This window comes from Salminus brasiliensis, chromosome 1 (genome assembly GCF_030463535.1).
Source record: "Salminus brasiliensis chromosome 1, fSalBra1.hap2, whole genome shotgun sequence".
Classification (NCBI taxonomy): Eukaryota; Metazoa; Chordata; class Actinopteri; order Characiformes; family Bryconidae; genus Salminus; species Salminus brasiliensis.
The window spans coordinates 82,954,634-83,026,722 of record NC_132878.1 but is presented as its reverse complement, the minus strand read 5'-3'; positions in this window follow the sequence as shown (position 1 = coordinate 83,026,722).

The following is a 72,089-nucleotide window of genomic DNA, read 5'->3' as shown; positions in this document are numbered from 1 at the left end:
TTTTACAGTGCAGTTTGAGTTATCTGTTGCTAGGGTTGTACACTGGTTCCACCCCTTTTTTTCTCTTGTCAAATTGTGCATGGCATCAGGCAACCTAGATGTTTGGCATACCTCATGAAATAATGAATCAGTGTAGATACAAGGTAGGTTCTGAACTAGCTACTGAACACCTGTAGTATTACAACATCACAAAACAAGATCATAAACTCAGCCCACACAACCAGCCCTGATCACCTGTTTGAGGAATTCTGACTTTTAAAGCTGTTCAAATACTGTAAAGTGCTCTGTAGGTGGTCTTCACAGGTTTGATGTTTGATGTTCAAAGCACAACTGTTCATTTCCCTCTCTAAATTAGTTTATAGTCAATTTCCTATTTTGTCTGATCAATCCTGTCATAAATTTAGCCATGACTGCCCATTTCTGTCTATTGATTAGCACTATAACTTGGATTACCTAAGTAATGAAAAATATAGATTCATTTTCAGTTCTACACAAATTGTGTGTATAATGTAAGAGTTTGCTGAACTCAATGAGTGAAAAGAATGAACAAAGGATGAAAGAAGCACACAGACATTTTATGGTGGAAAAGGTGTGAAAGAAAGAATAAACAGCCACTAGAAAATGACAAGATTCTACCCGGCTCCACTCTTGAATGAGACAACTCTCATATCTTGCCAATGCTCGATTATTAGTAAAAAGACAATGCATTCCCTGTACTGTACTGTCTCTTGGCAACAGCAGTTTGAAAAATATCTTGAGGGTTTGCTGAGAACTACAACAAGGAGCACAGGCTTTATTTCAGTCAAAACCAAACGTAAGAAGTGTACAGCTGGTTTCTTCCTCTTCCTCTTTAGCTAGCCAATCAGTCAACCAGTCCACAAGTTGTCTCTTACATTCAGACTGATGTGGCAGCACACAAACCCTATATGCACAAAATGCCAAACTTTCTGTCACAAAATGGGGTATAGACCAATCAGTCCATAAATGATCGAAGTCATTTCCAAGATTCTGGTGCTCCAAAGACTAACAGACAATGGTGCATTAATGAGAAGGTAGTGTGAATCTTCTCAAGCCAGTCCATTTTGTTAAAATCTGTCACATAATCAGCCTTAAAGTAAAAGAAAAGCCACGGATCTGGAGATCTGCAGGCCTGACTTATATCAAATGAAATAATTAACAACCAAGCCAACAATAAAGGCAGACCACCCTTCCACTGAAATGATTTTTTCCTCATTACCTCAAGAGTACAGAAAGAACACAATTAGTATTCTCTCAGAGCTAACACATTAGTTCATGGATAGCACATTATTTACAACAATCACATTCTTTAGACTAGACTAAAATATTGTTCAGTGAATTTATCATTTTTTATGTGAATATTGTACTTAGAAATATAATAACAATTAACATATTGCTGTAGTAGGTAATCAAATCCAAGCAACACAATAGCATATCGACTCCATGAAACCATAGTTTAAATTACCAAGAATCAGGTACAAGGAATACATAAGGTACATACACAGTTAACAAGTTTAATAAGAAATACATTTACAGTTTGTGAGGCCATCTGTCTGTGTTCTGAAACTCAAGCGCCACTGAGTCACATAGCAACAAGCATCCAAAACGCATGAGTAAGTTTAACATCACGTTAGAGTGTTATGTTCTCACACAGATCCTGAATATTAGGTTTTGGTTAAGGATCTAATGACATTCAGTGTCAAATATATGCAGAAACCATTAATTTCTAATACATTAGGCTACCTTTAAAGCAAGGAGGTAAAAAAAAATTATATGTGTGTGGGAAGACATGTCTTAACATCCTCACTCTCAGCAGTGGAGCTCCTCAGGGTTCTGTCCTTAGCCCCCTGCTGTACTACTGTACACATTTCACATTGTCTTAGTACGCTAAAGACACAGTTGTGGTGGACCTGATTTCTAATAATGATGAGAGTGACTAGCTGGAATTGATTAAACACCTGGAGAACTAGTGCTAGGGTAACAACTTCCTCCTTAACTTCAGCAAGACAAAGGAGTTCAAAGTGGACTGTGGCAAGAAGCATGAGAGGAGCTACCACCCACTGAGTAACAATGAGGCTCCAGTGGAAAGAGTAGACAGTTTCAAGTACCTTGGCATTCACATATTGTAGGACTTGTCATGGTCTTGCCACATCAACACCCCAGTACCCATCATCACCTCTACCACCTCATAATGTCTTAAGGCTGCCTAAGGGACTTCAAAAGTCCCTTCAGAGTGCTTCAGAACTTCTTCACTGTCAAAGCTTCTTTACAGGGAACATCACAGCCTGGTTTGGGAACAGCGCCAAACAGGATAGACTGGCTCTCCAGAGACTTGTGGGATCAGCTAAGCACATCATCTGGACTGAGCTCCCTGACCTACAGACTATCTACGGCAAGCGGTGCTGGACCAAGGCCAGGGAGATAGCGACGAACCTCAGACATCCCAACAATGGACTCAACAGACACATAGAGAATGAGGATGAGCTTAGTCCCGTAGGTTATTCGGGCCTCTGACCAGAACAATAGGTCATCAATAGACAAGAATTCATACATGGCAAAAAAAAAAGCTTTCAAATATAAACATCCATGTCATTTCCCTGCGAATTACATAGACTTTTTATTATGATAGTTAATAGAAATGGTTGCCTTTAAAATAATGGAAACTGCTGGAAACATAAACATAAACAAGGCATAAACAAGAGAGCTAAGCAACGCCTTCCTAGTGATACCTGGAGGCACAATATAACAGGCAGTCATTTTAACCTGAAGGCAAATGGCACTTGACTAGGGCAATGAAAATTCATGGATGGAAATCGGAAGACTTTCTCGACCCTCATTTGTATTTTCACATGTAAATGACTTTATCTGTCAGCTTTTCCTGACACAGCCTAATACATTTCAAACAAGGCAAACTTAAAAGTAAGGTACTTTTCCTGAAGCAATTTAACACTTCACTACCTATTAAAAAGAAACAGAAAAGCTTTCCTGAATCTGGAAGCCTCAATTCAGTGATAGCACTGTTTGCATGTCAAACTGTGAAACATCCCTTTTTCTGCATGACAAATAACAGTTGGAAAAAACCTTCATAAATGTGTCAGTGATCTATTAGGGTTTAAAGAATGTTTATATATATATATATATATATATATATATATATATATATATATATATATATATATATGCAAAAAAACACTATACACTTACTCATTCATACAATTAGTCAGCTAGTCATGTGGTAGCAGTGCAATGTATAAAGACATGGGCCAGCAACCTCAGCTTAGGTTTACATGAAACATCAGAATGCCAAAAAAATGCTTTAAGTGGCTTTAAGTGTGCCATGATTGTTGGGCTGAACTGAGTGTTTCTACAACTGCTGATCTCTTTGAGATTTTCAACACAACTGTCTCTACAATTTACTCAGAATGGCGTAATAAAAAAAACACATTCAGTGAACTCTAGATTTGTGAATGGAAATGTGTTATTGATGAGACAAGTCAGTAGGAAATGGCCAGTCAATCCAGAGAAAAGCTCTTTGAATTGCATCGTGGTAATATCACTTACTTTACCAATCAAGAGCAAACTACATGTCTGATGTTTAAATAAGACAGCTCCTCCAAAATCCCCTCTAATAATGTTCTAATCATCTGCAGCTGATGTGCTGCACTTATTTTAATTTTAGGCATTTGAAGCAGTAATAAATGTGGGGGTGTCCTAACTTTCCCCTGACAGGAAAATAGTATGTTTATTAATTACATTTTAGAAATTAAGTAAGTACTTTTCCTTTAGTTTTATGTGTTTCATTATGCTACTCCCATCTCCTAATATTGTTCAAGTGAAAATTAAATGTTCATATGTTTAAATATCTTAAAAAAGACCAATTTTTTTATGGTGTGTCCTAACTTTTTCACATGACTGTAGAGCAAAACAATGGACCATACCACAAAGCAAAAGGAACATTTCCAACATCTTATGGAATCCATGCCACACAAAAGTGAGGCTGTTGTGAAAGCAAAAGAAAAGAAGATCTTACACTGTAAAATCTGTTAGTTCTATAGTTCATAGACTCTGTTCAGCAGGTCCACTCTCTAACTTCAGGCATTCATGTTATCCTACAGCTATGCATAAAAGGCTGTTCTTGTCAGATGTTTGGCTGCATGACTTTATGTTTAAAATGTAAATCACAAAGATACAATCCCATGGTAGTGGCAGGAGAAAAAAGCTGCATAAGTATGGCCTGCTCTTGTACAGAGGGCACAGTGTCACACACTTTACACGTACACATCCCCCATGGGTTTAGGTCATGTACTTGATGCTTTCTTTTCACTTGGACTCTATTTCCAGTTCCATCCAGGTCTGTCTGCTTACACTGCCTGAACAATAGCTTCCTTTTCTACTCCTGGAAACCGGCAAGAACATGAGCTTTACAGTAAGTGTTCCCTGATTCAGTTCACATTTGCATACCAGTAGTTCCCATGAGCATAGCCTCTTTATGCACATCCCCAGTAGTACAAATGCCATTATCTGCACGTTAACTACATGGCAATGGAAAGGCTTTAAAACAGTAAACAATATACTTTAGCACTTTTGACATAAATGGCCTTGCGTTGGTTTAATAAATGCATCAAATTTGTCAAAAGGAATAATACTGCCAGAGATGCACATCCACACTCCTGCCTAAGCCTCTGCCATGCTGTTGTTAGATGCAATGTTAACAAGCCCAGGTGCACTCTCAGACAATAATTGTCAACAGCTTGTTTTTGACGTCGGAAACATTTGTTCAATCAGAGTAACAATAAGAGGTGACTGAAGTCTGAATTGTGTTTCTATTCATTCACTTGCCTAATTAAACTGATAGTTCATGACAAAAATTCTACAGACCTTTGGCTTAGGTAAAACCTGATATTTGTTGCAAATGCAGCTTTCCTGTTGAATTGTTTCCTCTTGCTGTCCTGGCAACCTGGACAGAACATCACTATTACAGTTAGTGGTACATGATCCATGTCAAATTGCATACTGGTAATTCGCCAACTGTGCAGCCCAGAGCCACAAAACTGTTCCCAATCATGCTATCTCTAATTGAACAAGCCTGGTTATTATCTATAAACACCTTGACTTCCATACCCAACTGATTGGTCTTAAACTTTTCAGTTGTGTCCCACATAAGGCCCATATAGTCAAGAAGAAATGAACTGTGGTTTTGTTCATTCTTCTCTGCCGGGTATAGGCACTAGGTTTCATATGCAATTGCCCATTCTGTCTCACTCTGCGCTTAAGCCAAGACAGCCCCAAATCCCTCTAGGCCAGCATCTGTTGAGCACCAAAAAGGGTGAAATCTGTATATGAAAGAACAGTATATGCCACTTACCAGAGCATTTCTTAGGTGCTGCAATGCATTTTCACACTCTTTAGTCCACTGTCTTTGAAAATGCGAACCTTGGATGCTAAATCCTTTAAAAGAGCTGGTATTGAGATGAAGCGCTGGTAATAGCCAAAAATCCTAAAAAAAAAACAAAAAAACTACCAACTGTTGCACAATGTAGATTTTTGTATAAGTAGTTTCAGCTTAAGAATGTTAAAATTCAAAAGCCGTTTCCAAATCTCCTGGATGACTCTTGAGGTCTGATGAGCAGACAATTATGTTGTCCAGATAAATGAGATGTGACAGAGTAACCATTCCTCAAAGACATTGATTCATGAATTGCTAGAACAAAGCAGGTGCACTGCACATTATCTATCTCCTCAAATGTTAAGAGTTTGGTATAGAAAAACTGCATTCTGCATAGAAACTGCATAGAAAAATTGTTCTTTTTCTTGATAAGCACAATGGGCGGTTGAGGATCAGCCCACATTCCAGCATGCCTTGCAACGTGTTCCTTATTACAGGATAGGACTAGGTGGTACAGGCCTATATACCTTATGACCTATTGTATTAATGGCAGATATGATGTTCACCAATTACAAGAACTTACACTAGAAAAAAACCTGCAACGAGTCTATCTGCTCTCCAAAAACATGCTTTGTCATGACAACACACACGAGAACTGATGCAAAGCCATGTGTGAGACATATTTTTTTTTATTAAAATGGATGTCAGTAAGAAACAAGCAATATTGTACTATCAAAATGACACTTTGACACAATGAAAAGTAGTCTGTGTGCAGCTTATATAACAGTGTAAATTTATTCTTCCCTCAAAACAACTCAATATACAGCAATTAATGTCTAAACCACCGGCAACGAAAGTGAGTACACCCCTTAGTGAAAGTTTCTGAAGTGTCAATATTTTGTGTGGCCACCATTATTTTCCAGAACTGCCTTAACTCTCCTGGGCATGGAGATTACCAGAGCTTCACAGTTTGCCACTGGAATGCTTTTCCACTCCTCCATGACGACGTCACGGAGCTGGCGGATATTCGAGACTTTGCGCTCCTCCACCTTCCACTTGAGGATGCCCCAAAGATGTTCTATTGGATTTAGGTCTGGAGACATGCTTGGCCAGTCCACCACCTTTACCCTCAGCCTCTTCAATAAAGCAGTGCTCATCTTAGAGGTGTGTTTGGGGTCATTATCATGCTGGAACACTGCCCTGCGACCCAGTTTCCGGAGGGAGGGGATCATGCTCTGCTTCAGTATTTCACAGTACATATTGAAGTTCATGTGTCCCTCAATGAAATGTAACTCCCCAACAACTGCTGCACTCATGCAGCCCCAGACCATGGCATTCCCACCACCATGCTTGACTGTAGGCATGACATACTTATCTTTGTACTCCTCACCTAATTGCCGCCACACATGCTTGAGACCATCTGAACAAAACAAATTAATCTTGGTCTCATCAGACCATAGGACATGGTTCCAGTAATCCAGGTCCTTTGTTGACATGTCTTCAGCAAACTGTTTGCAGGATTTCTTGTGTACAGACTTCAGAATAGGCTTCCTTGTGGGGTGATAGCCATGCAGACCAATTTGATGTAGTGTGCAGTGTATGGTCTGAGCACTGACAGCAATGCTGACAGCACTTCTGAGCCTATCTTTCAAAGACAGCATTTGGATGTGACGCTGAGCACGTGCACTGAGCTTCTTTGGATGACCAACGCGAGGTCTGTTCTGAGTGGACCCTGCTCTTTTAAAATGCTGAATGATCTTGGCCACTGTGCTGCAGCTCAGTTTCAGGGTGTTGGCAATCTTCATGTAGCGCAAAAAGTCTTTTAAGATCCTCAGAGAGTTCTTTGCCATGAGGTGCCATGTTGGAACTTTCTTTGACCAGTATGAGAGAGTGTGAGAGTTGTACTACAAAATTGAACACACCTGCCCCCTATGCACACCTGAGACCTAGTAACACTAACGAGTCACATGACATTTTGGAGGAAAAATGACAAGCAGTGCTTAATTTGGACATTTAGGAGTGTAGTCTCTTAGGGGTGTACTCACTTTCTTTGCCGGTGGTTTAGACATTAATGGCTGTATATTGAGTTATTTTGAGGGAAGAATAAATGTACACTGTTATACAAGCTGCACACAGACTACTTTTCATTGTGTCAAAGTGTCATTTTGTCAGTGTTGTCCCATGAAAAGATATACTTAAATATCTGCAGAAATGTAAGGGGTGTACTCACTTTTGTATGCTTATTGATTTTGTATATCTCCACCCTCTGCATTCGCCTCTATAACTTCCAAATTTCAGTGAACCAAACTGGAAATAACTGTGACACAGTACTGCTACATAACATGTTGCTCATTTGCACTATGATTATTTGCACAGCTGTACAGATGTTCATTTTCTGTAAATGTTTATATCATCTGCACCTGTCTGTACATAATAGTTTGGGTATATGTACATGTGTAACATACTTAATAGATTTATAGATTTATAGGCAAAATAGATTTAGATTCTAATTCTGATTCTCCTCCCTCCATTTCTTGCACTCTCATTGGCTCAACCTCCAGTTGAGGAGAGGTCCAGATATTAAACCTGCTAGTTATTTTCATGGGCTTGTGAGGCATTGGCAATTACTCAGCATGTTCTCGGATTGCATATTTCAGCAGTTCACACATAGCAACTAAGCCAGACCAGAGTCTTTTGTCGATAATCTCCAGCAACAGTAGACAACTCAAAATAGATTATGCAGCATGAACCTGCAATTAGTAGATTATCATCATAATTGGTGGTAGTGGTTCAGTTGGTTTTCTAGTAAATGCTCTTGAAATTTCTCATTTACTTTACCAAACATCAGTCACAGATAAGCACACAACAGTGACCAGTAACTGATAAATCCAACAAGATCTTATTCACACTATAATATTCTATAATGTTATATTATGTACTTTAATAAAATTGCAATTTTCTCTTTTTCTTTTATGGCAGACAGCGGCTGGTCTTTCATTCATAAATACAGGTGCTACAAATGGTTGTTTGAGTGATACCATAGAAGAACTATGTTTGTCATAAAAATGTGTGAGTGTGGAGAACATTAAAAAGGCCCAAAAAACTCTTTGTTGATGCAAAGGTTCTTTATCTATTTAAGGGCACAGCTTCATTACAAAAATGGTTCTTTATGGAACCAAAAGTGATTCTTCTGTGGCATCACTCAAAGAACCTTTTATAGTGTCTTTATTTTTTTCCGTTAATTACTTTCACTAGGTACAGCTAGCCTTTGGCTAGTAGGCAAGCAGAACAGCGGTTTATTAAAAAGTAGAACATTGCATGGTTCATCAAAAGAGAATAACCAGGCAACTTAATCACAACCACCTTTTGCAATCACAGAGTAGCTCTCACATACACAAAAGCCTTTCAGTTACTAACTGTCTGACCAGCAGCCTTGTTGTGCTGTCCAACAGCTCGCTTCCTTGTACATCTGGACACTAAACTCTGAACTGCTTTGTTTTGCTCTGTTCCATCTGCTCTGAACATTTCCTGTTTATTGTAACCCAGATGTGAACTCTCTTCATGGAAATTCTAGGGATGAATGGCTCCTTCTTATGAATTGACACTGTGTCTACTGCAAACGTTTTTTACAGTAGGAGCAGAAAGGAATCTTTTTCTGCTCGACTCATCCCATTTTCACCCATGACAAGTGAAATGAAGCGGCTATCTGTGCCTGTCCCAGTTCCTCCATGATGATTCTTCTTTTGGCCTCCATTCGAAAGAGTGATGCCAGGTGCTATTTATTTAATAATAAAATAAAAGTCAGATGAAAGTGCCACATTAAAAAAATACAGTCAGAGAGACATAAGCCATAATTCCTTTCTCCCTTCCACCTTTTATATTCTCTTACATGGCAGCTTATAATGCAAATCAGAAGCCAACCACTCTACTTTGAAGGATTCAATCACTTTCTCTTGATAGATAGACTCCATTATATATTCTTCAGTACCTTCATAACATTACAAGGACAATCACCCTGCATCTTTTCCCTGTGGCCTGCATCCTCTCATCAGCATGTACCCTTTTATCCTTGTTTAGCACTTAATCACGTTTAGCGAAAATTCGTCTCCTTTCAATTTATTTAGAGAGGCTCATGAATGTTCTAACACTAGGAAGGTGACATTCAACTTAAATCCTCAGGTGTCCTGACACATTTTTGAGTCATTTCTTTAGCCGCTCATCCATGTATAGCCTTGTGGCCGTTTATCTCACACGCTGTGGAACATAAGAGGATTATGTGAATTTCTTTTGTATTATTATTATTTTTAGGAGATTAATGGTAGAATAGTAGAATTATTGACATATTTAAATGCCAGTTTACATTTGTACTTTCTAAAATAGATTAGAAATAGCATTAGTGAAATGACGTTATTGAAATCCATTAATATCAATCAAAGCATATTTTAGGAAGCTAAAAGCATCCTAAAAGAAATGTCAAATTAAACAGTCTCTTATCTTCTCAGTATGGTATGCTTTAGCATATATTGGCCATGTCTGTTTTCTTGTGCCTGTTGCCTTATTCCAATGGATCCTGACATACACATACTGTCTGCTCAACACTGGCTCAGCTGTGAAGTACATTTCAGTTAGATTCATAAGGCATGCTACTATATCCATGCATTGACAGTAAAATGGCCACAGCAGGTTCAAATTACAGATTTTCTCTCTCTCAGTAAGATTGCCTTTTAATGAACTGACAACATATCAAGAACTCTAATTAATCAAATGAGTTGATAAAAGCAAGTGATACTTTTTCCTCTTTTTATATGTCTGGTATAACTCTAAATCCTTCCAGAAGAGCAATTGTGACATCCCTAAATATAATACGATTTGAGCACCAAAACAAAAAAGCTTTTAAAATATTTATACAATATTCACACATTGTAACAAACATTGTGTGACCAAAGAAAAAACTATTCACATGTCCCAAGACATGTCCTGTGTCCTGGAAGACATAAGAGTTCCCCTAAACAAAACAACTAAACTAATGTTAAATGTATTTTATTAATGTGTTGTAAAATAATATTCACAGAACACACAACCTAAAGAACAACATACAGAATATTTCATTATTTCTCCAAATCATAGTGTAGTACTGTTACTTCTTGCTCTAGTGCAGATAAACACAGCCAATTCTAGTCCCCCACACACTGAGAAGGGTTTATATTTAGTAGGATTAACTATACAATATACAGGATTTGTGTGACTCAGAGCTGAAGATGTGTAGATGTGTAAGCTCAAGGATAAATTTAAGTCTTCTTAAGGCCTGTGGCTGAGCCTCATTAGCTCAAATTCAGCGCTCAGCTTTTGCACCACAGTGTTTACTAATTTCTCTCAACTTTTATAATGTAAGATACTAAAATAAATTTACTGGAAGCCCTGCATTAATGGCAGCAGAAGGACATGAGTCCATTTTAATTGGGTACTATATGTAGGGGGAGAGTCCAGAGAGTAAATAAACAAGAAAACACATTTGTTATGATTTCTTCCCAGACTGTTGAGCACTGGTCCATCTGTTTAGTTGGGTGGAAAAGTGAGGGAGTATTTGAGTATTTGTTCACAGTAGAATAGGGACTTTATCATCATAACTCAAACAAATTGTACTGATAGACCAGGTTTATACAAGAAATCTGTATAGCACACTTAATCTTTGTACACTCTAGGTCCCTTAATGTTTTTTGGCTGGGGTATGTAGGAAAAAAACACTTTAATTTGTACATTACATTACTCTGTACCAACTAGAGCATTCTAACTTTTAAAATTATTATTTACACTATTTTCCACATGATTTATATTTAAAGATTACTTAATGAATCACTAATAAGAAAAAAAACAACTTTATGGCAAGGGTCCTTAAAAGTGTTGCAGCCAGGGTCCCCTTCCTGTGAGAACAATTTTGGTTTTATTTTTTAGACGATTTTAGTTTTTATCAGTCCATTGAGCTGCAAAAAGTATAAGTTAGTCTAAATACACTGAAGTAAATACCTTGAAGATGTATTGTTCAAGAAACGTATTGTATTGAGTATGAGTCTGTTGAGTGTTTATTTTGTCAAGTAAGTGTCACTGATATTTCTGAGGAGATCACCCAGCTAGCATGCCCAGTGGGGGGCCTAAATAGGTAGCTCACTGAGAACCAGAAAGTTTTGTTGGGTTCCATGCTGGCCCCACATATGGATGCCCACCAGGGTCAGTGATTGGTTAAGCATGAGCCCTATCTGGGTTGTACACTGCACATGGGGCCTCGATACGACACATGTACAAACCCCCTCAGAGCGCATGCCCATCTGGAACCCACCTAGCTCATGTCATACCAATAGGCTGGGAAGAAATAAAATCATCCACTTGCACAAGGCACCTTCTAACTAACTTCTAATTCTCAACTTTTTGAAGAACTTCTAATTCTCAAGTTTGGAAGACCTTTGGTGCTTGAGTGGCGTTTATGATCCACAACTATCTGTCATCAGTACCTGACCTCACTAATGGTCTTGTAGCTAAATCTAATCACAGTTTCTCTCAGAAATGTTCCAACCTGTAGTACAAAGCTTTTCCAAAGGGAGAACAAACATCCTAATAATAATGAAGAAATATACAGTAGATATACAGAGTTTAATACACATTGGCTCCATCCTGGTTGCAGAGAATACAATTAAACATACAAGTACAGTAAAATACCTTCATACTTTTGATACAATCAAACTAACCCAGTTTTTACTAAGCCCAGATGTAGTCAATCAACCAAGACATGCCTGGTTTCCAAATTTAGCTTCTTTGCTCGCTCTGGTAGGTAAATCTTTACTAGAAGAAAACAGTCAACTAGATCTTTCTTAAACCTCATTATTATCAACCTGGAGTGAATTGTAAAAATATCAAAACCTTAAAGGGTAGCTAAAACCTGCAGCATTAAGAGGTTGATCCTCAACCCTGAACGAGATCAGATCAGATTCTGCAGTACTCTAAACACTGATTCTAGCACTAGTATTCTCATGGTGGTTTGTGATTGTTCATAGCATAAAGCTACACTGTAAGGTTTCATTTATTTAAGTTCTTGTTATTATTAAGGGTTAAGGTCACAACATATAAATAAGTCCTATCAACACCTATCAACAAAACCTAACCTACCATTAGTTACATGTCAAGGAGAATGTTTCTTTCCCAACATTGTTAGGGGACTTTGGCCAAGCTAGAAAGTAGGCAGTGTACAGTACAAAAATGTATATATTCCATTTCCCAAAACAGTACACCGCTGCTGTGTAGTCATTATTTGAATGCATTTGGTACATTTATGTTACTAATAATGTTCAGTTAAAAACTTTAAACCACTGTGTGGTGTTTGTTGGTAAGCCCACAACAGGGCCACCACGTGTGGGGGTGCATGTGAAAGTAGATGTGTTAGAGCAGCATCAATAAGAAGCATCTAATGAGCTCTAACAGTCTGGCAGTAATCTGTCTGGCGTGAGTGTCTCTCACTATGCCTGATCATAATGAGGTGCCTCCAACCTCGCCTGGGGGTCCACATAGCTGCCCGGCCAAATTTGCACTTCTGAGCTACTTTTAATTATACACCCTGGTACGTAAAGCACACTAGTGGAGATCTGGCCTGCTGCTGAGGATGAGGAAGGTCCAGTATAAGAATAATGGCTGTATGTTTTAGCCAAATATTCTCCCTTTTAGCTCAATAAGTGCTGGTGTGTTGTGGGAATCACCCATTGTATGTTTGGATGAGTTGGTAAGGTGGAAGTACCATTTTGGGTCATGAGATCAGATCTTTTTTAGCTGTACAAGTTTCCAGTTTATTAACTACTTTGTATCTATATTTGGTCATATATGTACTGTTGATGCACTTTGAAGGTGTACTTTTATTGACTATCCTAAAACAGAAGAGATTGTAGACAAACCAACCCTCCATCTTCACCTGGAAATTAACAACAGAGGCGAGTGAGGTGGAGTTGTCGAACATTTTGAATACCACTAGAACGGGGTATTACTAGAGTTTGGCAACAACCAAGCTGAACTGAAAGGTCCCAGATATAATATAACAGCCCAGGAATCATCATTGTTCTGTTTTTAAATGTGGTATTATGCATTTCTCCTGTATGTATTGACAGCAAACTGGGGAAACCCAAAAGCTGCTTCGAGTATGCTTTAATTTTTCTATTTCACCACCAACCAATTGCATGTGGTTCCACAAAACTAGACACCACATGACACCAACAGATTGTTTCTCCCAGTTATGGTCACCCTTCTTAACAAGCCAACAATAAAATGCGAAACTGACCGACCCTTGTACCTGTATAATTAGTACCATAATAAATAGTGCATATTGCTGCTATCCAATGAAAAACATGTTTCTACATTTTTGTCTGTTTAAGTGTTCTCCATTGTTTGAACCCTGTAGCTGGTCTGTACACTGTGTAAATAAAACCAATAGATGTATAGACCAATAAAAATATATTTAAATTCTTACATTACATTGACTTCCATTTAAAGTTAAGAGCATTTTGGAGATACAAATTTTTACTGGACATCAACAATATGCTGTATATTCTGTATTATAATATACTGTATTTATGCACAGATCTACCAAGTTAAGCATCTGTGTACTAAATGCATCTGGCAAATAAATATATTTAAAAATATCTGTAGCGTATTTGTGGCTGCATAATTTAGCAGCTCCCCTCTATATTGTTTATTATTAAATAGGAAACACTGTGGGACCACCACCTACCAGTTATTATTTATGTGGGGGTCAGCACCCAGTGCACTGAGTGGTGGACAGAACCCTGTGATACCAGCACAGCAGTGGCATGTTAAGTGCATGTTGGTCAGTATGCTGCATTCTGTACACTTACTGACCACACTTATGTTGTTACTACAACTTGTAGGAGTACTTTTAGTGACTATAGTTCATCTGTTTTCATGCACAGTTAGAGTTAGTCATCCTTCAGTGATGTCTGGACTACTGCTGGCTAGATATTTCAGTGGCCAGTTTTCAAACCCATCAGTGACACTGAGCACTGCTGCATCGGTTGATACACTCACAGTAGTGCAGCACAGGGCACATTACTCAGCTTTATGCTGGCAATGACAGGAATAAATTGTTAAGTAAGTTGTAGGGGTATGTACTACATTCATTTATGTTCAAAATATTTAAAATAGATTCATGTAAGCCTATGAATATGCATTGGACTTTGAATTAAAATGCAATTACAAGATAAACTTGTCTCTAAACAGTAATATATTGTGCTGGGCCTGATACACTTACACTTGCACCACACATACACACATGGATAAAATTGTTGGTACTCCTTGGTTAATGAAAGAAAAACCCACAATGTTCACAGAAATAACTTCTGACAAAAGTAACAATAAATAAAAATGTTATGGAAATTAACCAATGAAAGTCAGACATTTCTTTTCAACCATGCTTCAACAGAATTAACAGAACTCATGAAACAGGCTTGGACAGAAATGATGGTACCCTTAATATTTTGTTAATTAATTATTAATGAGACTTCTACACCTCTCAGCAGATATTTTAGCCCACTCCTCATGAGCAAGCTGCTCCAGTTTTCTCAGGTTTGAAGGGTGCCTTTTCCAGACCGCACCATTTCAGCTCCTTCCAAAGATGCTCACTAGGGTTTAGGTCAGGGCTCATAGAACGCCACTTCAGAATAGTCCAATGTTTTCCTCTTAGCCATTCTTGGGTGTTTTTAGCTATGTGTTTTGGGTCATTATCATGTTGTAAGACCCATGACCTGCTACTGAGACCAAGCTTTCTGACACTGGGCAGCACATTTCTCTCTAGAATCTCGTAATAGTCTTGAGATTTCATTGTACCCTGCACAGATTCAAGACACCCTGTGCCAGATGCAGCAAAGCAGCCACAGAACATAACAGAGCCTCCTTGTTTCACAACATGTTTCACAGTAGGGACAGTGTTCTTTTCTTTAAATGCTTCATTTTTCCGCCTGTGAACATAGAGCTAATGTGCCTTGGCAAAAAGTTCAATTTTTGTCTCATCTGTCCATAGGACATTCTCCCAGAAGCTTTGGGGCTGGTCAACATGTGGTTTGACTAATTCCAGTCTGGCTTTTTTATGATTTGTTTTCAACAATGGTATCCTCCTTGGTCGTCTCCCATGAAATCCACTTTGGCTCAAACAATGACGGATGGTGCGATCTGACAATGATGTTCCTTGAGCTTGAAGTTCACTTTTAATCTCTTTAGAAGTTTCTCTGGGCTCTTCTGTTACCATTCGTATTATCCGTCTCTTTGATTTGTCATCAATTTTCCTCCTGTGGCCACGTCCAGGGAGGTTGGCTACAGTCCCATGGATCTTAAATTTCTGAATAATATGTGCAACTGTAGTCACAGGAACATCAAGCTGCTTGGAGATGATCTTATAACCTTTACCTTTAACATGCTTGTCTATAATTTACTGTGAGAGTTTTTTTCATTAACCAAGGGGTACCAACAATTTTGTCTACGTGTGTACTTACATGTAACTGTTACACTACATTTCCAAGTGGTTGTGGACACCCTTTCTAATTAATGCATTCAGCTATTATATGTTTCACCCATTGCTGACACATACATGAAAATGCACACACACAGCATGTCTAGTCCTTGTAGAGAGGTACTGTCACTATCAGTAGTAGATAAACATGAACCTTTTGACAACATGGCAGGTATGGACTGGGGGTGGGGGGTGCATAAAGCCCTGCAACATTAAGCTGTGAAGCAGTGGAACTGTGTTCTATGGAATGATGGTGTTCTGTCCAATATTTTTGGGATGAGTTGGGGAGTTGGGGATGAGGTGAGTTGGTGATCATTCAACATTCTTACCTTACTAATAGTACCATTGCTGAATGCAATCAAATCCTCCAAAATCTAGTAGAAGTCTTCCCTGGACAATAGAGACAGTTGCTCCAACAAAAACAGGATACACTCTTAAAGAAGCAGCAAAACATCCCCAAAACATCTGTGACCCTCCACCACATTTTGACCTTAGGTACAGTGTTCTTTAATTTTTAGGCCTCATTTTGTTTTCTGTAATTTTGGTGTGTTTTACCCAAAAGCTCAGACTGGATGTTTTCCCAGAAGCACTGTGGCTTCCTCAGGTAAGTTCTAGCTTTTCTATATTTCTGTGTTGCACTTGTGTTCTGTATGCACTGTGTCTATGTTGCACCATGGTCCTGGAGGAACGTTGTTTTGTTTCACTGTGTACTCTGTATGTAGTTGAAATGACAATAAAAGCCCACTTGACCTTGACCTTGACTTGAAGAGTAGATACCTGAACATTAAGATCTCTGGAGATGGATCTTTAGATTTCCATAATTTTGATTCTCACATCCAGTTCAACGTCTCCATTTAACCTGGTTGAACATAGGATGTCAGCTCCTGTTACTCGTCAGAAATACAATTTTAAACAGCATCAGATGATTTATATTGAATTCTTTATTACAATTTTGTTGCCAATAATTATGTCAAATTATGTCCATTTCTGGAGTTCAGTGCTGGATGATTGCAGATTTAGCTTGTTTTCTTCTGCTTTTTAGTGTTGTTTCAAAGCAAACAAAAGAAATTAACATGTGAATTCCAAACTCTAACAAATATTCTGACAGAAGTGCAGAGGTGCCAATATTTTTGGCCACAGTTGTACTTGCAGGTAGATCAGAGAATAGTTCGTTAAAACCCCTCAGAGTATGAATGCTGTTGTAGGGTCACCTTTAGCATACAAAAGGAGGCAACTCATAGAAGGTGTTCTTTGTCTTATACATTTGGGCCCAAGATGAAATGCCACCGCACAGTCTGTATGCTTGCTTTAGAACAGATCACCAAAGACACATCACATCAGATACATTAGCATCTGCCAAGAGTCCATCACTGTACATGCTGAAAAAGCAGGACAACATCTATAGAAGTGTTGTTTTCTCTTTGCTGAACACATTTCTGATTAGTTTCTCATCTTTAGTTATCCTCTCATATCAGATGAGCCAGGCTCTGAAGAAGTAGCACCTACTATGCAAAAAAGAACTGAATCACTGTCCACAATGTACAACCTTCTAGCCAGGCAGAAGTATATTTTAAGGGCACTCGTTACATTGTTTTGGGTCCAGTTAGAAAACATTGTGTTCCTGAGATATGTCTACACGTAGCTTCACAACTATACTGAAACTATAGCCTACTTCATCATAGCTTCCATACTTCTTTCTTTTTTCTTTTGGATTTTTCCCAATTTCATCATTGCCAATTCCCACCTACTAGCCAGGGCTCCCCCTATCGCATGATGATATCACTATTGCCTGTGAGTCAGACAAAGCCAGACAACCACATCTTTTGAACTTGTGGGGTAGTGTGTGGGTCATCCTACCCACCCAGAGAGAGCAAGGCCAATTATGCTCTCATGGTCTTTGGGCCATGGGTGGCTGTGGCATCTCCAGGGATCAAACTTGCGATCTCCTAGGGCCAACTTAGAGCACAGCTGACCTCAAAATTAACTTCCTAATGAGTGGGCCTACATGAATCCCTCTACTTTATCATTTGGACTCATAAATGTTTGGGTGGTTCAGATTGTGTGGGTGGTCGAAGCGCTGCAGGCAGCAGGGCCAGTTGCAGAGTAAAAGCAGGAGCATTGGGAAATAAATCAGTCTAGATTCAGCTACCAACCCTTCAGGAATTCACACAGTGAGGAACAAAAGGTACAACAAGTGTTTGAGTCATATCCTGGGTGACGGTAGGATGGTAATGGTAGGAACATTGTGATTTATGCCTGGTAGAGAATAATTAAAGAACAGGAGTGGGTATTAAAGGCTTGACCTGCTTGTTAGCTGTTAATGAAGGGAATGATTCAGGAATCGTCTTAATTGTTGTCATCTATCAAGGGAGGCACTGGTGGTGAGCTAAAGGTAAACATGTTTCAGATCATTAAAATTCCATATGGCGGCCTTGAGAGAAAAAGAGAGAGGAGAAGCTTGGTAGAGCAAGACACTGATTTAGAATGATTAAAATAGGAACATATATGTTTCCAAATATGACTCAAAGACCCTGTACTTCAGAAGAGCATCCTTGGTCCTTTACAGCAGGCATACCAAAACCATGTCACACATTAGGTAGGCGGCTTTCAATTCAAGTTAAAGGGAAAAGACAAACTGTTTTTCTTCAATATGTAATTGGACATAATTCTATTCACAAGACTGGAATATTTTCATGTGCCCCAAATTTCATTTCCCTCTCTTTATCTCATGTTGACAGGTGCAGGTTGTAGATTAGTTTTCGTGACAGCAGGACTGCAAATACAGAAGCAATGAGAGCGCAAAGGAGGGAGGGAGTGGTGGTGGAGGAAGAGGAGGAGGTGGTGAAAAGAGAAAGAGAGAGAGAGAGAGAGAGAGAGAGAGAGAGAGAGAGAGAGAGAAAGGCAGTGCAACCAAAGCTGTTCATCACACTGCCAGAGAGGCAAATATTTACTGGTTTGCAAGGGTGTTTTGATGGAGGATGTGAGTGGGCCAATAGGGCAATAACTGCACATAATAGCAAATGGGAGAACTTTGCTCACAAAGGATCAAATGAGACGCTCCCATCTCAGCCACAGGCTTTTGTATCGGCAAATTCAGTCTCCCGGAGTGCGCCGTTATCTTTCTCCTCAGCCCTGTTGTCAATATGGCCCTGCTATACCATGAACCTTAACAAATACTTTGCTCATCCCCGATAACATCCGTATGTAAACAGGAAATTGTGCTCCTCCCATCACGTTTTCCAGGGGACAAAACATGCCTTCATCAAAAGCTCCCCCATTTCTCCCCTCCATTACACCACCCACTGAGTGTCTCTTTCAACGACAAAACAAGCTCCTGTCCACTAAAATAGCCTGACGTTTATTTATTCAGCAGTTCATCACGGGACAATCTGCTTTCTCTCGTTATTTCTCTCTCTTCTTTCACATCTCTCGCCTCGGTTGGTTTTCTCCACAGGAAGACCAGCATTTTCTTCCCAGAGTCACAACTGACAGCTAATTACTTATAGGCTGTTGTTTTATTTTTAGCTTCCACTGCCAAGCTAGCTAATGCTAACTGAGGTAAGATCAAGAGGGAGATACTATTGAATTAGATGAGACCTCACATCTTTCACAATGAGACCCAGACAATGTACAACAGAAGCACACTCCCCAGTGAAGCCTGCTTGTGTGGTTATTAAAACCTGAAAAGGGAGTTTAAAGGCACCACAAAATGCTGACCCTCATTAGCAGCGTAGCCCTGGATGGACACAGCTAGCAGAGTAATTAGCGACGAGAGCGCTATGATTAATTACTCTGCGAGGATCTCCCAGGGATTATGATTATGCCTGGCATCTGTCGACCTTGTTGGGTGATCCGCGGATCAGGAACAATGGAATTTGTTTTTATTTTTATGCTAATACCAACTAATGGTTCTGTGTATATGATGAAAAATATGGCTCATCATAAATGTTCACTATTCAAAGGAGATCATATGATGGTTACATTTATGATACAAAAAAACAAACAATCAAGACTTCAATTATTCATAATCTGACTGATGACCTTGGAGCATTTGTTTTAGTTATCTTCTACTTGGCAGGAAGCACCATTCGTCAGAAGATCGTAATACTTAGAAAGCACCGCCCTGCATATTCATCAGTGTACTTTCAGCCTAAATACCCATCCATCAAATCCTTTTACTTGTGCACAGCTGTGCATTACAGTACTTTTTAGTTCCAGGCTTTCAGTTAGGTTACATTATGTAATTCGCTCCAACCTAATTTCATAGCCCCACCATCAGGCCGGTCACAGTCAAAAGCAGTGACAGCTGCAGACAGAATAATCACATTCTATTTCACAGCAGTGTTGTGCTTTTGAGCAAAGCATGAAAAGATTTAAGTGAAAATCCTTACTGAAGGACTTTGTGAAACAGCAGAATTCAAAGTTAAAAATATTTTACCTGAATGCCAAATAGATGATAAATATATAGGTCGCATTAAACTATGCCAATTTGTCCTGACAGAAACGGAATCACAGATAGGCTGTGTGAATTCATAGCTTGGCCTAGATGGAAATCAGCCAATTTAAATATTTCCTAGGACCTACTTAAAAATAATTCAGAATTATCCTAAAATAATCAGTTCTTCACTTCATCTGCACTGGGGTCAAAAGGCCAGCGCAAATGTACAAACAAAGCTAGACATGTATTCAGTCATTCAAATTACAGCAATAATAAACCTGCAACACAGCAGTCTGCTTTAATCCCACTCTTCAGCATTATTTCATCCAAAAATCAAAACTATACACTATACGGATAAAAGTATTGAGACACTTTATCACACATTGTTTCTTCCGAAATCAAGGAAAAAAGTAACTGTCTCTACTTTACAAGAAAGGCTTTCTACTAGATTTTGGAGCATTGCTGCCAAGATTTAATTGCATTCAGCAACAAGAGCTTTAGTGAGGCTGAATGTTGGAAGATCACCACCTCGCCTCATCCCCAACTCCCCAACTCATTCCAAAAGTATTAGATGGAGCACCATCATTCCAAAGAATGCAGTTCTACTGCTCCACAGCTCAATGCTGGGGGTTTCATACCCCTTTACCCCACACATGACATTGGGCATGGGGCCAATAGATTCATGTTTATCTGCTCCAGAGAGTCCTATTCTATTGCCGATACTTTATCTATATGGCCTAGACATGCTGTGTGTGCGCTTGCACATTTGTGTCAGAAATGGGTACAATTTAAAGTAGCCAAATGCATTCATTAGAAGGGGTGTCCACAAACATTTGGACATGTAGGGCATAAACAGTAAGTATGTGACTTTGGTTAGGGTGGAAAAATCGGATGTGTTATTTTGTCTCAGAATTAAACATGATTATTTTTCTTTTTATGGTGGGTTTGAGGACAATGGTGATATCCTCTGATTAGCTGGTTTACATTACCATGACAGTTCACAGTAGCTACATAGAATAGCATGTTCGTTTAGCTAGCTGAAGAGATTGTAGCTTTTAGCCTAGCTCCTGCTGACGTCACCAGCTTTCCTGCAATGCACAGCTCTTTGCTGTTGTGACACTTTACCAGCAAGAATTTTTGTGTATAACCTGGATAACACATTACATGAATGTTTTTACACAGTACATATATCTAATCAAATCATCAAATCAAATGTATTTGTATAGTGCTTTTAACAACTGGTGTTGTCACAAAGCAGCTTTACACAATCAGTAATCAGTAAGAGGACAAGGGATCAAGAATATAAGAAGACTTGGAAACCTAAGATCACCGGTGAGCAAACCAAAGCGGCAGTGGCAAGGAAAAACTCTCTCAGAGCTGGAGGAAGAAATCTTGGGAGCATCCAATACTCACAAGGGGGACCCATCCTCCTCTGGTTGGAACTATTTATACATTATTGATAAAGCACTGAATAACTGTATACGGACTGAATAACAAATAAAAAAGCAATACATGAGTATTTATGAAAATAAAAGGACAAATGCATTGACATAGGGGTCTGTAAATTAATGTAAAAGATGAAAAATGAAGAGAGTATGTTAAAAAGAACGGTAAAACTTGTGATACTGTCCAAATACTTATGGACCTCATTGTGGATACCAGTGATGGACATATTGTACTTTAAATGTGCAATTTATTGAGTGTTTCAGTTTCTTGATGTATTGGTAGCAAATATGTGACTTTGTTTGGGGCAGAAAATAGTCAGATGCAGTTTTGCCTAAGCTTATTTTATAACCCTTTAGTGTACTGTCAGAGTGAACCTGCTGTTATTCCTGTTGTGAAGAGTTTGTAAAAAAAAAAAAAAAAAGATAAGCTCTGCTTTTGTTGCCTGATCTATGCCACAATGATGGCTCAAAGGAGCTGCATACCATAATGTAGCCTAGTCTGGCCTAGCTTATCCTAACACGTTTGTAGACCTGTAATAAGCAATTAAGCAAAATAAGCCTAGCAATTGGTACCTTTTCCAGCTTTAGTTTCCTGGCAGTTTTGGTCAGATTTGGCTAGATGTAAATTGCTAGTTGGCTGGATGTAAATAACATGTTGAGCCATCAATAAAATGGGCCATTATGTAACAGTTTGCAGTTTGGAATTGGTCTGTTTTTTTGGCTCTTGGTTTTCTTTTCAATAAAGAGACACCTTTTAGTAGAGATATATAAACTGTCAAATGGTGTTATTCCCTATGCCTTTGCCTTTCACTACTCAAAAATGATACTTTATTAAAATGCCATTAATAGAGCAATGGCTTTTTAAAACACATTATGCAATGCTTACAGAATACATGTGTTATGAAGACCCTTTGTAAATGGCTTTCAAACATTTTTATTCATGGCCACTAAAGCAGGCAGAATTTTTTTTATCAGCAGACAAATGAAATGCCACCAGTTTGTTGATCCAAGGTCCCTAAATATACCTTTAAAATAGAATATTTAATGCCAGTTACTATTTTATAGAGGAGTCAAGCTCTGGCACTGTCCTACATTCATGCTCTGCACTATCCTACATAAAAACAGGAGCGGCAGGAATTTCATAAGGTTCATAGGGTGCACTTGTTGCATTCAGAGGCGTAGGCTGGCAGCACCCTGGGAAGATGAGACTGTTCGTTTTTCTTTTCTCCAACAGAAACAGGAAATCTACAAGTGGAAGAAGCTTTACTTTGTACCTCAAAATTTGTGTTGGCACTTTTCTAAAGTAAAGTCCAATATTCCCACACAAAGGAGCCATAGGGTTGGTTTGTTGTGGATTTCACCACCACGTTACATCAAATGTAATTCTACTCCAAGTTTCTAATCCTAGGCAAAATGAAGGCATAAAAGTTTCAGCAAGACTATTTTTTGACTCCTGCTCTAAAATAAATGAATCAAAAGCTCTGATGATATTCCAAGGCTGTGCAGAAATAGCATATGCTTCCTTGTCTCTCTGTCTGACAGGCAGATTCAAAGACACAGAAGAATTTGCTGTGGCAAGTAAAAAATAAATAAGTTTCTTTAATTACACATTCATATCTCTTCCTGGTCCACTTGAGTACTAAATATTAGAAACGTTCTATGTCTGACTTAATAAAATCAAATGTATTCGTGTGACAGTATATACACAGTTACAAATGTATTAAGCATGTTGTTTCTATTCTCATTGACTAATTTATACCTATCCTACAAATGCACTTTGTAGGATTACAGTTACTGACTGTAGCTTAAGTGTTGCTGCACTATTTATCATCTGACCTCTCTCATCCATCCATTAAAAGGGACCTATATCTACAGTACACACATATATATATATATATATATATATATATATATATACTAGGTCTGTGATGCAATGTCATTGTGTCATGTGTATCTGTATCTGTTTAGAGCTTACGATATCAGTCACTGTATGCAGATTTAAACTGGAAGTGGTTTGGACTTAATGTTTTATGTTTAACGAGTCCTTAAAGCCCCTTAAACCCTTGAAAGCCTGAATGCAGATGCACACTTCATTACTATCACACTTTTTGTTGATTTTATAGGCCATACAATAGAACCCTGTGACACTCTACAAAATCTGGTAAACTAAACAACTGTACAGTAGTTTTTACTTTAGGATTAATACTTACATCTGTATCTGTTTAGTGTTTAGAATATCTGTATTTGGATTTCAAACAGAAGTTGGTGTGGTCTGAACCTAGTTAATGTTTAAATGTTTAAAGACCCTTTAAACAGACCCTTTAAACAGACCCTTTTAACAGACCCTTTAAAGAGACCCTTCAGGATGCAATTAAATTATGCCTTATGATTTAAGGACAATGAGCAAAGAGAACAATGTATGATGCATATTCAAGTTTATGTATATGTACTTAGAATAAACATGAAGGTACTATATGGGCTAAACAAGTAGCATCTCTCCTGGGAAGTCAATGTGAAATGTTTTTGACATGATCTGAAATCTCAATTCAGTCATTTAATATGTTTTGAGGATTTGGCCAAAGATATGGGTTTTATTTGAGAGCTTAGTAAGGTACTGTTTAGATTTGGAGCAAACCAATGATGGACAACTATATCACTATACGGTTCACTAAACTAAAGTGGTTTACCGAAACATCTTTTCCTACATATTCTAGATTTCTATTTCTTTGGGAATGGTCCAGCACCCAAGTTACATTTGATCAGAGAAGGCCATATGATAGGCCATTTATATGTTGGACAGATGACTTATGAACTGTGCAGGAATTAATCAGCCATAGCATATAGTCATATCCTGAAATCTTAATGTATTGCAAATACCACACTGTGCTTGTCATTGAATGTTTTGTACTGCTAAAGCTGAGGACACCCCTCTTTATCGACAACTTAACAAGCATTTTTTTTAAAGTGTTGAGAGGGCGGAGACCTGCTGATATTGAAGTTGGATTATTATTTACTACTTTAAAAATAAGTAATATTGATTTAGTCAGCACTATATGGGACAGCATACTATACACTATGGGCCTGTATGTTTAAAATAATATAGACTATATACGTCTGTAATATTGTCAGGCATAGCACCGCATATTGTCAGCCATTGTGATAAATGTTTTTTTTTTTTTATTACTTTCAATCAAAGTGTGTCTGCATGTGTGCCTGCATGACATGTGTATGCTTCATGTGCAAACCTGCTAAGGTGCATTGTTTTGATGTATAGATCTATTAAAAATGACAAAGATGCATTACAAGATGCGACAGCAGAATTGCATGCCATGACAGGAGCACACATGTGGCAGCTGTCATGGCTGACCTCTTCATCTCTTAGTTGGAGATAGATGTTTTTTCATGCCTGGCTTCAATCTCTAATAGCCGATTGATTCATCCCCAGCCCGGAGTCAACTCTGCCTCCACTTTATTTATTTTTCCCTGGAGAAGGCTCCCCCCCGCATCCGTCTTATTAAAATCTAATGACAAACAATACCCTCTCTTCTCTCCATCTGAGGGTGCAGAGAAAAACAATTTGAGGGGATTTTGGATGGTTTATAACCTGTATAGGCACAGGCCTTTGAGGAGATGAATGAGCTAATCAATCATCTGAAGGGGCATTGCTCACATGGATGTTGAGGATTCTGGCGGAGAAGAGAGTTATCTCGGGGACGCTACTTTGAACGCTGCGCTGGCCTCCAGCGGTAGAGCATACAGCTGTGCTAGTTGCTTTGACAGCAGTTGCTTTGACAATACATTAAAAGGCATCAGAGACAGAAAACACCAAGCTGAGCCTGTGATTCCTGTGAGTTATAAAGGAATACTCCAACATCATCTCTATCTGCTGCATCTGTAACATATGGGTCAATCGCCATGGAAAATAAATTCCTTCTGCTTAGACGAGAATAGAAACTGATACTTGGCTGGAAAAATGCTTGTAATAGAATCCAGAGAGAAGATGTTGAAGTACCTTCTTATTTGCTTCCATCATACTGTAAGTGTGCTTTGTGTGGAGGTTGGGTTGAAAAGGTTGAGGTTGAGTATTTCTTTGGAGTGAACTCTGCAATTGCATCCAATTTGGTAACACTTTAGTTGAAGGCTTGTCTACACAGGGACTTTATAACACATGCATAAACACTGAATAATTAGTACTTGAGCATTTATACAGTATACAGTGGGGAGAACAAGTATTTGATACACTGCTGATTTTTCAGGTTTTCCCACTTGCAAAGCATGTAGAAGACTGTAATTTTTATCATAGGTACTCTTCAACTGTGAGTGATGGAATCTAAAACAAAAATCCAGATCAATACATTGTATGATTTTTAAATAATTAATTTCCATTTTATTGTGGGAAATAAGTATTTGATACACCAGAAAAAGAAACTTAATATTTGGTACAGAAACCTTTGTTTGCAATTACAGAGATGAGACATTTCCTGTAGTTCTTGACAAGGTTTGCACACACTGCAGCAGGGATTTTGGCCCACTCCTCCATACAGATCTCCTCCAGAGCCTTCAGGTTTCGTGGCTGTCGCTGGGCCACACGGACTTTAAGCTCCCTCCAAAGATTTTCTATTGGATTCAGGTCTGGAGACTGGCTAGGCCACTCCAGGACCTTAAGATGTTTCCTACGGAGCCACTCTTTAGTTGCCCTGGCTGTGTGTTTTGGGTCGTTATCATGCTGGAAGACCCAGCCACGACCCATCTTCAGTGCTCTTACTGAGGGAAGGAGGTTGTTGGCCAAAATCTCACGATACATGGCCCCATCCATCCTTCCCACAATACGGTGCAGTCGTCCTGTCCCCTTTGCAGAAAAGCATCCCCAAAGAATGATGTTTCCACCGCCATGCTTCACGGTTGGGATGGTGTTCTTGGGGTTGTACTCATCATTCTTCTTCCTCCAAACATGACGAGTGGAGTTTAAACCAAAAAGTTCTATTTTTGTCCCATCAGACCACATGACCTTCTCCCATTCCTCCTCTGGATCATTCAGATGGTCATTTGCAAACTTCAGACGGGCTTTGACATGCGTTGGCTTGAGGAAGGGCACCTTGCGTGCACTGCAGGATTTTAATCCTTGACGGCGTAGAGTGTTACTGATTGTTTTCTTTGAGACTGTGGTCCCATCTCTATTCAGGTCATTGACCAGGTCCTGCCGTGTAATTCTGGGCTCATTCCTCACCTTCCTCAAGATCATTGATGCTCCACGAGGTGAGATCTTGCATGGCGCCCCAGACCGAGGGAGATTATCCGTTATTTTGCATTTCTTCCATTTTCTAATAATTGCACCAACAGTTGTTGCCTTCTCACCAAGCTGCTTGCCTATTGTCCTGTAGCCCATCCCAGCCTTGTGCAGGTCTACAATTTTATCCCTGATGTCCTTACAAAGCTCTCTGGTCTTGGGCATTGTGGAGATGCTGGAGTCTGACTGATTGAGTGTGTGGACAGGTGTCTTTTATACAGGTAACGAGTTCAAACAGGTGCAGTTAATACAGGTAATGAGTGGAGAACAGGAGGGCTTCTTAAAGAAGAAGTAACATGTCTGTGAGAGCCAAAATTCTTACTGGTTGATAGATGATCAAATACTTATTTCCCACAATAAAATGGAAATTAATTATTTAAAAATCATACAATGTATTTTTCTGGATTTTTGTTTTAGATTCCATCACTCACAGTTGAAGAGTACCTATGATAAAAATTACAGTCTTCTACATGCTTTGCAAGTGGGTAAACCTGAAAAATCAGCAGTGTATCAAATACTTGTTCTCCCCACTGTACATATAAACTGAGGGTCTTTAAATTCTTAAACCCTTAAAGGTTACATTTGCAAAAGCTCTGCTGATATGACCAGCAAACTTGCCAATTTATACATATTACATGCATCCCTGTGTTTGGCACCACGCTCTTTGTTGGAGGAAGCAGCACTGTAATACCTTTAGTTTTTACCGCATTACTACTGTATAATGAACAAATTTCTACTGTAGAACCTGAATACAGCATGCCACTGTAGATCTGTAAAGCATCACGGTCAAAATTCAGTAGTGGGTACATTTTACAGTAAACATATTTTTTCCTGTATAATGTTCCTGTAAATACAGTGATTTTGAGCAGTATTTGTTGGCAGCAGTTTGAACAATTATTCTTTTTTGCTAATGCTATATTTTCCTTTATTTCCAACTCAGATACTAGTTTTTATTGTCACACAGACAGAAGGACGTCTTTATATCCCCCATAACTGTTTATAAACACAGAAAGCTGCAGTTAGTTAGATAATATGTGGCTAAAATGTACACAGAAAGGCACCCAGTCTTTTAGATAAACAGACATATGCTAGTGGTCTGTTACCTCAGCTTGCTCATGTTACTAGCCGAGCCTTTTTCAACTGTAACCAAGCGTGAAAACTGATGTTTAATTTAATTCAGTTTATACCAGTAGAGTGTTGTAAAGAATTGGAACTTAACTCTCCCTGACAGCATTCTACGGTACTACGTAACACTAGCAACACTGCACTGGAAGACAGAGAAATGCTATAGAGAGATGCACCTTTCTTTGTTAGCCAGTGTGTATAGCATTGCCAAATTTTTATATGAGATTTTCATAGATTTAATTTAATCTAGCAACATTTAGTTGATGAACATCAATTTGGTTTAACATTACTGTAAAGCATTAGGGTGTGTGCTTGTGTGTACCAGTGTTGCCAATTTAGCGACTTTGTCACTATATTTAGTGACTTTTGAGGCCCCTCTACTCTAGTGACAAATTCAGTTCAGTTACTGTCCTCAGCAGCTGTCGTGAGCCCCGTCCCACAACACTCACAGTGCACAGTCTCATAGTCAGAGCAGACCCGCACCACTCCACATCCACACTGCAAATGAACTGCACTTCACTTACTCACCTCAAAACTAACAAAAACTAAAGAAAGAAAACAAAAAAACTAAGTAACTCTGCCAAAATGTATCTTTTAAGGTCACAGTTTTACCCCACATAACACAGGAGAAAATGGATTTATGTAATTTACGTAAAAATGATTTATGTAATGTGGGTCATAAAGTCATTAAGTTATTTTGGCAAGCGACAGCCTATTCTACGGCTTCAAATAAACGCTAATGGACAATTGTGCAAATTAGGAGATGATGTCATTTAGAGACTTCTAGACAGACAATAGCTACTCTCATTTCAAGTATTGTGATAAATATTTACACTACTTTAAAGGTACTGTGATTAAATGTACAGTATTCATACTGTGAAATTTACTACAGCATCTTACCAGCTAAATGCTGCCAGCACATTAGTGTACATTTCACAGTGTTCTTTTAACACTGAGGTTAGATTGGAGAAACTACTTGACCTGAAGCTGATTGTTCCTTCACACTTGAAGCTGAACATTCTACACCAAATGTTCCAATCCCACAGGTGGGATCATACTGACCAGGGACTAGCCACAACAAATTCTATGGGTGGAACCAGTGGTGGGTTACAAATTGGTTAAACTAAAATGACAGACATTTGTTCCATTTATAATAATGTTGTAAATTATTCCCAAATAGTGTAAATTCAAGAGGAGAGGCTAAGAGCATCATTTGTCAGTTCTATTAATTTCTATTGTCAACCCCTGGCAATAACATGTAGGAATATTACTATTCATATTAACTTCTCTTTCCATAAAAACTGTTTGTGTGACCACACATTCAAATAACAACTTACACGTCCTTGTGGTTCCTGTATTGGTAGCCCAACTGGGAACCAGAAAGTTTTGTTCTATGTTGGCCTATATGGGACCCATGTGAAATGAAGGTGGGCTGTAATGATGGGCCCCATTTGGGAAGCCTTACTTGGTCCCAGTAAAAAATGTATGTGCAAACCCACTCAGAACCTATGCCCATCTGGAACCCACATTGCCCATGTTCCATCCATGTGAGCCCCACATAAGCATGTTGGCTGGGTTTTGCCAGATGGTAGGTTGCGAGAAACCACCCGCAAAGTGTGCAAATTGCGGACGGGGAAGGTTTAGTAATGTGAATACTGGGTTGGAGAAAACCTTCACTAGTTCATATACATTTTACCCTCTTTTAACACTTAACTCATTTAACTCAAGACTGAATAATTAACATCCTAGATCATAGCATAATAGACTATAATAGTTTAATGCTGAATTAGTCTCAGAGAAAGGAATACTGAATACTGATGCTCCGTTCTGATTATTCAGAAGGTAGTTTTATCAATTTTCTTTAAAACTGCTGGACAGATATTCCTTAACTTAACCTGTATGACTTCCAGTATTTCCAAAATATCCACTGAAACTACAGAAATAGTGTAAAGAATACAGTGTTTCTACATTAAGGTCTTCAAACCCTTTCACAGAACTGATACATGGTGTTCTCTACTAGTTATTTTGTTTGAGCTTTGTGTGTCCAGTCTTTGTGATATAAAAGATAGCTGCACATCAAGCATCTTGTTAATTAGTTGAGAAATAGCACGCAGTGGTGATCCTATTCTGTGCCAGTACACAACAAGCAGTGTTCCATAGCCACAGGCTTCTTTGTAGTCTGTAAACGTGTGGTGACATTTTCTCCAGAACCTTTGCCATATCATATTTTGCAGTCTTCAAAAGCTGCCACATTTGTTTACCCTGAACCCAAAAAGGAAACAAGAGGTCAACGAACACACAGCAGACGTTAGCCACACAATTATGCTGATATCAAGAAAAGAAAACATACACTCCCTTTGAGCTGACCTCAGCTTCAGTCAGAAGTTAAGGTTAGCCAAAATCACTGCTGCCCATCTTAACCACAGCGTGTGTTGGAGTTACTTATAGACTAGACTGGCAAACGATCAGAGAAGATCCTGGAATTCCTGGCCTCAAATGAATTCTGCAGGCATGTTTGGAAGGCATCTTTTGATCCTGGCTGTAACATGCTAAAGAGGGGGCACTTTGACCACAGAAGGCCAGGCACACCCTTGTTGCGTTCTTGTAATGATAGACAAGAAGAACCTGGAAAGACTCTGAAACCCTAGAGAACCTGCTGTCCCCAGGGGTATGGACAGAGTTTGGGTGGGAACCATAAAGTAAGTCTTTGGAGTGGGAGAAGAAGAGAGAGTGAGGGGGAGGGAAAAAAGAGAGAAGGGATGTACAAGGGTGGTAATCACTTCAAAGTGTGGGCCCTTAAATAAGTCCTATAGAAATGCGTGGGCAGAAATGGAGGCTTACTATTCTGAGGGAGAGCTAAGATGAGAGAGAGAGAAAAGAGAAGTGTATGGTGTGAATAATTCAGAGGGCTGTTTTATAGGGTAGGCAGGTACTGTGCATTTGACAGAAGCTTGCAATCATAGCCCTGATGTCATTCATGATGCCCAGAGTACTGGAGTTTTAAGGCTTCAACCAAGCTACTATCTAGCATGAGGAAGACTTTTATTTCTAGACTAATGTTTGGTGGTTATGTATTACAATGCATTTTTATGAGATACAGTTGTATTTACAGTATATTGTATTTACTTTAACTGTTACAGTTAGGCATTAGCTATGAATGTGTTAGGTGCAATCACCAAAGTGCTAGGTAATGCTTAAGTCGCTGAGGTTCAAGTCAGTTTTATTTAATTGTACTAAAATTCCCAACAAGTTCATGACTTGACAAGAGTGTTTTGCTGTGTAATTATTGGCTAAAATGAGGCTAAATACCGAGACTAAATTACATATAAATGTTCAACAGGCCAAATAAAGGTTTATTTTTTAAATTACAAACAACCTTACACTGCATAATGAAAAGCTTTATACTTAGAACCTGTTTGGCATTTAGTATAAGTTGAACCTTAGCCCTTGGACTAATTACCCAGTACTTTGGAATTTGTACCTCACAGATACCTAGTTAAACCCTAGAGATTCAATTAACCTTAGTGAAGGTGCAGTGCTTACAAATGTCTAGATAACTAAAATTACATTAATGAATGTTGACCGGAGTTGTTTTTTAATGTCATTAATGATTAGTCCATTCTACTAATAAAATAATGCCTCAAATAAACTCAAATAAACTATTTTGAAGATTTTTTTTTCATGTAACCAACGTTCTATGGCAATATTAGTTCATAGGAAGACAGATTCCTTTGTTTCCAGGACAAAAAGAAATATATAAATTGGATTCATAATTTTAATAAGCTGTCAGGAAATAAAACTGTTGGTGGGTGGGTTAGTTTGAAGTCATTATGATTTATATCGCTATGTTAGGCTGTTTTTGCCGTTTCCCCTTGTGACTAGCACCGTTAGTTGACAATAACAATTTAGAATTTAAAGTACTGTAAAAGAAAGTGTTACTGTATCTATTAAGTGGCTACTTTTTCAGAAACACTTACTATATAGGCACACCTGGATGGTATATATGTACTGACTGCAGCTGTTGCTACTACCCCATCTAATCATTGGGCCAGGTGGACTTTGCATGGTAGACCAACATCTTAGCAGTGTTGCACACACCAGTGTTACTGCATGGTTAAGAATAGTAGTCTATCAAAATATCCAACCAAAACTGGCGCTGAAACCAATCACAGATGAAGGGATACACAAACAAGGAATGGAAAAAGATGAGATATACTCTCAAACTGTACACTATCAAGGTGTACCAAGATAGTAACTATGCACATAAACATTCATTACTGTGTAGAAAAGTATCCAAAAGTAATTAGAATACATTGCTGTCATATAGTTATCCTTTGGATTAGATTACAGATGACATTTTTAACAGACAATTGGTCACCTGCTTAGGAATACATTTCCTGAGGACCTGGAGTGTACCTGTATGATGATTCATTAAATATTTTTGTGGTTTAAAGAACCATCACTCGATGTTACGGTTCCTTACCACTTTAAAGGTGCTTCACACTTACACATCTCTATTACAAACATGGTTCATTATTGATCCAAACGTGGCCCTCCTATGGCATTACTCAAAGAACCTTTGGGAGCGTCTTTATTTTAAAGAGTGAAGTGTAAATACTGTAGGTAGGTACACTTAATAAACTGGTACTGGTCACTGTACATGGTTGGTTATTTATAATAGCTGTTTTACATTTAATGTACTTTCTATTGTTTCTTGTTCTTGTCTTGCTTCATTGTTCCAATTATGTGGTTTGGGAGAGGAGTTCATGGTAAATGTGGCCCACACAGGCCTTTCCTCAAATGCAAAGAGTAAAATAATCACTGATAAACTGTGTTCAGGGAGAAGCCCAGTTCAGGCTCTTTTTTTCCAAATGACTGCTGTTGCAAAGTTTTAAGCCTATTTTTCCCATAAGTCCATATCAGGCAGGCCTTATTATAAAGCCCAGCACTGTGGACACTAAAGTGATTATGTTTGCAATAAAAAACTTTCCAGTAATTACAAAGTGAACAGGGAATGAGGGAAGCAGAGCCAGTGGGTAATGAAGATTTGCCATTGAATACTTGGCTTCCCTACCAAGACCAACACCAATCAAAGACCCTCACTGTATTCAAGGTGCTCAGTTGAAGTTTTGTATATAATGAGATTTAGCCCTGGTTAGAACTCGCATGTCGTGACCATTGAAGTGCAGCCTGCTGTCCTGGAGAACACAGTGGGTTCCGCCAGAGCATTTAAAACCATTATATTGCTGTTGCACTACTGTAGTCCATTCATTGGAGCCAAAGACAGCACCATTGTGAGCATATGAAAGCCAGTGCTAAATGTTTAAATGTGCAAATGCTTCATCTTCAGCTAATTCTGAATGTATCTGATCTGTTTGTCCATCTTCCTCCATTATTGGCACTGTGGGGCATCATTGTTAAATTACACCAGTGCACTGCTAGACAAATTATATCTTAACAATCCTCACCGAGCATTTTGCAGGTACAATTAGTCGTCTTATTTTTATTTACTTTATGTAAGCTTGGTGATTTGTTATTCCACACTGAGTGTGCTTATGTTAAGTTTATTCTGTCTTGTGTAGCACAGTATAGCACCAAGCCTTTCTTATATTTTGTCTTCGGGACTACAGTTTTCTTTCTCTCTGAAGTCAGGACCATCTTTGCGAAGTGGCATCTGTGTACATTGATTCATTAATTAAGACATCTCTTCATACTCGAGAGGCTGACTCTTCACCCAGATGAAAATAAATGCTAGGTCTTGAGCAAGGCCTTAATTTGCAATTGTCACAGAAGCCCATAATGAGTCCGCCTTCTCTGTTTTATGACGTCAAACATTTCCTGCATGAATGATCAAGGTTTTGTTCCAGCTCTAAGGAGACCCTTTTTTTAAGATTCAGAAACACTAAAGCCATTCAATTTACATTCATTAATTAATGGGTCTAGATACAGTGACCCCATTCGTATTCCTCTTGTAGACTCAAGGATTTAAGAAATCTGAGGCACACATAGAACATTTGTCTGTTTATTCCTTAGTACTCCCTTTTGGTAAGACTTAAAACTGGTCACATCTTTAGGTTTTTAGAAATGGTTTTAGTGCTGTGAGTCCTGTAAGTGATACCATAGAAGAACCACTTGTGGTTCCATAAAGAACCATGTTTGTTGAAGAACCTTTATATTAACTGAAGCTTACATACAGTAATGTGACAAAGTTAGGACTCCCAATGCAAACATTTGCCTTGAACAATATTGAGAAATGGAGGTAATATAACTAAACACATAAAACTGAAGAAATTAGTCAAATGCAATCAATACAAATACTAGTTTCTTGTCAGTAAAATGTTAGGACACCCCCACATTTTCTTACAACTTCAAATGCCTGCCCAACACACTTCTCAGTTGCTCCCAGCCACACTCCCCTGTGTCAGCTTCAGGGGATGGTCCTTATATCAGATCATTTCAGATCCTTTGGATTCATTTGTTCTCTTGGAACACCCACCCTGTTTTCAGCCCATCAATTCTAGACCATTCTGTTTTATTATATGCTCAAAGACCATTCCTTGTGGATGCCTGTCAAGTTTAGATGCTTTCATCATGGGCCAAAATATGATGGCTTTGATTCTATTGTTTGTAAAGAGTGACAATATAAACAAAGCAATTAAAATGGTGGTTTATTCCTTGGGGATTGGAAGATTGGAAGTGGAGGGCTGTATTTCTCCAGCTTTCTCCTTCTACTTAGCGACAGATCATGTAGCAGGGCGCCCTCATTGGTTGTTCAAGAATCACTTTTAACCCAGCAAAGCTTGCAGGCCCACTTTGTTTTATTTTGGCACTGACCCTTCGGCCACTTGCTCAAGTACGGGTAATGAGCACATTCGTAACAGGCCAGACCACTCCATTATTTCGGCCATGTCTTTGCCCCCGCCGGGACAAAAGGTTAATAGCCATTGCTGGGTCCCAGTCAGACACAGTTAGGTTGACCACAACACCCATTGACACTATCACTTCATCATTCCACAGGAATGAGTGCTGATTTGGGTAGGGACACCAGCAGGTCAGGACGCCAGCAAACTGTACGTGCCGACCCAAGGTGTTTCCGTCTTTCACTAAAGTCACTTTCTTTCGCTTGGCCTCGCTTCCTTCGTTCACTGGCTGTGCTCGTATATCTCTCAAGGCCGGAACCACAGTCATCACATCGCTCTTTTCCTTTTTTTTTTGTCCCTCCTCTTGCTGTCCCTTCTTCTCTTCTCAGCAACTCCCAAAGCTCTTCGGTGGCCGGTGACTGGAGGGTGTAATTCTTCAGCTTTTTTCAGGAGTTAGTGTTGGGGGGGGGGGGGTGGTGAGGAGAAATGAGGCTGTAACATTCAAGGTAATTTATTGTGTACAGTAAAAAGAGAGCAGTAAATTTCAGAGAACAAAGCAGAGTGGCATTCAAAGACACTGTACAGACATCTTCTCCCTGCTGTGGCCTTGACTTAGCCTCTCCCTTTTTCTCCTTTTGGTGAACTTGGGCATGGATTGACTCCTTAAAACTAATTTAGCTTTATTACTCCCTGCTGGCTTTCGTAATTACAGAGACCTCAGCTTTGCGGGGTGACGCACTCTGACAAATGAGTTGTGTGCATGTTTATGCACTGTCAGACAAGACACCAATGTGAATTTGTCACACTAGTAATCCATTATTGGAATGATTCTATTTTGAGTATTGTACAGCTTCTGGATTGTTGATCTGTTAATCAGGCTGAGTTTGCTGTGAAATACAGTAACAGCTGATTTGCCAAATTATTCTCAGTTTTGGCAGAGACACATTTGTGAAATAGGTTGTAAAATAGCCCTAACGTGAATGAAGAGTCAACATTTTTTATTTGATGTAGTTTGAAGTTTAAGTAGAACATCTTGATGATGAGTAGATTTTCATCTTCACATATTACTACATATGCAGTAAGGCATCACAGTATGGGATATGCAGATTGCCCCAGCATTTAGAATCAATGCTCAAGATTCAAGACTGCTGTGTATCATAAGTCTTATTATTTTATTATATTTAGTTTGATATATACACTTTATGTATAGATTTAGTTTAGTTAGTTAGTTTAGTTTAGATATAATTTAGTTTTCCATATTTATTAGCAATATTTGTTTATACATTTATTTTATTTTACTTTAATTATGACAATGACATTGTATCTTATTTGCCTAGTATCAAAGGGTGTCAGCCCTTTACATCTGGTTGCTTTTCACCTACTCTCTGTCTTCACATTTATTGTATTTTACTCTGTTTTAATACAGCCAAATACCACATAAAGCTGTTATAATTTACATATGTTTCAGTTAACGTTGGTAGACAAAAGGGCAAATATAAAATAGTGACAATAATGTGGCCCATGTTAACCAAAAGTCACCAAGCTGCTGTTCTGCACTGCTAAAATTTCATAACCATGATGTTGTCTAAAAATCACCATACACACAAGATAAAGACTATGGCTGTGCTGTGGTTTCGGCTATATATGCACGTAAACTGATCACTCAGAGAGAAAGTTAGAAATGACAGAATGTTCTTCAGACATCCCTTAAATACAGAAATGAACTCCCATTCTTTTTTTCATACTTTGAATGTGTATAAGATAATAACCCAAGGCTGTGTGCATTTGTATTTATGTGTTTGAATAAAACACAATGTACATACTTGTCAAAATAAATTATTTGAGTTTAGAAAGAGGAGTGAACTGAACTGCTGTTAATGACAATAAACTGAATTGAAATTGAATTGAATGACATTATGAGTATTACTGTGAATCATGTAACTGTTCTTTATTCAGCGATAATTGTTATTACACTCTGTAAGAAGAGCACTGTAAAATAAAATAGTACCATACAGAGAACATCACTCAAGACCATTCAGTTCAGCTATTTTACCACTAGTAAGCAAATGTTAAGCAAAAAAGCTTGGTAACACTTTATTTGGAGTGCTCTACTTTAAATCAAATTAACACTGATCAGACTCTCAGCAATGTAAACAAAATATGAGTGATGTATCAGCATCTAAACGGATCAAGACACTTTTGCTGAAGACTTCAACTGAATTCAGCTAGTTTTCACTTTATATGGAGAGTCCAAATTCAGATCTGTAGACCTGAGAACTGAGAGATTACTGATCATCTAACAGGTCTAATGCCATCTAATACCAGACCATCTCAGCATCCTCAGCAAGCTGTTATAGACCTGCTGCTGACACCAGCCTGGAACTGGAGCTTTACTGGATAAGGGTGAGATTAAGGAGCCAGGGTGAAGGTTAGGATTAGGTTTTGGGTTAAGGTGAAGGTGAGGGCCAGGGTTAAGGTTAGGTTTTGGGTAAGTCTGGGTTAGGTTTTTCTTGAAGGAAGTAACATATTAGTCTACTTGATGTAACAAGTCTACTTGATGTAAACGTATCAACAGTAAATCTACCTAATGTCAGTAAAGCATCAACAAACAAATCTTCGAAACAAATCTTAATAATATTTACGTCATGGAAGATTCTTTATCTCGTAACAATAGTGTAACCCATTTGATGCATTTAAATGGTCATTTGTGTTAGCATGGTGCAAGAAAATGATTGTCTTTACTATAGAACCATTGAAAAAAACTTTTAAGGGGAAACTCTGCTTCAAGCTGTGCCTACACCACTTTCCTCATGTTAAAATATTGTAACATATTTCTGTTGAAGATGATTGCACGTTGGAGTAACTCTTACTCATTTGTTATAACTTTTTTACAGAAATTTCTGTTGGCTACTGTAATCAGCCCATAAATGTGTGTTTCATATCAGTGCATTCCTGCTTTTATCCATTGGGACTAATTCCTTTACAGACATCAACCCAAACAAATAAAAGAAAAGTTTAGTGAGAAAGAATGGTTATTCCCTGCTTTCTAATTGTACCCAAAAGACTAGGAAATTCTGTAAAGTGTAATCCTATGGTGTGTGGAAATAACATATTACATCGAAGGCCTTGGCCTTGAACATGGCCACAGTTTAAAACTTGCAAAAGGGAAAGTGTTTCGGAGCGGAGCGTTTCTCATGGACGAGTCGTAAATGGAGCACGTTATGTACGACATCAAAACACGACCCACAGCGGAGTGCTGCCATGGTAACGTCTTTGTGTGGCATTGCTCTAAATAGATTCCCTTGTGCCGCAAAGCCTGTAGTCTCGCTGCTCTCTGGCCTTCTGCAAAACCACAATTGTGAGAAATTTTTTTTTTTTTTTTTTTTTTCCTTTCTTTGTGTCTAGGCTTCAGTTAACCACCATAATTTCACTTAAGTGCATTACTCTACATGGTCACCCTAAAGTTTGACAAGACCACTCTCACAGTGGAAAAGCAGGCCACATATGACAGAGTATGTCCTCAAAACTCATGTTAAACCACTACATATGTAAATATAACTATAAAGACTGCCTGCATTGGAAAAACAGATGCTTTGTGCTTGTTTAATCGCAAGTTACCCTAACAAGATTTACAATTGAAGACTGTAGCAGATAGTGAACCTTTCTGGATTCGTACTACCTCATTTTTGGAGCATTTAAGTGGCTTCATTGATCTTGAATTTCTATGGCACAATATAAAGCACAACCGCTACATTTATATTATGTGAAAAAGCACAAAAATGGAGATACAAGGTTTTTTTCCAGACAGCAACAATATATAGAATTATAGTCACATGCAAAAAACTTAGAACACTCCAATAAATATTTAGTTCTTTATTAAGAAATGTGTATTTAAACAATATACACAGGCAACAAATGGATGTAATTGCATCACATTTGCAAAAACAATGAACTTATTTAGCACAAATATATAATGAAACATATATATGAAATACTACTGAGGAAAATGTTAGGACACGTCATACCCTAATAGCTGGTACTGCCCCTTTGGCAAAAATAACCTTAATTAGATGTGATGTTGGATGGGTTTCTAGCGTGTTTCAAATCACCCCACAGCATCTCAATAGGATTAGGATCCAGGCTTTGATTTGGACATGATCATGATCTAGAACGTCATGGTGACATTAGAATGTTTGGGTCATTGACATGTTGCATTCTGTGATGGACATGATGTCGGAGCTCTCTTTTGAAAGTAAACAGAGCAGCAGACAATGAGAACAGAGCATAAAGGATACATTCAGATCCATTGTACTTGAGAGAGAAAGGCACTCTATATTAATAATACAACAACAATGTATTGTACTATAATGGTAATCTGTGTGAAAGTGGCAAACAATTGGTTGAAACAGCAGTGATACTGATACTGGATGCCTGGATGCAAGGATTAAGAATTAGCAGCTATTAAATGATGAAGTTAGGGCATTTGTCCTTACATTTTGGTTAAGTTGAAGGTAATGAGGTGCATCCATGTACAACATGTAGGGCAGCTGAAATTCTGTTCAAGCATTGTAGTGGTTGTTCTGGGATAGGTAGTCATAAATCATTACATGGGTGCAGAACCGGTGCCTGGAGACCATGTGTTTACAACTCGCCCATCATTTCTAAATCTGTAATCATCTACTGTGTTGAGCATGTTGACATTATTATAACAAAACCATCTACAGTCAGTCCCATAAATATTTGGATATAAAAAGTCAGTGTTATTGTAGCTGGTATTGTAGCTGTTAAATTAGTACTAACACATGCCTTTTACATACAAGGACAGGTACAAATAATATACATGGGCACAATTTACATGCATCATGCATAATTAAGGTTGGTATTCAAGGACTCCCACATGGTCCACATGTTTGCTTTATCAAGTTGGAGTAAGAATGTGGACCGTATCTAGGTCTCTGTCAACAGTAGAACCACTAGAGAAACATTGTATGTCGAAATGTTTGTGGACACCACTTCTAATGAATGAACTTTAAGTTGTACCCATTGATGACACTGCTTTTCCAGTTCCTGTAGAGGAGTACTGCCAATGGAAAAGGACTCTCTGAGCAGATAAACATTATCTTATATGCCAGGTAAGGGCTAGTGGGGTATAAAGCCTCCAGCATTGAGCTTTTGGAGCAGTGGAACTCTGGAATGATGGTGCTCCATCCAATACTTTTGGGATGGGGTGGGGAGTTGGGGATGAGATGAGTTGGTGAACATTGAACATCGTGACCTCACCACTGCTTGTGACTGAATGCAATCAAATCCTCGCAGCAATGCTCCAAAATATAGAAAGCCTTCAATGGACAGTAGTGACAGTTACAATAAAAGGATAATCTCTTTTTAATACCCTTGATTTTGTAAAAAATCAACTGATGAACAAATGTCCCACTGCTTTTGTCCATATTGTGTATGCATAAATGCATTCATTAAATAAAACTAGCAGTTCTGCCTTTCTGCAAGTCAGCTGGCTTAACGTCACTCTGCAAAAGTAGTTCTATTTTTAGGTAAATGAAATTACTTAAGACCTAAGTTTATTTGTTTTACACTGGACTAAATTTAATGAACTAATTATCTAAGTCATTGCCACATAGTCATATGTCCAGCCATAGCTGGCTAAAAGGCATTAGTAATATCTGAGGCATTTATTATTGTTATTATTATTACATTTATCACCCAAACTAAAGGCCTAGCCTCTAGATTTGGCCATCCATTAGCTCTTAGTAGTGCAGCACTCTGTCAGCAGTACATGGTTGTAGTCCTAACAGTTCAGAGACATCAGGCATAGTGGTGAGGGGCCTTTTAATGAAGTTGCCGACCAATACCCCGTTACCCACCAAAACCCCTGTAAACTCCAATGCAGCAAACGGTTCTAAGATGTTATTTGTGACTTTTGTTTCTCTGCAACATTAACACTTATTGGAATAACCAGTTCTGATTTATCAATAAACCAACTTTTCCACCTGTATAAAGCAAATAACCTTTACTTTGTGATATTTAGGCCTTTTTTATTTTCCGCCTAAAAGAGGTGAATGAAAAAACCCATACAGTAGGATTAGAGTGTGTGCAGTTAGAGTTTCCACTTGCAGGATTAAGCCTTGCCTGTCTGGATCTTTGCAGCAACATATCTGACATTTGCTGGAGAGTTTTTAGCAGCTCTTCGACCCATGCTGCCTTAGTGTTCATCCTGCAAAAGGGATTTCATGTTAGCTTTCAGCGTGGGCCCAAGAGCTGCTTAAAACTGTCCAGCAAATGTCCAGATGTGTTGTCTCAAAGACAGCGCAGTGGAAAGAGTAGACAGTTTCAAGTACCTTGGTCTTCACATCTCACAGGATCTATCATGGAGCTGTCACATCAACACCTTGGCAAAGTCAATGTCTATACCACATCAGATGCCTAGGGACTTCAAAAGCACTTTAAAACTTCTGCACCTTTACCACCTATAGCATCCATAGCAGCTCACAGGGAACATCACAGCCTGGTTTGGGAACAGGTTTGCCAGACTATTCATCTGGCCCCATTATTTTGATTACTTTTTGGCTGACCTGCAGACTATCCACAGCAAACTGCTGGACCAAGACAGAGAAGATAGGAGTCCTTGGTCCTGACATCCAACACAGAGAGAATAAAAAGGAGCTTCTAGGCTGCATAGGCTAAGATTTAGGTATATTTACACATACATATATACTTTAATCCCAAATAGCTTTTACACAAATAAATTAAGGCTGCTGTACTTGGACATATCCCACATATTACTATAACTATACTTATTTTGATTTATTTTAGATATTATTATTATAATTATCTTTAAGTTGAATCTATTGGAAACAGTTGGTTTGTGTATGCATTACAACCTGAAAAAAAACTCACACCTTTCCCTTTGGCTCCTGGCATTATATTTTCATATGGGTGTGTAACCCCGCCCACACACACACACACACACACACACACACACACACACACACACTCAATGTCAGTATATCGTTGTCCCCCTGTCAGTATACCCCCGACCCCCCCCCCTCAGGTTATCTTATCTTACCATGTGTTCACACTAGCAGGCGACAAGTCACTTTCATTTTGCTCCAAGTTTGTCTTTTGTGGATGTTTTCGAGGCCACTTGCATAATAATTTCATTATTAAATATTTAAAATGTATTATTATTAAATATGTGTTTTTCCCTGCATAGATGCATCATATAAAATGAGAAAAGAAGAATTGATTAGAAACCTCTCTTCCATGTTTAGCACCAAACTGAATAGGAATAAAATGCTGGTAGGAACAAAACATCCTGAAAGCAGAAGCTGGGGACTTTGGACCCCCCCATGTCTATGACTGGTCCAAAGAATTTTTGGAGCCAACCAATTAGAGTCCTAAGCGTCGTAATTTGATTTGTGGCAGGCCTAAACGTTCACACACTTACAAAATTCAGGCTACGTTTTTTACTAAGCTACCCATTTCTGCCCACGTATTGTATTGTACAGTGTCGACTAAACAGAATACCGGGACTGCTGGTACATATTTAGCTCCCAAAGGTCTTTCTACCATCTGTGTGCATGAGGGGTGTGTGTATGTGTGTCAAACATGCACTCGTTCAAATGTCATACAGAGCATGTTCTACAGGAGACAGCCATACATTTAAAGCAGGCAGATGGTGTCACAGAGCGTCACCAGACACATTCAGCTGTTGAAGTACAACAGTGACTTCTATTCACACATGACATGACTGATCAAAACAGAGAGAGAGACAAGTGGGGGAGAGAGGTAAGGAGAGAGACGGAGAGAGGGAGAGATCGAAAGGAGAGAAGTGAGAAGGGAGAGAGAGAGAGAGAAAAGGGAGAGAAAGGAGAGATAGAAGGAGAGAATGAGGAAGAGAGAAAACCACTTGCGTTGTCACATGAAATAATAATATAATTATTACATATATTTAATAAAAACAAATACTATATATGCATTTTATATGTGTATTTCTCCCTGAATATATGCACAGATGCATCATATAAAATGAGCCTCTCTGTTCATGTTTAGCACCACACTGAGAATAGGAATGAAATGCTGGTCAGAACCACAAGTTCAGAAAGAAGAAGCTGGGGACTTCAGACCCCTCATGTCTATGATTGGTCCAAGTAATTATTTTGAAGCTTTATCAAAGGTTTAGCGATGAGACACAAAGAGAGGTGAAGAAAGTAAGAGAGAGCAGAAGATAGAAGAGGAAAATGCAGAACAGAGAAAGAAGAGAGAGATGAAGAAAAGGCAAGAGGAAGAAAAATATGAGGATATAGAGGAAAAGAGAGAGAGAAAAGTAGAGAGGAGAGAGAAAGGGAAGAGAGGAAGACAGGAGGAGAAGGAAGGGAATAGAGGAGAGTGTGAGAGAGAGAAAGGGAAGAGAGGAAGAGAGAGAAAGGGAAGAGAGGAAGAGAGAGAAGGAGAGAAAGGAAGTGAGAGAGAGAGAGAAAGGGAAGAGAGGAAGAGAGAGAAGGAGAGAGGGGAAGAGAGAAGGAAGAGAGGAAAGGAAGACATAAAGAAGAGAGGAGAGAGATGGAGAACATATGACAGTGAAAGTGAAATGCAGACCCTGATACAGATGTACATGGCTGGCGTGTGTGTGTGTGTGTGTGTGTGTGTGTGTGTGTGTGTGTGTGTGTGTATGTGAAACGATGGTGTGTGTTGACAGACAGGTTGGTGGCTGCTGCTCTCCTGTGAGTCAAGCTGTGTAGTGTGCCAGCTTGCCATGTCGGAACAAAACAGCAGAGCATGAGGTTTGCTTCACACCGTTTCAACAGGCACCAGTGGGGGAGGAGATGGAGGGGCTTCTAGACACAGAAGGCAGCTGACTGACTTGTTGTTGTTTTTTTTCTTTGTTTGAATTTACAGATATCTTCTCCTCTTGTGAGTTCCTGATGAACGGCAGCCGCTTTGGCAAGCGAGTGTTTAAAATCTGTTTCCCATCCAGCCCTGAGCAAGAGAGCGAGAGCAAGAGCAAGAGCAAGAGCAATAGAGAGAGAGAGACAGAGACAGCATATGAGAGAGAGAGAGAGAGAGAGAGAGAGAAAGAGAGAGAGAGAGAGAGAGAGAGAGAGAGAGAGAGAGAGAGAAGCAATCCCTTTACCCCTTCCTTTTTATTGAGAGCACAATGGTGTGAACTCCGCTCCTCTCTCTGGTATCCTCTGGCAGTGTGCGTGCTCTGAGCCTAGGGTTGCCATGGCGATAATGAGGGAATTCATCGAGCCTTCTCGTCCTGGTGTCAGTAATTCAGTTATTTTACTGTGAAAGAGATAGAACTCCATGATGACACAGCTACACAGAGCGAGAGGAGAGAGAGAGAGAGCGAGAGAGAGAGAGAGTGAGGGAGAGAGCGAGGAAGAGAGAGAGCGAGGGAGGCACAATGGAAAAAGGGAATTAAAATTCAAATGGAGACCAGAGTCTCTATATTTAAGATCATGGGGAGATGGAGGTGGCTGATGTGATTGAACAATGGCCGAACGGCAAATAGTAATCAACCAGGCCTGCTGCGATCTGATTCTCATTCTCCCTTCCTCCATTTCTTTGCTAATAAACGTTAATCTAAAGCCGTCAGTCACAGGCTCAGCACAGACACAGATGCAATTTCCTTCCACGGTGCAGAAAGAGCAGGGAAACAGGAGATTTCTGTTATTACGGTATGTGTTGTATGACGCATGGTATGCTGAAAAGCATACATGAGAGATTTCCTATAGGCACTTGAATATAAAGAAGCCTCTTGACTCCTGCGGTGCCAGAGAGAATCTGAATGGTGTTGATTCACTCAGCCCACAATAGTTACCTCCGCAGGCTCACCAATGGTCAACACTTTTCCACCATGATATTGTTTCATTTATTTAATATGTAATAAAGCATACAATTAACAGATTTTTTTTTTTGGTAGTGGGCTCTTGTTTAGGATAAGAAAACAAATAATTATAAATACAAATCACATTTCAGTCTCTATAAAAAAAAATACATGCTTTAGGATCCAAACTGTACTCTGAATCAGCTCACTTGGGGGAAAAACACAGTGTATCCAACAGGAATTTTATACAGAGATAAAAAGACATGGTAGCTTTTGCTACAGGCAGTATGAATATGCATACACCGTAACTCCAGTATTGATAGGAGCATGTTCAACCACAATGGGCATTGCCATAAACTGGGCTCTTTTTCCATTAGCTAAACACAACACTTCTGAATTGCACTGGCTGTTGCCAGTCAGACAGCCAGCCAGCGATGGCCCAATCAGGGAGAGAGGGGGAAAGAGAAAGAGAGGGAGCCAGCCAGCCAGCTGCATGACAGCCTTAGGAACCACATCACCAAGGTACCACGTTACAGTGCACACAAGCCAAGGTATCACATTACCAAGGGGCCGCATTACAGCTCACAAAAGCCAAAGAACCTAAAAGAACATGCAAATGGCTGAAAGGCTAAATGCTAACAATTTTAGGGCCAACCAGGTGCAGCCTCTTCAGATAGCCAACAGCACATCATGCCAAGAGGACCCAGAGAAGACAGCAACACAAAAAAAGCATGTGTTCTTGTTACAGTCTTAAACACTATGCTTAGCAAAGTGGGGCAAAGCTAGTCTAGGTTAGGTGACGTGTTTCATTCTGAAGCAACATAACAGGGTTGTAAATAGGCATGAAAACATGTTGACATTAAGCTACCGTATAGCTTAATGTCAACATACAGGTCTGTGGGGTTTTTTTTGGCAGTGAAATATTAACCAAATAGTCCAAGTTTTGCATATGTCATCCTAACACTGCCTGGGTGGTGAAAGCTTGCCACTGCAACAGTACAGTCCAGTACTTCAGACACACACAAACTTATACACAAAATTCTTTATGCACTCTGGATCACAAAGGATGTATTAGATGGAGCTTTAACCTTTCTGAGAATGCAGTCCCACTGTTCCACAGTCATATGCTGGAGGGCTTTATAACTCCTTCTATTTGGCATTGGGCATGGTGACCGTGGTTTCCCCTGCATCCCATTCTATTGGCAATGCTGTTCTATTGGCAATGCTTTTCTATTGGCAATGATTTTCTAAGTATCTGAATTCACTAATTAGAAGTGGTCCCTGGGTGCTTTTGAACATGTAGTGCGTGCATTCATTTGATAACCTACCTATTTATTTATTTATTGTTTATTTGTTTGTTTGTTTGTTTTCATTAATTTGTTTGAATGAATGAATACCTTTATTTCTTGTGGTTTATTTTTTATATATTTTTAATCTTTTCCTTTATTCTGTTTTTTTTTTTTGTAGTGTATTTCTAATACTTTCACATATTTATTTGTTTATTTGTTTGGATTTTTCATTTAGACATGAATAAAATGACTTATGTCGAGCAGAGGCTTACAGTGTGTTTCTTGGGGATTCTAGACACTTCACATTTTTATTCTATTCCAGCCCCAAACACAGCTGCTCCAGATCATCAGGGGCTATAAAACAATGATTACCTGTCTTGTGTTAAGAATCTGGGACAGAACAAAAATGTGGACAGGCTGGGGGTCCCCATAGATTTGACTGAAAACCTTTAATGTAGTACATGTTAGGATGAGAAGCAGTCATGTACTCCCTTGGTAAATAACACATTCTCCTCATTTTAAAAATACAGTCATGTAAGTTATTCATCAAGTCATTCATTCTACCCATCCCCTCCACTCTTACACACAGTACAAATGTACTTGTACAATTTAGAATAAACAATAACACAGTAACGCAATGAGAAGCAGTGCTGTGTGTTACCAATTGTATTTTATGTGACTGGCAACCAGATTAATGCCTGGTCACTTGACGTCTCAGCTCTTCAGACTAGGAAGCAACACCCATGGGTGGATCTCATATCTCTAATTGTGTGATTTCATCCTTAACCCCTTAGGCCCAGTGTGTCACTTTTATAACTACATTACTGTCATAATTAACATCAGTATAGTTCATATGCTCCAAAATAGAACCTTGTGGGACTAAATCCATTACCAAATAATTCACAGTAGTTTCTGCATTAGGAATAATAGCAGAACAATAAATCTAGGGTTTGAAGGAGTTTGTCCTGCTTTTGGATGTTGGATGATTACCACCCTATGAGGGATGATACCTAATCCCCAACTCATCTCCAAAGTATTGGACGGAGCACCATCTTTCCAGAGAGCTCTAGCCCACAGCTGGCATTAGGCATGGTGCCAACAGGTCCATGTTTATCTGCTCCGGAGAGTCCTATTTTAGTGTCAATATTTGTCTACCGGGACTACACAAGCTGTGTGTGCATTTGCACATCTGTGTTAGCAATAGGTACACCTTAAAGTTGCTGAATGTATAAATCAGAAAGGGTGTCCAAAGACATTTGGACATGGTTACAGTGTATCAACGGGGTGAACTAATTCTGTACAGAATTTTGATTCACAGGAGCTCCCAGACCCTCCATTACCCCATTATCCCACATCTTGGACATGCCGACTAAGAAGCTTGCATGAGAGCCTAGATGTGTGTGTTTCGTTACCTAATGACTGTAACTAGATAAAAAAAAAAAGATCATGCTATATTTCATAACTGAGATACATTTTATAAAACTACATGAACAAAACATGGCATCAGTGTAGACTGACATGCAGATAATGTTAACCTAAATGGTAATAGGCACTTCCAGTCAGTTTGCGTACTACACCATGCCAAAATAAAACTGACATCATGAACCACTGTGCCTTGAATGACAAAGAACACATGAAATCTGTTCTGATTGGTTAGTCCGAGACGCATGTCAAGAAGCACACATTTCAGGTTTTAGGTTTTTGACCTTTTGCTGTTCAGACTGCAGAAAATCTGTCCTGCTCAAGTCAGATATGGTGAAAAATCAGATTTGCCTGTCTGAACCAAGTCTTAGATCCTCCTCCTAAGAACATGAAGAAAAGATGCAAGGATAAGATGCGAGGAAGGAGGAATTGACACCAAACATGTTTGCCAAATTGAGACCTTCTCTCAATGGTCACTTTCATCTCCTGTGCTTTAAGGATCTGCTTATGTTCAGCACTTAACGTATCCTGCCATCAATGTTTCACATGAGCATGCTTTACTAAAATTCAGACATCTACTCAATTATTCATCATCCTTTCACACTAGTCTCTCATTAACTGTAATCATCCTATAAAAACACAGAATGCAGGCAGAGAAATTGGCATACATCATGTGTTACAGTGTCAATGTGTTTATAGGAAGCACCTGTGTTTTCTCCTACTGTAAGGCTTCTGTCTGCTCTCTGCTTAATTCCTCTAAGCATATTTAAAGATGTGTTTTTTGTAACTTTTGCCACTTTTCTCCTATTACTGCCAATGAATCCACCCATTGTAAGTCCCTAGCAATGCTCCCAACACTAGGAGTGATAAGGATGTAACATATGTCTCCTCCAATACATGCAAAGCCAGACACTGCGTCTTTTTGAGACAGTCAACACACTCAGAGGAAAAGCGCTAGGTCCCCAGCTCCGCCACACCAGCTAAAAGATGCCTGTGCTGACCCAACATTGCTTTAGAGGGACGAAGGAAGAGGGAGCAATCTACCCACCTGGACAGAGTATGAGCAATTGTGCTATCTCGGACTCCGGACGCTGATGAGAAAGTGGCATGGCTCTGGGTTCAAACTCACAACCCCTGGGCCATAGCGGTAATGCATTAGACTGCTACTCTGAGCAGATTTTTGGGTCATAGAGGAGAAAGGAACTAAAGATACATATTTAGATTTTTTGAGATCCATCCCACTTCCTAAAACGCCTTCCAGACTCCCAAAACCTTTACTTGCAGCTTGTAATTTTACTTTATGCAGCAGTTTTCTTAAGATTTGTATTTATAGCAGTGGTGTAAAAGTGAATTACGCTCCCTAACTGTAGAGGGAACTCAAGAAAATAAAGTACCAGTCCTTGGCTAATGCTGCTTTAGGTGCACACTAATGTAGCACATTTACAAACTGATCAAAAGCACAAAAGTACGCATTAAGAAAGTGTGAGACAGGCAGTTGCTGAAATGCTCATAATGTTAATCATTCACAATATTTCTGCCACCAACAAGTTGAACTGATGGGATATATATATACTTAGCCCAGTACCACTTCAATGCAGTATTGTGGAAAGGGTACATTTAGTGTGCACTTAATGTGGTCTTGTGCACTGTGTTATCTTGTCTGGGAACTTAATTACTTACTAGAAAGCGTGTGAACATGCACACAAGTACAAATGCGTGAACTATGAGACCGGCCAGTGAACGCCAATCGCACAGACTTCTAACTTTTAACAAGTGTTCTGTAAAGTGCGTCCTGTACTTACCTCAAAATCTGTAAGGCCACAAGCCTGTGAGCATGTGAAAAGTGCTGATGTTAATCAATCAATGTACATTATATGTCCAAATGTTTGTGGACACCCCCTCTAATGAATGCATTCAGCTACTTTAAGTTACACCCATTGCTTGCTGACACAGATGTGTAAATGCACACACACTGCTTGTCTAGTCCCTGTAGAGAAATACTGCCAATAAAAAAAGACGCTTTGGAGCAGATAAACATGAACCTTTTGGCACCATGCCAAATGCCAGGTGAGAGTTAGAGGGGTATAAAGACATTGATCTGTGGAACAGTGTAACTGTTTTCTCTGCTCCATCAAATACTTTTGGGAGGGTAGTTGGGGAGAAGTTAGTGGAGTGATGATCCTCTGACATCCTGACCTCAGTAACACACATTGCTGAATACAATCAAATTTCAACAGCAATATTCTAAAATCCAGTAGAACGTCTTCCCTGGACAGAGACAATTACTCCAACAAAATCAGGATAAATTAATTTTTCCAAGCAATGAATGACCAGGTGTCCCAATACTTTTGCCCATATTGTGTATGAAAAATAGTTCATGGAACATGGGTTGTGCATTATTTACACTGGAGCACATTCTTCGGTTGCTTGATCATATTATACATCTGTGTCCCTATTACTTTACTGTGATTACACAAGGTGTGCTGGAACTCTACAGAAAGTCTGCTAGGAGGATTATGCAGACTTTTTGTGAACTTCCAGAGAGTTCCAGCAGGCTTTGGAGTATTACTTTAAATTCCAATGGTAATGCATAGCAAATTAGACAGCCCTATTTTACCGTGGACTTTCTTAGTAATGCACCTGAATTCCACAAGTCTGGTGGCAAGATTTTTAGATTTGAATTCCATGTAACAGAACTCTTCTAAACAGTTCCTGGTAGCTTCATTTTATCCCATCGTATATAAAAACAAACAATTTACACTTTAAAGATATAAGGGTCCCCAACCATTTGTGATACCACCAAAAAATATTCAGGTATAGATGGTCATATCATGATTATGACTAACGACCAGACACTTTTTGACAAGCAGCAACGCTACTTAAGTTTCCCATCACCCAAACAGAGAAAGAAATGTTTGCTGGTTTAATGAGAGGCTGTGTTTGACCACTGGCTGTGACATTTGTCATTACATATCCCTGTGAGGTAACTAACGATGGGATCTAGGGCCAAAAAAAGCTTAAAGAGTGTGTAGGTTCAAATGTGCAGGAACCACAGCCCTCAAGTAAGGTTTTACCTTATAAGTCTTTCTGACTGGCACATCTAGACCTTAACATTTGTGGGTGTTTCATGGCAAGAGGCTAAATATACTTCCTGCGAGGAATACCTTTCATTCATTCTTCCTAAAAATGTGTGTCAATTTAAACGATTATGTGGTTCTGAACACTGGCACTAGCCTGTGATCGTGCTACTCTACTTTTTAAGGCATATTCACTACAACACAATGTCCCACCATGATGGATTTGTGGAAATGGCTGCGAATTAGCACAACCCTTAGTGCTACCGTACTCTTTCATCCTGCAGTGATAGAGCTTAACGTAACTGCTTGTAAATGACAAATTCAATTACTTGCAGCAGTACACACAACATATATTTATTCGTTAATTGTGCAGCTAGGCCCTGCAGGGTTTGTTGCACCTCCTTTTATGACACCATTTAGATTTCACTCAGGTGTCAGCTGAATCATTTGTCATGTGTAATTTCTGGAAGCATTTCGCCTGTTCTTGTTTGACAAGTGTTAATAACCTTATCTAATAAAATTAGCCCCCTCCGCTAATGCTTGTCCGTGCGGGGAGTCTCTTGCAGGATGCAGCCCTGATATTCATTCAATAAAAGGGGAAATCCTGTTAGTTCTCTCTCTCTCTCTCTCTCTCTCTCTCTCTCTCTCTCTCTTTCTCTTTCTCTCTCTCTCTCTCTCTCTCTCATTCCTATATAAGTGCATTATAGGATAAAGCTGTGTTAACTCCTAACCCTGACTAACCCGCCATGGAAATGAAGGGGCTTTTTACATTGAGATGATGGTGCTTTGGTTGAAAGCTTCCCTCTTGGGCTTTGAGGCATGGCTGCAGAATTACAGGATGATGATGCTACAGACTTATGTAATCATCTATAGTAGGTGGTATGAACCGCATATAAATTATATAGATATGAATTTTATGTTTGTATGATGACCGCAGAGACATTTCAGTGTTATTGTCAATGAGTATGCCCCAGTCAGCAGGGTATAATGCCCAATTCCTTATTCTTTCTCACTAAAGTCATTGTTTGTAATGTGATGCAGTAGAAAATGTCAGACTCATTAAAAATATATTTCATCATTTAATTGGAAGATGCCCATGGTCAGCAGTAATGCTCAAATACACAATTGATTCTTATTAACAGACCCAAAGTGTGCCAGAAACACAGGACTCATGGGTCTAGAGCAGAATTAATGATCCTAAACACACCTCAAAATCCACAATAGACTAAGTGCAAGCTGAAGGTCTTGCCACAGTCCCCTGACCTATTCTGTGTATACACCTCAAACGAGCAGTGCATCGAACATGGCCTTGTGAGAACTAGAAGCCTTTTGCAAGAAATAAGGGATTAATGAAACATTAATTGAAAGATCTTTGAGAAAGGAGACGTTACTAACCACTGACCATGCAAGCCCAAACTGTGCCCAAATTTTTGCTTTACCATTTTTTTAGTTTAACCTGTAAAAGATGGAAATGAAAAAATAATCTTCAATAAATGTGTAATGTTATGCCTTTACGCCAGAAATTTGGTCATATTTTACTTGCTTGCTTATTCACAGGAACAGACATTTTGACCAGGGTGCCCAAGATCCTGTTGTCGGTTCATGGTTTGTCCCTCACCCTCACCATTGCTGGATTACTCCATGCCTAGTTGTCTGGTCATAGCGATTTGGTCCTTATGAAAGTCACTCATAAGTCAATCAGTCAATTAATCAGTTACTGGAATTCAAACAACCTGTGACTACATTTCAGTATTGCCTTTCAGAAAGTCTCTGCACAAGACCGTCTGACCACCTGATTAATTTCACTTACATTAGCCTTTATACTACATGAATTCCACCAGATAATTAGCAAACATCTAGAAATTCTGTACTATGACCATACCATAGAGCCATAGAGCAAGACTATGTTATATAGTATAGATTTTTTACAAATATTTTTAAACCCTGATCTTTTCACAGTGGTTTCTAGGTCTGATGATGCAACTGCAGTGACATCAGGCAGTGTTCTTTCTGTGTTTCCTCTCCGTACATGAACAGCCTACAGAATACTGCCATCATGTCCAATTCGAGCTCCCATGGTGAACTTCACTGAGTCTGGGATGTGATGAAAAGAGAAGCATGACCGGCCTCAGTGGAATTACAGGACAGCTGTGTGACATCAGAACTTTCCACTGATAGAGTGCAGCAGTGTGGTGCAAACTCCTGGTAACTGTATTATTCAAACTTTACACTAAGAGTGGAGCAAGATAACTTCAGAAACAGAATATTTAAGGTTCATAAAAAGAAGATATACCTCTAATGTACAGTCCAGAGGTCTGCAGTTGGACAGGGATTCACATTTGTTCACATAATCATTACAGAGTGATGTAGCCATTAAAATAATAATAATAATAATAATAATAATAATAATAGCTGCTGTTTAAAAACATTTATATTGACATCTTGGAAAAGAAATAGATGCCTAAAACGTTCACTTTTGACAACTGCTCTTGCAGCAGTGAAGGACCACCATCCAGTGTAGCACATTTAGTTTAGATGTAGAGGGACATCGCTTTCTAGACGTCTTTTTAACGACCTGAGAAAGATGGCTTTTTACATTTACTTTTCAACCCAATATCAACATTGTTAAAATGTCATGCAAAGTCCCTGTGCCAGGTTACACAAATGTTTTGACCTTTTGTGTGGCGCACCTCAGCCAAGACAGCCTAGTCTTTCATCCATGTTGGAGGGACATCCAGACATGTCAACTGTCCTCCTGTTGGCTGAGCTGAAGCCCAATGATGGAAGATGGATTTTTCAGAGGCTAAAAACCAGCAAGCATTCTGTTAAATGGTGCAGGTGGAAGTTAGATAAGTACTATTCAGAGCAGAGATGTGATGAAACAGTGACTGTGATGGAGGTTGATTAGTCCTTCTATATTTTTTTTTCAACAAAATCACTGCTGTTTAAAAACTTAAATTAGGAATATTGACCTGAAAAAGAAGACTTCTCACCTTTCACTTAACAACCAAACTTAAAAATCATTCAGATGTCTGACAGAGTCACCTTTTCAATGTTTTTTGCCGAGGTCTTGCTGGCTGGGTAGTTTATTTAGTATGCCAAGTAAAAGTTTAGTATAAGCCATTATGGGAAAGCAACAAAACATGTTGTATCACAGCTGTGAAACATAACGCAGAGAAACAGAGGTTAGTAAACTGGTGTTGTATTGAAGCTAACAATCTCTGAATGTATTGTATTGTCACACTGTATTGGAGCAGAAATACTATAAAATGCAGTATTTGCAGAATTAAATATGCAGTATTCTTGCTGAATATACAATCATAGGCAACAAACATTTCAACTAACGGCTACTTGGGAGCTGAAAGTAAGTATTTATTTAAATTCCATGCCAATCACATATTTGCTACTCGATATTTTAAACAAAACAGCAAGCTAACAAAATCAACACATGTAAGTAACACTGAGGTTTTATTCATTTAAAAAACAATGCTCAAAACTTGTTTACTTGAAGTTTATTTTAGCAAAACATGGACAACAAAAACATGTCGCTCATATTCTATCACAGTAAAACAGGAACCACTCGCCCCTTGCATATGTTGTGTCTGGTGTGAAATGATGAGCATTGCAGAACCAGTCCAACGCTCCAAGTGGCATCTGGTGTGAAATGGGCTAAAGAACAACCACACACCAGGAGCTGAACTGAACAAGCAGTGAATCCCTTGTTAATTGGTGGCCATTCAGAACAGCATCCAAGTTTATCCCATAGGACAATGTCTGGCTTCAGGTTTAAGCCCAAATGACATTCTTGCTTTCAGAATATTGACATTGTTCTGTGGCTTAAGAACGGGTCTATAAAGGTCTATAAAGTCTGTGGTATTCTATTGCAAGCTACAAAGGGCAAAGCTGGTGGCCATGGTTATAGGTTCTAATTGCATACAGCACAATTTGTAATGGGCTGTATTAAGAATGCCAAGAGCTAGCCTGTAACTAAGGGGTCTGGAAGGGTGGGTGTGTAGGTGGCTTTAGAGGCCCCTCACAAATGGATTAAATATTCAAGGCAAAATGTCTTTCCCTCAAAATAAAGGCCTGTTAGTAGTAGTAGAAGTAGTAGAAGAGCCTGGATTCGCAGACACAAGAAAGAGTGGCCATTGTAACTATAGAAACAGAAACCACAGACTGGAACCAATTAATTAACCAATTTATTTTCAGCCTAGAACACAAAATGCTGATTTTACAGTAAAACCAATCAATCAAAACTATGCTATTTCCATTTATGGCCAAAGTGCTGACTTTAAATATAAAGAATGTAAGTGAGTTAAATACCTTTATTTATCAGGCTTGCTTCAGAACAGGTGGGGCCTACCGATAATAAGCCATGTGTGTGTCATAATAAGATACCATACACACACATCCACGAACACAAATAAAGCTACCACTGTCCTAGGGGTTGAGGGGATTAATGAGAATGAAATAAATAAAGTTGGGGCAGCTCACTCACACACTGCCCCTGGGGAGAGTGTTATCGGTGTGACAGACCAAGCTTATACCCCCTGTTGCTTTCAAATGTCACACACACACACATGGTGTGTGCATGGTGACCCATTCTTAATTATGCTAGCCACCACTGAGCCCATACCTGCTGCTTTTGTGCATCTTATTTGGTTTGTTAGATGAAATGTGTTTGTGCAGTTCCATGTCTTGTTTATTCAGCTAGCTAATTTGAGACGTGGTATTTGTGAAGCTGAATGATGTATGATTCTGTGAGACTCTGTGGTAATGTGTGTGTGTTTATATGTGTGTGGAGAAGAGGGTAAATATATGTGGAAAAACAAAAAGGTCTTACTTCTGAGGAAATGGACCTAAAGCTCAAATTCACAGTGCATTTGCACAGTCATGTCTAATTTTAGATTTCACCCATATGTAATGTATTAATTTACTGCTTTGGGAAAGAAAATGGTAAATCTCTTCTACATGCCATAGAGCTATATATCATATGGAGTGTTAGAACAGGTCTCTTGAATTCAACAAATGCAACTGCTGACTGCAGCTGAAACCACACTGCTCTACACATCCACTTAGAGTATTTTTGGAAGATTACTTGGCACTGCAAAAGGTTGAGACATGATAAATGAGAATACAAGTTATGCACAACTCCTACTCGTACTTTGTGTAAATGAGGATGTAAATAAGTTAACACTCTACTTAAGACTGCAGCTATAGTTAAACCTGTAATTAAGCTAAAATTCCTCTAGACTTCAAGAAAGTATAATTAGGAAACCTCACAGAAACCTTTGATATTTATATATGTGGGCATGTGATCTTCAGTTAAACAATATGACAAAATGGAGGTAATATAACTAAACCAATAAAACTGAATCACTGAATAATCTCTTTAAAATAATTTGTAAAACAAAACAATTTTCTTTTGAGGAGAAAGTTAGAACACCCCACATTTACTACTACTTAAAACGCCTTAAATCAGACAATTAGAGCTTTATTAGAGCTGATTTTGGAGGATGCTGTCTTATTTAAACCTCAGACATTTAGTTTGGTTTGCGAGTGGTGAGTGGTATCCCCATGGCGAAATCCAAAGAGATCCTGACAGAAGGTTGTAGATGCATATGAGTCTGGGAAAGGATTTAAAAAGATCTCAGAACAATTATAAATCAGCTGTTCCACTGTGCTGAAAAAAATATAGAAGTGGAGAACGTTTAAAACAACTGGCAGCATGGTCAGGTCAGGCCGACCTAGCAAGTTCAGTCCAAGAGCAGACCACATAATGCATAATAATCACCAGACCAAACACCAGACACCATAAAATTGTATGAACCAGTATGTATTTAGTGTTAAGCAGTGCCAGTGCATATTCTAAACTAACAAACAAAACAACTTCTAAAAACACTGACTATACTAACTAACTACACCTGACTAAACCTGAAATAAAAATTAAAAACTAAAATGGCCTACCTCCCTGTTAAAAACAGGAGAAAAACATGGCTCACACCCGATACTAATGAGACTTATGAGTTTCATAAAGTGTAACAAGTGTGACCAATAGGCTAAAAGAGCTGAAGAGTGCCATGCTGGATTGGTCCAGAAAGGGTGTTCTTTCAGATCTCCAAAAAATTTCCTCCCTAGTGGTTTTTGCAGGCTCCTTAACTGAGAGGCGGCCAGTAATAGGACTGCACACTGCCAACATAAGACAAACACAAAGGACAGCAGGAGCAGACCCAGAAATAATACAAGGTGATCAGGGTGTAGATCAGGGTGTATTTGTGATTTGGCCATATGTTGTGTTTATAGAATTAAAACATTACAGGTTAAAGCGATTTTATTATTGCCATTCTCTGCTGAAACAGATGGCACTAAAATGATATGATGATAGTACAACTGCATACCATAATACGAAACGAGCAAGATCTGTCCCTAAAGATATGTTGATTGTTTATGCTTGACTACATTTACAACCAAATTTGATCATGTTTCTATACAAGTCAAACTACTGAGCTTAGACTTGCATTTTTCCTCCAGTAAATGACTAGCAAGCCATATAACGTTTGAGTAAAATAACTCCTTCCATCACTGGTTTCAGTCTAATTCAAAACAAGCCAGTCTTATCAGGAATGACTGAGATTCTGCTGCTTTAAGCACATAAGTAATAACATATTTTTTTAATGTATCCCCGCCATCATTCAAAAAAGGTAGTATCACCAAAATGGCACATTTACAAAAGAAGGACAACCCTTCTTAACTTCCATGGAGGTCAATGTAAAAAGATTTAAATCCAGGTCATTTCGATTGGAAATGTTGGAAAAATTTAAAAATGGGAAAAAAAAATAAAGATATGTTTCTTTCTGTAAGTGGTATAAAGCAGTTGGCTAGGGCCCACAAAGCCACTAGCAACACCCCTCAAGTATTTATTATTTATATTGTTTCTATTCATCATCGTACTGCACTATAAACCACAGCATTTAACAAAACTCAAATAATTAATGTAATCCATTACCTTAATATTCATCAAGAAAAGCGTATAAGTTTATAAACTTGAAAGTCAGGGAGTTTGTAGAAGGTACAGGTTTGTAATTAGTTATATATATATATTTTAACTGCATTCATCTATTATTGAGGAAGGTGGTGAATATTTCCAGTTAAAGGAATTTAATTTAATGAATTCAGTATGTAGAGTCGTTACAACTCAACTTTGCATCAGTGGCAAATGTTGCCATTCATTTATCTTATTGTAATTATAATGTGTTTCAATTGTAAAGACAGTGTAGGTCATTTGCCATAAGAGTTTTAGCTCTGATCTAATCTAGTTTACTTTGACTTAGAGGTCTATAGAGTACAGTCAGTATTTTAGACACTCATTCTACGGTGGTCTGCCTGCTTTTGTAGGTTGATTCACAGTACTGTGATGGCTTGTTTATAGCACTGAAACAAGAGCATTTGAATATTTTTGGTAATTGCATTCTATGTGAAAGCGATATATAAATAACATTTGAATTGAATTGAATTGAATCATTCCTGCATTTACCACAGTGTTGCTGTCCTCTCTGTGTCCTCTCTGCACTGTGTGCAGTTAGCTAGCTCAAGAAATTGTTACCCATTTTCATCACCAGGGTTGACTTTCTTATGCGGCTCTTGTGCTTAGCTCCAGTTTAGAAGTTAGCTGGGGTAGTCTAGATTGTTCTCAAGGCAGCTGGTTAGATGGTAAAAGCCATTGTAGCAATAGTTTTTAATTCAATTTTGTTTTTTTTTTGTTTGCAAAACAGATAATTTCGCTGTACTGCAGGCAAAACAAAGCAGTGGAAAATGGTGGGGTTTATAATAAAGAAAATATTTAACACGTTTACATTCAGCAGACCTGTAACAACTCAAAAAACACAAAAGACATAACTGCTCAGAAGAAAAGGGATTCAGGGGGTGAAGGCAGCCTGTCCCAAAACCACACTTGCGGTTTGTAATTTTGTTTCAGTGCACACTAACATGGCATATTTTGGAACTTATTAAATGTGTGCAAGTACTTATTGGAACTTTGAGTGTGTGGATATGTATCAGACATGTGAGACAAGCAGCCATCCACATGTTTATGCCGTTAGTGTTCTTTCCCAGTATTTAAGAAACAGTTTTAGAATATCACCAATGCTTTGAACCAGGGCTGGACTGGGAACTAAATTCACCCATGAATTTATGTCTAGACCAGCCCACTACAGTTTCAGCAACTCCACGATTACAGAATAAGTAGGATACCAATTTGAACTTCTGGCTTTTACACCTAATTAGTGGACTGTATGCAGTAGGGAACCATGTACACGTATGCCAAAGAGGTTTCAGAAAGCTTTATTTTAAACAAAACAGGAGCAAAGGTGCCTAGGTAAACCAGGCAGGAACATCAGATTCTTCTATATTTACAATTCACACTTACTGTTTAGATTGTTTGAGAATATTGACTTTAGTTATGTAGCTAATTAAGTGGGCATCTGACAAGCTCTGGACTCAGATCCCCTTCTGCACTTTGACTCTGTGGTTCCTCACCCTGTGTTCTAGTCCCTTTCTTTTTTATTACACACAAATTCAGCAGCTGTTCACTCATTTAGCTAGCCTTATCTTTTGTTGTCACTGTGCTTCATTCTAGGGAGGCAGCATGTACGTGACCGATGGCCAATGGCCAGGTGATGAGAGCATTTCATGTTTGTCTCATTTATTATAAATTCCAATTCTTTGTGTGGAAGGAGGTGACGGCGGTAATGAAACACCCTTCTGCACCATTAAAGACTTCAGGCTCTAATTTGGTAATTATGGTCCCCCCCTTTTGATGGGTTTTCTAAAAAGTCCTCCAGATGGAGGTCCTGTGGGTTCTCTCTCATGTTCTCTCTCTCTCTCTCTCTCTCTTTCTCTCTCTCCCAATCTCTCTCTCACTACACTGGTTCCAGAACTTAGTAACATTACCTTCAATCAGCTCGAAATTGCAGATGAAAGATGAACGGAGGAATGGAGAGGAAGAGAGCATCTCATTCAGGCCTTTAATGGAGTAATTACTGTTGTGGGCAGCCCTCGTTTCCGCCCAGGCCTTGACTTACAGTCTTCTGATTACAAGGTCACATTACCAATGCGCCAACGTCTCGACAGCCCCAGACATCCCACCACAATTACCGCTGTGACCTAATTTCCTGTGTCTGTGGCAAAGTCTGTGCATGGGAAGCCATCTCTCTGCAGCACCATATTGTTAACGCCTGGGGCAGCTATTTCAAGATGAACAAGACCTGAGCCATATCCAAAGGAGCAGGGAGTTATCTGCAGTCAAAGAAGCAGCTAAACCCTTCGACTTCAGCCTTTTTAAATGCAGGCTGGCTGGGGATAAATGGCCTTCACCGACATATTAGTGATGTTAGTGGAGTTAGTGAAGGACATAGTCTGGAGGATAGTAAGTTATGATTTCTAATATGCGCTTGGTCATTTTTTATGCAGATTTTTCAGATTCACATTAATGCTGTGAATCTCTCATTCTGTCCAGTTTTGGTGAGCCTGTGCCCACTGCCGCCTCAGCTTTCTGTTCTTGGCTGGCAGAAGTGGAAGCAAATGTGGTCTTCTGCTGTAGTAGCCCATCCACCTCAAGGTTCAACAAGTTGTGCATTCTGAGTGTTTCATTAGCCTTGCTGTCAGCTCCAACTGGTCCGGCCATTCTTAATTGACCCCTCAACCAGTGGTTTTCATCTGCAGAACTGCTGTTCACTGGATTTTTTTCTATTAATATACCATTCTGAGTAAACTCTAAAGTTTAAAGACTCCAGAGGCAAGCTTACAAGAAGAAAACTTTTCATCTTGAAAAATTGTTCACCATATGATAGAGAACCATGTATGAAGTAAAAACGTTTGGCATAATTGTTGTCAGCCCAGGCCTTGAAAAAGCTGGACCCTCGCAGAGCCTGCTGTACATGGAAGGCAAAGGCAGAGCCATCCTCCTGGGCAACTGTGTGGGACCAAACTGGTAGCGGTTGTGAGGTAGGAAGAAAAAGATTAAACATGAAGCATCTAAAAGCAGCAAAGCTGTGTGAGTAGAGATATTTTAAAGCAGGGTAATGTAGCTTTAGAGTCTCGTAGTAGAATGTTCCCTAAAACATTCATTAGAAATACTCAAACCAACCCTTTTACCAATAATCATGAAATGCTTAAAACGCTTGAAATGCTTGAAATCATATTACCTGAACATCATCTGATGCTTTTGGCCCATATTTGCATGGTTTTATGCTACTGCCACACAATGAGATGATTAGATAATTGCATGACTGAGTAGTTGTACAGGTCTTCCTAATAATTTGGTTGGTTAGTGTCTCTATGTTTGTGTGATATCTTACATTTTTTTTAAAGAAATAACAGCAAATATTGAAATGCAAAAAGTAATATTTACTCATATACATCAAAATATATTTCTTAGAAAACACATAAGATTGTTTTGCAAAATAAACAATGTGTTTCGAAGGTCTCTTATCTAGTTTAATGTTTTTGCTAGATAATGAAGGTGGTAGGATGTAAAACAGTATATCATATAGTGACAATCAAAAATTGAGAGGTGAATGCCAAAATCCTTACATTTCGCAGTATGTATTTTAAATGATATCATAAACACACAAGGTATATATATATATATATATATATATATTTCAGATACTAACTAATACTTATCTGCAGGAGCTAGTGTGATTGCAAGTTTCCATTCCAAACAAGCAGAAGCACACCTGTCAAGTCTACTGAAGACTTGCCTTGTTGTTTGAGACCAATGGATTAAACAAGTTGAAATCAGGTGAGCTCCAGCTTAATTGGGATGAAAACCTGAAGAAAGTGGACACCCATGCACCAGTTTGATGGACTGTTGGGACAGTCTTCTACAGTTACCTTGCTTGGTGCAGAACTGTCAAACCTTTTCCCTAGATCAGTTCCATTTTTCACCTTTATTTTGACAGGTGTGAAAACTCCACTCCATATTCAAGACCTCACCACAGAACTGAACTGTCTGCTAAAAATCATGGGTCCAGACCCACCTCCAAATGACCCTTGGCTCATGGCCCTGATGGTGGGAAGGTATTTTTATAATAGCCTGCACCGAATGAGAGAATGCAACAACAGAGCATGCTTTTTCCTTCTTCTAGCAGTACCTCAGTCTGCATAATATGCCTGTTTTATAGTTTTACATTTTCCTCTTCACAGACACATATTGTTCCTGCAGCAGGAGCTGCTGCTTATACGCTGCAAAACATATCATGGCAAGTACAGTCCTTTTAAATGTAGTCTAAATAATGAACGGTCAGATAATGTTGCTTGTTTCATGCAAGATTTTTTGACAATGGCTAAATTGTCGGTTGTTTCATGAAGTAAACAAAATTATCTGCCAACAGAATAAGATCATAAAGTAGATAAAATCACTTAGAACAAGTAACACAAGTTATTAAGGTAAATCATCTTACTTACATATTACTACAATAAAATCTAAATTGTATATTTGGATTCAAGAGCACTTCATGTCATTTTTTTGCATTTTAGTGGCAAATAAGCAGTAGAGTAATGCATTTGATTTTGATACATGGACAGGATATATTTTTTCTTTTTTCTTTAACTGTGATAAACTGAGGATGGACCTCAAACTAACAGAGAGTATTATGTAGCATAGATATTTAATGTGTAAATGTGCTTAGTCATGCCTTCACTGTCACTTGATAATTTTGACTAATTTTGACTATTAGACAAATATTTCTCAAAATTCACCTTTTAGGTCCTATTTTAATGATCTTATACAGTAAATTTGCCAGTGTTGAATCAACACTTTTAGTGTTAAATCAACATCATTGTTAAAGCAATGAATGCCTGACTGCCGACAGCTGCCTAGATGTTTTTTAGTCAGTGGTTTACTTGTGTTTTCCATTGCCAAGATAGCAATACGCTAGAAATGTACCTGAACACACCTTATTCTGAGGCCACCACGGCCATCGGTGTAGATATATTCGCAAGCAGTGTTGCTATTTAAACAGCGCAGGTGGATGGCGTGAAACTAGATTGTTGACGGTGTGTAAGACAGCAATGAACATCGTGACATGCCTTGGGCAGGGTGTAAGATAGAGCTCTATATCTTCATCATTGTTGCTTATATGCGTCACAGAATTCAGACTTATGAGAGTATGAGACTTATGAGACTCTACATCCCAAAACAACTGGTTTTTTTTTGAATGACAGAAATAGAACAATAAAATGTGTCTATATGTCTATGTGACACGCTCGGTTGTGTTGCCCAGTTAGCGTAAACAGAGTTGGATGCTTATGTTAGCTCAGCATAAACAATGCACAAAATAATACTACAAATTTCCTTGCTAGACTAAATTGTATGTGCTTTACCTTCAGATAAGGCATGTCTTTAAAGCTATTTACTCTTTACATAATAAGACATAAGGCGTACTCATCATTTTTGACATAGGCATCATAGCAGAGTCTTCTTGAAGCACATTGTGCACTAAAAGACAATGACTAACATATTCACCATTTGTGTCAGACTCAGAGGAAATTTGACTTTTGCCTTTAACCCATCCATGCATGAACACACACATACACACTAGTGAGTACATACACAGTAAACAGTGAACACATATGCCCAAAGAGATAGGCAGCCATCGCTGGGAGCAGAAAAGGTTAAGGGTCTTGTTCGAGGGCACAAAAGTGAACATGAATATGACAATGAAATAATCATAGTTCGAAGTGTGATTTTGGATGCTACAATTAAATCAGGGGTCACACTAAAGCATGCTCTTTTGAGAGACGAAACATTTGTACTTTTAAAAATAAATTTTTATGCTCATAATATTTTAAGAATGTGTATTGATTTCTCTCATGGCCCCAGGCTTACTAACTGGAGAATTCATACCAAGAGACTGTAAATGTCTACGCTGTTCCAAAAGGTGTCATACCTATAAATCTCAGTTATTGTCAATAACTGCTACAATGTGCGGTGAGCTTTGATTAGAATCTCACTTGTAGCACTGCTGCATTTTCTTTCTCTCACAGGTTTGCCTCAGTTTCGTCTTTGTGTGGATGTCAATAAAAAAGCAATTCAGTGTTCAGTGAAAAGCAATTTATATTTACATTTCAATACAACTTGGCTGAACCTCGCTTTGAGATCGCATCTTTTGACACAGGACTGTATGAAACTAGCGTTAATTGGTATAATCCCTCAGTAAAAATTGATCGGGTTTTCTGTAGAAGAAAAGCAGATAACAGTTGTCACTCATCAGCGTTTTTGTTAGTACAGAGATTTGGACTAAATCAAGTCATAATCCTGCTGAAGTGTAAATCCAATACCAATCTGAGCACTGCAACATCCTCATGATCTCTCCTTTTCTGTGCTTATTGATAACCTACTGAGTCAATCAATACAGCACTGCTTTGCATTTTAGTTCCCATCTTGAGGCTGAAGCTTTAGTGTCAGTGCTAGAAAACAGTCGCAAAGTTAGTTTAGCTGATAGTTCATCCAGCCATCTTCTTTTTCAAAGTTTTATTTCTGATTTTTACCCATTTTTCTCCCCACTTTGGATTGCCAACTACCCAACACATACATGTTCTCCCCCAATCACTTACTCTCACACAGGGTAGGGTGGGCAGCGAGAAGAACAACGCCCTCAGAGGAAAGCACCTTATACCCGGCTCTGATGCAATGGCCAGCAGACGCCACTGTCGGCCAACATTGTACTGGAGTGACATGCGGAGAAAGTACCATCTACCCACCCTGTAGAGAGCAAGGCCAATTATGCTCTCTGGCCATGGCTAACAGCATGGCTGGGATTAGAACTAGCGATCCTCTGGTCATAGTGACAGCACCTTATGCCACTGGACAACTCGGGGCCCTTATCCATCCATCTTCTTATCCACTTCTTCTTGGTCAGGGTCACGGTGGGTCCAGGATAATTGGGCATAAAGCAGGAATACCTCCCCACACAAGCATCAATTCACACATTCAGACCTATGGATAATTTAGCATGGCCAATTCACCTATCGTCTGTATTTTTGGGAGGCTAGGGAAAACCGGAGAAAACTTGCATACACACAAGGAGAACAGGAGGAGAATGCTCAAAAATATTCTCATAAAAGCTTCCATTTGAACTATTAATACCTTAAATGTATATTTTATAATGATCTAAATCATAAACAACTTACTGGATAATTCATGTATTTTGATACTCATTCCTAACCTAATGATACATTCCTAACCTAATGTAGACAGTATAATCAAAACATTGAATAACAATCACTCACCAATCCCTGTTAGGAAGACTATACTATTATTGCCTTGTGACTCCGTTTGCTCTAGAAACAGCCTCAATCCCTTCATGGTACGGATTCCACAAGATGTGGAAATCGTTCTTTTGAGATTCTGCTCCATGTTCATGCCATCACATGACACATTTTTGCTGCAAATTTCAAAGGTGTGCTAAACCAAAGTCCAGTGACCAGGATGTCCACTAAAGAACATTGACCTCTTGTCATGTTTGTAAAACCAGTTTGAGGTGACTCTTGCTTTGCAACATGGAGCATCATCATGCAGAATTAGTCATTAGAAGATGGGTAAACTGTGGCAACAAAGGGATGTACTCAAAGAGGTTATGACATTCAAACAATGATTGATTGGTATTAACAGTTTCAAAGTGTGCTGAACAAACATCCCCCACACTATTCTACCACCTCTACCAGCCTGGACTGTTGACACGAGGCAGGTTGGATCCATGGATTCATGCTGTTGGCACCAAATTCTGACCCTACCATCTATGTTCCTCAGCAGAGATCAAGAGTCATCAGACTTGCTTTTCCAGTCTTTAACTGTCAGGTTTTGGTGAGCCTCAGGTGCAAGTGTAGCCCGTCCGCCTTGAGGTTTGCAGTGTTGTTCATTTTTGAGGTTTGACGTGTTGTTCAGAGTGGTTATCTGAGTTACTGTAGCTTTTCTGTCAGCTCGAATCGGTCTGGTCATTCTCTGTTGACCTCTCTCATCAAAAAGACATTTCCATTGCATTATTATTTCCATAATAATAAAAACATTTCTTTATATTCTCTATATGTTTATATCATCTTCTTCGAAAGCTCAAAGGATTTTTTAGTGTAGGTGTGATAGATTGGTGCAGACGGATCGTTTTAACTACCCAGGCAGCTGCATTTTGCACAAGCTGCAGTTTATTTTCCAGTGCAAGATGGAAGATCAGTAAGGAGAGCACTGCAGTAGCTCCGCAGACGTGAAGTGATGAGCATGTGTGTAGGGCGCTCAGCATAAGTGTAGAATAGATATGATAGATATGATCAAATACAGACTATATTTCTCAGATGAAGGAAAGCAGACTGCCTGATTTTATTAACATGTAAATCAAACGGCAGTGTTGTATCCACAACAACACCGAGATTTTTTACATGTGCAGACGGAGTAACACTACGATCAATATCAATAGACACTGTAATTTGACGAGCAGTTAGTTAGTTAAAATTACCTCAGTTTTATCAGAGCCTTTAATAGCTAAGCCGGTGCTGGAGGAAGGAAGCTTTTCCAGTTCCCTTTATGATGATAAAGATTTGGAGTTGGGCAGAACAGCAGGTACCAGATCAAGAAAGAAAAGCAATATCTAATTTGAGCTAGCTGCATATTCAATACCAAAGGTCAACGCACGTCACTCTGGACAAAGATGACTTGATCGATCAAGCTCAAGATATTCTCTCAGACATCTCATCAGAAGCCTTTTCATCCACAGCTTGAGCTCTGTTGTGGACTCCACCAAAGAAAAGCAATTAATTGAGTCAGTGAGTTCAAATATTCTCCTCCTGCATCACGCATAATACAGTTCACAGGTTAATATCACACAGTTTGTCAGCTGTACACTGACAGCACACCAAAGCACATTTCTATCAAGCTTTTAATTATGTAGTCGAAGACAAACAAGACGTTGCAGGAATGTGGAAACGTAAAAATGTGCTTTATGTTATCGGAGGCCACCTCAAAGTATGAGCAAAGACAAAAAAAGACATTACTCATAATCAGGACTGTGGGAGGAGGAAGAGGAGGGGAAGGAGAAGGGAAAAAGAGGCAATTCTAAAAACAGAGCTTGGCTTTATCTCCAGTTAGCAGCCCATTGTTTGAGAACAAGGCCGATAAGATCTATCAATTTTCTTTGCTGCTCAGTGCATAATGTGAAAATACACAAAACCCCTGTTTCTGGCTGGGCCTGGCTTTTGTTTTGTTTTTGTTTTGTTTTTGGGGGGGGTGTTGCATCTTGTTTTGTCGCATTCTCTCTTCAAAAAAGGGGACTGGTTTTGCATTTCAGTATCACAAACAACAATGATTTTTCTCTTAGAACAAATAGTTTATCATAGCAGATGTCCTTGAAAAGCTTTTCTGTTGTTGTTTTTGTTTTTTGAGGGAAAAACCAGACTTTACAAAATGCTATCCGAAGTTCTAGTCTCAGCCTAATCAAACCACAGGGGACGTGTTAAGCCTTGGCCTCCGAGATCTAGTTGCAAGCTTCTTTCCAAAGCGCCAAAGATTCAACAGACAAAAAAAACTCTTTTATGTGTTTATTTATTTATTTATTTTGATCAGCGGATTTCTTCTACTTCTTTCTTTCGTTGAAGGTCATGAGAAGCATCTCATGTCTTGTTTTCCCACCACAACTTTTATTTATTTATTTATTTATTCACTCGCTCTAAAAGCCCCCTCGCTCTAAAGCAACATAAGCGAGTTTAAAAGTTGAAGACAAATATGATCTAATCAGAGATGGTGGGACAATCCTCACTTAGACCTTTTCCATGTTCTCCTAAAACAATATGAAAAAGCTCAACTTTTTTTCAACTGCAAGAGTGGAAAGAAGAATTTAGAAAAAAAAAAAACTGATGAGAAATGTCACAAATGTCTCTGTCGAACTGACAAAGACATTGCACATGCATCACAAGACCATCGCTTGCATTTTGAAACCAGAAATAGACAAAAAAAAAGAACAGAAAAGGAAAGAAAAAAAAACAAGAAGAAGAGACGCTTGTGTGCTACGTCTACTTTCTTTGTTTTCGGTGGGATAGCTGCTCTCTTCGGAATAGTTCGGAAGCTGCTGTGTCATCCTTGAGGCGGAAGACTCGGCACAGAGAGACACACTTTGATGTGAGTCACTGGAGACCTGACAGACAAATGACTGATGTAGAATGTAGAGGTTGAATGGCTGTTTTCTGTGTTTCGTAACTCACAAAGACTCAGAAGACTGATTTATAGATACGACTGGTGTCAGTATGAGTTTCTCCTGGTATTAAATCTGAGCAGATGCAAAGTGTGGAAGCAAACAGTTATGTCTAAAGTTTTAAAAAGGTAAATTTGTCAACCACCAAAACAATACGGCATCAGTACGGCACAGAATGCATTTGATCGGGGTGAAAAATGCTCAGATGGAGTTTTAGATGCCCAGTAAAAACCCACAAAAGCCCACTAAACATGAAATACAAATATTTAATTATAGTGGGCTCCACTCTGGTTGGATAGTTTACACCACACATGAACCACGCAGCATAGCCTAGCATAGCATTGCTTACTACACTTCTAAGTATACTTCTATACTTCTAAAAGCATGTACCTATTTTAATCATTTTATATAAATGTATATATACAGAAACATTTACTTTTCATCAAGACTAATAAATAGCATAACATAAAGAAAATAAACCCATTTACCATAAAAGAGCAGTTAGCCAGCTGAAGAGATTGTAGCCAGTCGGTTTTAGCATATTTCCCCTTCTGGTGTATGGTTAGTGATGTGTGATGCATTATGGTCTAGTTTGTGTTAGTCCAGTTTGTTTTCAGGAGCATGTACAAGCTGGTTGGCCAATTATTTAACCTAGCCTGGATATCCACTCACTTTCCTATTTGCTTTGAGACGCTTTGACGTTTTGAGAATGCTTTGCTTTGTCACACACTGCTTGTGAATTCCACTTCTGCTAACAAAAGCCAGAGTCACAAGGTCTGGTTCACCATTTACCCAAACTAGTAATGTTTAGCAGCAAAGACTGTCTCAGAAAACTAACTATGAGCCTCAACAACACCATGTTCTCCCAAAGTGGCCATTTCATTTTAGTGCATTGCAGCATTAAGGCTACAACAGCTTTCCTTAGTGAGCTGGGTGTATATAGTTTGGCAGGACAACCGTAAAGCTGTCCATCTGTGTACAGTAGCCTATTGGCAGCTGCAGTGAAGTTTCAATGCTCTTTTACTTTTAATTACACAGATAAATATGTATTACACAGACAAACAATACACATTTTCTACACTCTCCTCTGGTGGAGTACATACAGTAGTTTAGACATCTCATGGTTCTTCAGTATGAGAATGTATACCTTTAGAGACAATGCCCTACAGTTAACATCTTTTATTATCAAAGAAGCATTTTCAAAATCTCCTCCTGCTCAACACTCTCCAACTATATTAACTAATCTAATGCACCTCATTCAGGTGCTCTCCTGGGCCAGCTCTCCAGTAGTAGGGTTGTTATAATTAGACAAAGGGTTAGGCAAACCTGTAGAAACATGTTGTTATTGGTATATTTCTATTTCTATTCTTCTACTGCTCCTAAGAACATGTCCTATATGGAAAATGCCTACATGTTGATAACAGTCCCTTATATTAACCGATCTTCAATTATTAACTCCTAATGTTAATCAAGCCTTTAAGAGCACATGATTGTGAAAATCACTGGGATCATTTTACAGCTGCAATAAACTCTGCCAGAGAATCACCAAGAGCAATAGGGCAGCCAAAAAGAAATTGGGATTCTGTGCCTGGAGATTTAAAACGGGCAAACTTCTGGTCCCAAGCAAGCATATCTGGTGTTTGGTCCATGGCCACCCCCTTACAATGGATGCAGACATTCAGTCGAACTCTTTTGTTTCTCCCAATAATAAACAGATTGTAATTTCTTGGGGAAATGTTCATGTTTGTCAAGTCAGTGTTGATTCCAGACTTCTGGCCTGTGGTATATCTGAAAGAAACTGGATGATCTCTTAAAAAAAAAAAAAACACCTCAAGCAAAGATATGAACTTGGGTGTCATTGGTGTGATAATGGGGGAAAAAATATCATTTCTATGCAGTGCCTTCCGACGTGACCTATAAATTTGAGGATATGGTTGGTTTCTTCTTCATAAATACTAAGCACTTTCCTCTCTGTCCCCTCCTCTCCCCCAATCCATCACATACCTGATCTCAGATCACCTCTGATCAAAGCCTCTAGCAGCAGTGTGCTGAGACGTCTCTGAAACCCACAATAAGACACGGAGATAAGAGCAGGGGGGGAAAAAAGGAATGGTGGGGGTGCATTTGATGTTCTGAAAGCCTTCACAAATATTAGCCTGGTCATGCTGTGGCAGCCTCCTTTTCCCATTAGCAACACGTCTAAAAGCAAGAGTCTGCCTACAAAATCTGCCTGCAAACCTCAGCAAAGTGTAACAAGCTAGATGCTAGGAGCTGGAGAAGAAAGCAGCTAAACTGAGCCTGAATAAAAGAACAAAATTGCTGGCCTTGGCGAAAGACCCATTTTGCTGTGTTGCAACGCAAACCACCAACAGCCACTGAAAATGTGTGTGTATTAAGTTTAGAGTGGATAATGCTTGTGTGCTGTTGTGGAGATGATGAGGGCAAAATGCCATGCTCTCTGTTTGGCAAAATGCACTGGCTCGATTCAGTGCATTACATGAAATCTATATACTACACCCCATCACAACTGCACAAATTCATGCTGAATAAAAAAACATCTCATGTCAGCAATGCTTTGCCTATAGAAATCTTCCCTCTTTGAAACTAATATAAGATAAAACCCAAACTTAGGTCTCTAGGTCCAGGGATTATATACTCTAATCAAGCTAGTCCATTGACTCAGTTCAATTCAATTCAACTTTCCTGTCATTGCACTAACACAGGGTTGTACAGTACAACGAAACACTGTTAGGCTCCGGTGTAGAATAATATTATATTAGAAAAAAAATACAAATACAAATATGTGCCTGTGTAAATGATGTGCAATGTGTGTAAATGACGAGTAAAAGAAAAAGTTCAGGAGTGTATGCTTAGTTAGACCTGTCTGTTGTTGTTAACAGCGCCTGGTACGTAAACAGAGTGTACAGTGCAGGTCTACATATAGCAGCTAGTGTTCAGGTTGAGAGAACAGTAAACAGCTTCTGTACAAAGAGGGAGTTCAGTTATAGTGCAAAGTGCATACAGTCCCTTAGCTACTGCAGCTCAGTGTAGATATGGTGAGTGAACTGGAAGGCTCAGAGTAATAGGTGTGTGATGTGTTGAGTAACCAGGTGAGGAACTTGAGGGCAGAGGAAGTTGAAGCTGCTCACTCTCTCCACCACCATCTCCTTGATGCTCAGGGTTGTGTGCACTGTGGTCCACCTTCTGAAGTCAACAGTCAGCTCCTTGGTTTTGCAGATGCTGAGGGAGAGGTTGTTGTCAGTGTCACTCTGCAAAGAGCTTTACTTCTTCCCTGTATGGTCCCTCATTTTTGTTTGTGATCTTGCTGATTACTGTTGTGTCATCTGCAAACTTGCCATGGTGTTGGAGCTGTGTTTTGCAATGCAGTCATATGTGTACAGAGTGAAGAGAATGGATGAGTGAATGCAGTCTTGTTGGCATCCAGTGCTGAGTGTGAATGGGGGAGGTGTGGTCACCCAAACTGTAGTCACAGAACTGTGGTCTGCCAGTGAGGAAGTCCATGATCCAGTTACAGACTGTGTGACTTATTCAGAGAGTTTGGAGACTAGTCTGGACGGGATGTTGGTGTTGAAGTCAACAAACAGCATCCTGACATATGTGTTTGAGTGCAGTATGCATTGCCAGTGAGACCTCATCATCAGTAGATCTGTTAGCACATTAGGTGACCCAATGAGGGTCCAGAGTGCTAAGAAAACTGCTCTTTATGTAGGCTAAGATCAGCCTCTCATAGCACTTCATCATGATGAATGTGAGAGCGATGGGACGATAGTCGTTCAGGCAAGAGATGGTGGGTTTCTTTGGAACTGGGATGATGGTTGTGGCTGGGCCAGGGAGAAGACGCCTGTTAAGCTGGCAGCCAGTTGATTGGTCATTTTTAGGACTATACCTGGGATGCCATCTAAGCCGGCTGCTATCAGTGTTGAGACCCGCATCAATGCTCTCCTCGTCGATTCTGTAGCCAGCATGGGTGGCTCATCTGTGGTGCAGAACAGGGCAGTCGAGGTTAGCTGTGTCTGAGCAGTGGTCTCAAAGCGGCCATAAAAAGTGTTCAGTTCAACAGGGAGGGAGGCGTCTGTCGACAC